Source organism: Callorhinus ursinus, unplaced genomic scaffold, assembly GCF_003265705.2.
Source record: "Callorhinus ursinus isolate GAN/ISIS: 27379988/994484 unplaced genomic scaffold, GSC_fseal_2.0 scaffold11, whole genome shotgun sequence".
Lineage (NCBI taxonomy): Eukaryota > Metazoa > Chordata > Mammalia > Carnivora > Otariidae > Callorhinus > Callorhinus ursinus.
In genome coordinates, this window is record NW_027397073.1 from 5,724,587 (window position 1) to 5,796,675 (window position 72,089).

A 72,089-nucleotide genomic window follows, 5' to 3' on the forward strand; every position below is an offset into this window, starting at 1 on the left:
GGTTGACCAGATGGTTACAACTTACTGTACCCACATGTCCATAAGCCATGCCATTTCTTTTTGAAACAACCTTCCATAGGAGTTCAAAGTTTAAGTACATATTTTAGTAAAAGTTCATAATAATTTCTTTATGTTATTTCATTCATGTGAACTATTTTTTTCTAGAGTCATTATAAGGAAATTTTCAGATAACACTGAATCAGAAATACTTGAGCCTGGAAAACTCAACCAACCACCTAGAGCTATGGACTTCAACCTATTTAATTCTCTTAACATTTAAATTTTTGAAAAATGATAGAAGGCCTCAAATTTTTTATTGGAAAACTGAATTTTCATTTTAAATAGTTGATATGCTCATATGATATAATTGCTAAATATAATAAATATTGACATATATAAATCAAAACAATCCAACATTCTTCTAACTTTATCTAACTGGATGCTCCCTATACAACAGCAATTCGATCACTGCCGCTAACCATTATATGTTTACACACACACACCACACATACCATGTTTAACAGTCAGACTTTATGTTAATCCATCCTCTCTTTCCACTTCTATTTACATTTAATATCCTCCCCCCAAATTTATTATAAATTTGGTTAATTATGAAATGTAAAAGATAACTTTTATTTGAAATGCATTTCTTAATGTGATGGAGGGTTTTGCCTCATTTTTTATTGCTCTGAGAATGAGACAGGTATCAGTACCAATTCTCTAATTTCATATGTTGTTCTGAAAGTTTAGAAAATGTATTTACATAAATAAATATATTAGAATTGAAGGAACACCTTATAGCAATATAACTTGATTTTGAAATTCTTTTTAGTTTATATATGAAACTGCTCAGTGATATCTGACTACTGATGAATCATTTAGCTATTGCTTCAATATTATTGAAAACATAGATTTTAAAGCATTATATCTGCCATAAGATTTCTTACCGAGTCATTAGAGTACTTTTCTTCACATTCTGGGAAATATTTCCAATAATTTTTACAAAAAATTATCAAATTATTATCAATTTTACATTTACTGTTTTATTTAGAAATATTTATCCCACTATACTCAGAACTGGTGGAGACAATAAAAGTATTATTAGTTTGCTGTTATTGGTAAAATGTTTGTATCTTTTCATGAGCTTTTATTTTTTTAAGTTTTTATTTATTTATTTATTTTACAGAGAGAGTACAAGCAGGAGGAGGAGGAGAGCAGGAGGGGAGGGAGAGGGAAAGAATCACAAGCAGACTCTGGGTTGAGCACGAAGCCTGACATGGGACTGGATCTCATGACCCTGAGATCACGATCTGAGGTGAAACCAAGAGTTGGACACTCATCCCACTGAGCCACCCACACACCCCTTTTCATGAGCTTTAAATGCCTTTCTGTAAAACTTTAAGACTAAAGATTTTCCTCATTCAGTTTATGAATTAGTGGAGACTTTGAAAAGATCAGTGTTTTCAGCTGTTCTCTGAGTCTCCAGAAGGTTTTCCACCCTCTGTCAATGTTCCATAATAGAAGTTGGACGGATGGATGAGGAATGTGCCTGTCTAATGTAGAGTAGGAGACGGATGCTTATGAAAAGCAGGGCGGAAAAGCAGAATGACCATGAGGCCTTTGAATATTTCCAGGCAGACCAGTTTTAAGAAACTGTGCTAAGAAATCAAAAGTTCGTCCAGTGATATTTAAAGCTATACATGCCTGTGTACCCTTGGAGAGTGTTTATGGGTATCCAAAGTGATGCAATTCCAATGTGATCTCTAAAAGCCACTACCTGAATAAATAGACAGAAGTTAATGTATTGAATCTTTCTAAGCCACCATGTACACAGTCGGTATCAAGATTAGAACATTCTAAGCTTGCTCCTTCCAGGCCCCTGAACAACTGGACAAGCCATTCATCTTTGCCCATCCAAAATGGATGATCAGGTACATGGCCTGAATCTCTACCTAAAGGGAAAATTTCCCTTTAACTCTGTCTTTCAGGACGATCTCTAAATGAGACTTTTTTCAGCAGCAATTTTTGGTGTTTACTAATATATTGAGACAAAGTCTCTATGAACCATTTTACTAGAACCACTGTCAGATGGATAGGCATGTCTGTTCATCATTAGATCTAGACAAGGAGTCCATTTATTACCTAATACTCATTTGCCCCTACCATTTATTCCCTAACAGGAGGCTCATAAATAATTTGTGTCCATAGAGATCAATGTTTTATATACTATAGCCCTCAAAATATGTGTGTATTTTACTTTCCTCAGCAGACTGTTATATGATCTGTTAAAAGATCAGAGAGCTCTTTGGAGAAAGACTGGAGTAATCACTTCCACATCTGCTTGCTGAGGTAACGTAAGATGCAGTTCAAATCCTCTTACCTCTCTCCCTCTCACTTACGCTCAGATTTTTCCCAGGCCAAATTCAGCCCAGTAAAGTCCTCCCAGGGCTTAGTCCTGCCTCTTCTCCATCCTGGCCCCCATAGCCCACTATAGCATCTTTGCCAAAATAGAAAATCTTCTATAACTATGAATCATAAAATATTTCATTGGTTTCCCATTATCCCGAAAAAATAATCAAGATTCCTAGCACTATGTTCTAGAACCTTCATAATCCACCTTAATCTATAGCCTTGGTCCTGACTCACCATTCGTTCTCTACACTCCCTGCAGGTTAAATGTTTTCTTGAGTCCTCCGTCAAGGCCTCAATATCAAGGCCCTGGCTATTGATGCTTCTACCTGAACTTTTCCTTGTTTCTCCTTTTTTGTTAACTTACAGTTAGAACCCTCTCCCTGCCCCCGTATTGCACACTACAAATTTTCTCTCTCATCCTGTGCTGTAATTTGTATGAATGCAGAGCTATGTCAACCATATTAATATTTTGTCAGCAGCTTATAGCACCGAACCTACCCTGGAGTGTCCCATTATTTCATTTAGGAATTGAAACAGTGAATGCATTAATCAATATAATCATTTGTATTAATTGTATGGAAGAGGAATTTATCAGCTGCTTTTAGTTCTCAAGTCCATGTGCAATTTTTCTTCTCAAAATTGTTTGTCATTTCTGTCCTACTTTTCAGCTGTCTAATAATATTTTACAACAGGAGGAAAACTATTCCAAATTACTCCCTTTAAGCACACCCTAAAGTATTTAGAGCTCTAAGCCATTTTAGCCATGTTAGGCCTAGCTCTCTAAGAATATAGTTTACACTGCTACACTAAATATTTTATCCCTGGAAAAACACAAAATGGAAAGTACCAAATGTATGTTTCCCTTGACTATAAACAAAGAATCATTTTCAGGAAAACTTTTGCCTTCTTTAGTCAACATTTTTAGACATTTGTCAGAGTTCGATATTTTATAACATCTTTGTACTTTAGAGATTGAGTGATCTAACATTAAATTTTTTTATTTTTTTAAATTTTATTTATTCATTTGAGAGAGAGAATGAAAGAGAGAGAGAGAGCACATGAGAGGGGGGAGGGTCAGAGGGAGAAGCAGACTCCCTGCTCAGCAGGGAGCCCGATGTGGGACTCGATCCAGGACTCCAGGATCATGACCTGAGCCGAAGGCAGTGGCTTACCCAACTGAGCCACCGAGGCGCCCCAAGTGATCTAACATTAAATCAATGATTTTATGGCTGTAAATAAAAGAATGATTTAATGGACAAAGTATTCAAATAATTTTTTTAATGCCTCCATCTTACTCCATAAAATATCACTGGATGTTAAGATAATTAATAGGATAAAATTGTAAAATGTTCATTGAATCGAATTTAGAATAATAGTGAAGTCCTGATCCTAAAAATTGCATCTTAGTAGTAATTACTATTATTGTTTATTAGTAATTGCTTGGTAGTAAATTGCTATGACTCACAGTAGAATGTATTTCCATTTACTATTTTCAAAGACTTAAATTCTACATGATGGGTGATTATTTTTATTCTTACCAATTTGAAGAGTTATCAACTTAAATGATATAGGACATAAGTGAATGTGTTTCTATTATCTATTTAAATGTATACATGCCCAAATGTCAGCTAATACTTAAATCCATAAATATCCTATAGGCCTCAAGACACCTTTATAATCATCATGCTTTAGAGGTATGAAGATCACAGAAATCCTACTCATTTTTCCTTACATTTGATTAAATTAACAAACATGTTTTCGGATACAATTATGGACTTTGGTCTCAGGGAAACGTAAAAGTGGCATTAGTTGATAAGGACCTGGCTTTTACTCTGAGAAGAATGAGTGGCCATTGGAGTATTTTGAGCAGGAAAGTGACAAGACTTTACTTAGATTTTAGAACAATCTCTGAATCTTAGGGAAGAAAGGCAAAGTCCAGTGCTTAAATATCTATTAAGGCTCTATTGTAACAGGTCAACTAAGACCCATTAGTGGTGTGAACCAGGGCGGTCATGGTGAAAGTTTTGAGGAGTGATGACATTCTGAAAATAGTATGGAGATGGCGAGTCCAGGATTTGTTGCTGGTTTAGTTGTGCGGTGGAAAGAAAGGAAGTGTGATAAGGATAATTCCGAAATATTCTCCCAGAACACATGCAAGAAGAAATTTCCCATAAAGGCAATGGGTAAGATAGTGGGAAAAGAGTAGCATTTAATCAAGATTTTTATTTTCACTTTGTGAAATTTAAAATATCTATATGACATCCAACTCCCGAAGACATGTAGATATATAGATTTACTGGGAAGGCAGGGCTGAGTATATAAACGTAAAATTTATTACATATGGGAAATGTTATTTCCTGTAAGTTCACTCCCAAATTATCACTCAAAATTTATTTTCATTCATTAACCCTCATTTACCCATGCATCTGTCAACCCCATTTAGGGACAAAAATGCCATTACCTTAAGTCAGGCCTTGTAATTTCTGATTTAAAATAACAGACTCTTTCTCGTTCTTCATGTTTCTGATCTTGGTAATCCAACATAAGGTCCAGTGCTCACCATAGTTATCTTTCTAAAGTAGAAATTTAACTGTCGTATCTGGACCCTTTAAAATCCTTCATTAGTTTTCTACAATCCTTGGATAGAATTGAGAAGTCTCTGGGGCGCCTGGGTGGCTCAGTTGGTTGGGCGACTGCCTTCGGCTTAGGTCATGATCCTGGAGTCCCGGGATCAAGTCCCACATCGGGCTCCCTGCTCGGCGGGGAGTCTGCTTCTCCCTCTGACCCTCCTGCCTCTCATGCTCTCTCTCAAATAAATAAATAAATAAAATCTTTTAAAAATAAAAAGAATTGAGAAGTCTCTGGAAATTCAAAGAGCTTTTCAGCCTGAATATCCATTGGAATAAAATACTATTAACATTATCACTACCCATGATTAGAGTCCAAAATGTGCCAAGCCAACTTGATGGAGGATCTAAGCACCAGATGTATTAAAAGCTCCTGAGTGCTGCTGACCACTAGTCAGGATTGAGGCCCACATCCTGTGGAGCTCACAAATCATTACTCACTTCCTCAAATACTCCCCTCTAACTGTTCTTGACAAGATCCCTCATTCTCTCTCTCTCTCTCTCTCTCTCTCTCTCACACACACACACACACACACACACACACATCCTTCTTTCTAGAAAATACCCTTTCCCTGTTTGGGCCATCTTGACTCACTATTTTCTACCCGGCCTCAGCTGTTCCCTTCCTCTCACCGGTCCCGCCAACTGCATTCCCGCTCACCCTTAAGCCACCACAGACCTGTTGTAGGCATTTCTCCCACGGGTATTGTAAGTCCTTGACATAGCTGTTATTTAAACTCCCTGGTTTGTAATTTGATACACAAGCAATAGAAAACTAATACAATGCTCAAAACCTTATGAAAGTGACTCATTTTTTATTAATAAAATGAAGTTCCATAAGATTTGTTATACCTCATTTACATCCTATAAATCATTTGCAGAACTATGAATTACAAGTGTACCTACAGGCTCAATTTTCCAAACATCTAATTAGTTTCATTGCTCATTTTTTAAAACAGTATACTACTGTCATTAATGAACCTTATGTAAAGTAGGTGCCATGACCTATGTGTTCTAGCTGGTCTTCATATAGGTGAGGCTGACACAGAGTCATCACTGATGTGTTGCTGCCTTTATCTTTGGTTTTCAAGTATGCCTGAAAATAAAAATTAAGCTTAATTTTAACTTGTCTGCTACCTTTCATCTTCTGTTCAGCACTTGCTTGACTTTTCCTAACCCCTTTCTTCGGACAGTGATTGTGTATCACAAGATGGTCCAAAGATGCATCGTTTTAAAGCATGGGATTTCAAATAGGAACCCAAACTGCAAAACCAATAAAGACAAAATATAGGCACTGTTTCTAAGGGACTAAGATTCAGAAATCCTTTCGATAGAGGTAAAGGTGACTTAACAATAGGCTGGAGATGACCCATGAATCTAGATGTATTCAACTGTATGAAATTCTGAAAAGTTATAAATCTGTGACAGCTTAATTTCTATTTATTTTGCATTTTCCTAAAAAATAATGTTTGTTAAGGCAAAATGTTATGGAAGAAATCAAACGAATCTCAAAAGTGAGTCTCAAATCTATAGAAGGAAATGCCTATAAAATTTATTATATATAACTTTCCTGTGTCTTCTAACCTTCGCTGAGCCATTCCATCTGCTATGACGCACACACAATTTCCATAGTACTGGAATGGCAATAAATACTGCTGGAAAATCTGTTTTCTCGCCAACTCATTGAGTTCCCTTCATGATTTATGTTCAACCTGGAGCCCACCGAAGAATGACAACAATAAAAATCCAGCCCAGAGTAATGGGATTGCTGGGCCATACTTTGCTTTACATCCTCTCTGCATGAAGAATATGAGACTTGCCAAGTAAAAATCTAGAACGGGATTTTTCTCCAAGTCTCTCTGTTATATCCTTCAAATATTTACCATTACTGAGTTATTTAGAGGATAACTCTTCCCAGGAGATCCTTTTCCTGGTCCCTGGGTTATTTCATGATTTGGTATATAGCTTTTTGTTTTTTTGTTTTTTAGTGGTAATGGTATAAGCTAGTACTCTGCATCTTGTTCTGTTCAGTAACTGATATTTTAAAGCAGTATTTCTGAGAGATCCCTTAGTCCTGACATGTTCAAGGATATCACATGTAACTATTATACTTTCATTGAAATGAGGATAAAACATATTGCTTTAAATACTTCACACAGATATGTGTTCCTTTTCATGTGCAAATTTATAGTTAATTTGACTGTTTCTAAATTGTTTTCAATGTGCTATTTTATTCTTATTCCTTTTAGCTGGGAGCTTATCCAGTCAACTTAATTGCTGTGAATTCTAACATTGTCACCTTCTCAAAGCCCTGTAATTAATGCAAGGAATGTGTGAAATGCTCTCTCTCTCTCACACACACATACACATAAAGTAAAATTATCCTCTTAAGTATATCAATGTTCTCATAACCTGTATTATATAATATCTTTGCACACATACCTAACCTTTAATAGCTAAGTGTTTAACTAGTATAATTGGTTTTCATCACTAGATACGGGTAGTATTCCCAACACAGCACTCTATGTTCTGTCTCACATTTGTTAAAGGAAAGCTTTATATATAAAACAGAATATACTCTAACAATAGAAAAAGAAGATTTAGAACACTTTCATTCTCTATCTCTTCAGTGGCATATAACATTTTACTGTTTTCAAATAGCTTTTGATACAGATCTTTGGACATTTAAACAGCTATGGGTAGGGGAGGTGTTTGTGTGTTACCTCTGCTAGCTATTAATGGGAGAGATGTGTGTATGTAGTGTTTTGTATCTTACAGCAAAAGCCTCTTTGCCCTACAAGCAGATACATAATTTAACTGAAACATAGGAGAAAATTGCAAAACAAAATATTAGCCATATTTTTGGACACAAAGAAAATGTGTCCAAATTTTGTTTAAAAATGTGGACGGTGACTGAATCAGTGCTCAGGTGAAATATTATGGTTTTCGATATTTAATTTAGAAAAAAATAAACAGATAGTAAAATAAATATAAGTAGATATTTTGATTGAACAACTAATATTTAATCTTCTTTACCAAATTTATAAGAACATAAGGATAAAATGGTTAAGTAGTGACAAGCTACACAAGTTTCACTGATAGTCACCGAAAAAGGGGGGAAAGCCAAAGCTTCAATCATGTATTTTTAAGTAATTAGTACTTAACTGGTGTTGGGTCCTGTTAACACCACTTTGATGTATTGTTTTATTTAATCCTCAAAATAACCCTATGAGGTAACTGCTATTACTACTCGCATTTTACAAAGCCCACTGAAGCAGAGAACCTAAGTAAATTACTATAATAATTACAATCCTACCCAAACCAATGACTAAATATAAGGAGGGTTTCATTCTAGTAGATTAGACTATATTTCAAGCCACTGAAAAAAACATGAGAGAATGTAGAAATTTACCCAATTATTATATGATGATTTTATATAAGATGTTATTATATGGGATTAAATCATAGTTTATTTAATAAATATTGCAGGTAAAATCAGCTTCCCAGAGGAAAATAAAGTAAAACTCTAACTTCAGCGCATATATCAAAGTAAATTCAAGGTGGAATATGATAAAAATAAAACACTTCCAAGTCTACAGAATATTTTTTCAGCAGGAAAGAAAACTCAAAATTTACAGATTTGTGGATATAAGCAGTAAATAGCTCAGCTTTATGGAAGATACTATATTTGAAATCAAACGGAAAATTTACACCAGGCAAAAATGTATGAAAAGTTGTAGACAAATAGTTTACTTCAACAAGCTGATAAGAATAAGGCAGTAAGAAGGGAAGGGGCACCTGAGTGCGTCAGTTGGTTGAGCTTCTGACTCTTGGTTTGGCTCAGATTGTGATCTCAGAGTAATCAAGCCACAATCTGGCTCCCCACTCAAGGGGAGTCTGCTTAAGATTCTCTTCCTATGCCCCTCCCCCCACTCTCTTGCATGCTCTCTCTCTCTCTCTTTCTCTTTCTCACACAAATCTTTAAAAGGGAAAAAAAGAAGGAAGAGAACAAGAGAAAATTTAAACAAAATAAGAAAAATAAGAAGTAAAGGATAGTGTCAAGCAGAAAACAGGCAATTTGAAGGGTTCATAAAATAAGAGAAAGTACTAACTGGTTAGTAATCCATAACATACAGATTCAAGTAAGAGTGTAAATTATCATTTCCACCACTAGTATTTGGATAGTAGGGTGGGAGGGGTAGAAATAGAAGAACCGAACAGAAGAAAAGAAAAACTGTTTTATAAACTGTAGATAAAAGTGTGAATAACTGTCATGTTTGTAAAGTAATCAGGCATAGTTTTATAAAAGTTATACATTCATGTTAGATTTGCTCTATAAGTCCTACTTTGGAAGTCTATTTCACAGGAAAAAAAGCACCTGTACATGAGTGTGTACACCTCATTATGATGGAAACATCTCAGTAAGGATGCCTGGATCCTGCTGTAGACAGAGTATATCCACTAAATGCCTAACATTTTTTTTGCCCAAAACGTCTATGTAATGACACATTAAGTAGCTGCAGTAAAGAGTGCAGATACCAGTAGAATTTAATGAAGTAAATGCAAACCATCTGTGAGAGTCTTAAAGTCTTTTGGAAACCATTTTATTGAAAATAACAGATGGTCAATTCTAATCTAAGGCAATATTGAATATTAAATAATTTTGAAAGAAAGAAGATCACAACCAAAATTTTACTCTATAGAGTTATTCTGAAACTCCAATAAGGATATTTACTTCATTGAGAAATCAAAGGGCTCTTGGTCACTCCCCATTGGAGAGTGAGAGCTATGTTTGATTCATGAGGCAAAACCTGGCATATATCGTCACACTATATTTTGGACTGTTTAATTTCATAATTGTGTTTTTTCATCACATTTATTTTATGTTATATTGTCTAAACCATCCTTTAACAAGATTTTCAGATAGATAGTCTTAAAAGTGTCCAAATTAAATATTTGATGACTGGTTGGTGTCTTATTTAAAGCATTTTTATAAAAGATACCAATCATTGGATATTTATTATGGGCTTGGAATTGTAAACACTTTACATATATAACATTTAATTCTCACAGCAGCCCTTTGAAATATATGCTGTAGCATGATTCCAGTTTTATAGAAGAGAGTAAAAAAGCCACAGAGAACCTGGCCAAGTCATTCAGCTACTAAGTGTTACAGTGGTATTTGAATCTAGAAAATTTGCTCTGATACCCACTTAACCTCTAAACCACATTTTCATCTTCAGAAACCCAATTACATCGCGTTAAGACTCATTCCGATATACATCCCAATATATAATGCTGTACATATCACTGGGGAACTTTCACAAATATTTCAAAGATATTGTTGAGTAATCCAATGACCCAACGGTAGGGGTGTTTTATGATTTAGGTTATTGCAGAAAAGATTTACAAAACTCATATGGACTAGGGTCCCTTTTCTGCAACATAATACTTGTGCAATGTTAAGAAAGACGTAAAACATTTCTAAGGCTTAGTTTTCTACCCAAAGGATAATTGAATAATATCCATACCATAGAATTCTTGTGACAATTAAGTGAATTAATAGACAAGAAAACACCTTCTACATGAACCTACCACACAATGATTTAAAGAAAAGCTGTGAAGATAATATAGTGCTCTTGCGCACCACACAAACATCTTAATGTTATTATGGTGCATTTTTCACATTTTAGGAAACACTACTGATACATTATTACTAACTAATGTTCTTACTCTATCTTGGTTTCCTTGGTTTTTACCTAAGGCCCATTTCCTCTTTCAGGATCCTGCATAAGACACCATGTTACATTGACTTGTCATGTTTCTTGACTGTGACAGTTTCTCAAAATTCCCTTGTCTTTGAAAACCTTGACTGTCTTGAGGAGCAGTAGTTAAGCATTTTGCAGAATGTATCTCAATTAGAACTGGTCTGGTTTGCCTCATGATTAGATTGGCATAATGTGGTTTGCAGAAGATGACAAGAAGGAAAGTACCAATCTCTACATTATACTGAGGGAACATGCATGCAATCAACATGTACGTATGCATCAATATCCTTGTTGAAGTTAAACTTGATCACCTGACTGAGGTAGTAATGATCAGATTTCTCCACTATAAAATTACTCTATTTTTTCCTCACTTCCTACACCATACGACTTGGAAGGAAGTCACCAGGTACAGCTCACATTTAAGGAATGAAAGGTACTGCTCTACCTTCTTAACAAAGGAATATCTATCCAAATTCTTTGGACTTCTTCTGCACAGAAGATTTGTTCATTCTATCCCACTTATTTATTTATTCAACCATTTACTTATATCAGTATGAACTCATGACTCTTTTATTTCATACTTTGAGTTGTCAACCAATACTACTGGCTCAATTTTACAGCTTTGCTCATTGGGAGATCTTTCAATTGGTACCTACATCTCTTTGGCATGCCCCCATCATTAATCAGCCTTAATTTTAAACTAACAATTTATCAACTTGCATTAAAATTTTAAGTATAAGATTTACATTAATTTTGGCTGGTTTGTTTTACTTTTTTTATTCTTAAAGGAACTTGATATTGTGTGGTCTAGAAAAGGGTTGTCAGATTGTGTGCCTGAGTATGTATGAATTCACTCTAATCAATACTTGGATTAAAGGAACACATAATTATTTAAATTCAATGTTGATGAGAAATTTCTATGTAAAACATGTAAATTTTTATGTGAAAAACAACTATTCAAATTCAATTTGAATCCAATTGAATCAACTATTCAATCCAATTCAAAAAACACAGTATAATAATGTATAGACACCCAACTATAGCACATACAATATATAATCATGTAGCTTATTTTTTTCTGATAATCTAATTTTATTGGCACTTAATATTTTTTTCTGATTTGTTAATTTGGTTGAAATTAAAATGAAACATTCAGGGTGATTGTAAGTAAAAAAGGCTTTGTAAGAAAATAAATGCATCTAAAGTAATGGGAAATTCAAAAATGTCTTAATTTTAAGTCAGTATTGATGATTTATTCCAAGTGACAACTACCTCAATTTAGCATGGACCTGTAAAATGATGAAATTCTACAGATAAACTTTTAATAAGAAGGCATGGAAGTGCTTTATAAGAGCGATTAAAGTGATATATATGCTTCTACCCCTTTTTAGAATAAGATGCATCCCCCCCATAAAAAAAGCCCAGGCATAAATACCTCCTTATCCATGATATATAATATAATCTTAAAAACTCAAAGTAAACTGCAAATCACCAAATTAGGCAACCTCATTTTTAATTGTCTTTCTTATTACCATGACATTTGATTTTATATTTGTAATTTTAGTATTTGCCTATTTTGTAAAGTTTTAACATTCAAAATTTAATGACACAGAGATATCATGATCTAGCCACTACAGTGTAGCTGTTAGCTTGTTGGGTGAATTCCATGGTTGATTCATTTTACTTTTGCAGCTGAAGAAGCCTCATGCTGAGCAGAGAAGCATCTGATTGGCTCATCACCCCTGCTGGAAGCTTCTATCTGGTGTTAGCCTTGACTTTTATGACCTCAAAACAAAGTGCTAATATTTTACAATTAATAACAACAAAAGAAAAGAAAAACTGAAAATGCAATATGTGACTGAGCTGTTCATTTTAAACCATGATTTCCTTAATTCATTCAAATCTTTAGAATTGATACTTTTGCTTAATCAACCACTGGCAATATATAAGAGACAGGGAAATATGAACTTCTGTTATAGAATTATTGAGCATATATACTAGTAGTAATGAAAACTCAATGTTGAGGAACCTTTAAATGTTAACTATGCCTTTGTGCTTCAGACTTTTTTTTTAATAACATCATTAGTTTTTGATGTAGTGTTCCATGATTCATTGTTTGTGCATAACACCCAGTGCTCCATGCAGAACGTGCCTTCTTTAATACCCATCACCAGGCTAACCCATCCCCACACCCCCTCCCCTCTAGAACCCTCAGTTTGTTTTTCAGAGTCCATCATCTCTCATGGTTTGTCTCCCCCTCCAGGTCCCCCCCTTCTTTCTTCCCCTCCTGCTATCTTCTTCTTTTTTTTCCTTAACATATATTCCATTCTTTGTTTCAGAGGTACAGATCCGTGATTCAACAGTCTTGCACAATTCACAGCGCTCACCATAGCACATAGCCTCCCCAATGTCTATCACCCAGCCACCCCATCCCTCCCACCTCCCCCCACTCCAGCAACCCTCAGTTTGTTTCCTGAGATTAAGAATTCCTCATATCAGTGAGGTCATATGATACATGTCTTTCTCTGATTGACTTACTTCACTCAGCATAACACCCTCCAGTTCCATCCACGTCGTTGCAAATGGCAAGATCTCATTCCTTTTGATGGCTGTATAATATTCCATTATATATATATGTCACATCTTCTTTATCCAATCATCTGTTGATGGACATCTTGGCTCTTGCCACAGTTTGGCTCTTGTGGACATTGCTGCTATTAACATTGTGGTGCACGTACCCCTTCGGATCCCTACATTTGTATCTTTGGGGTAAATACCCAGTAGTGTAATTGCTGGATCATATGGTAGCTCTATTTTCAACTTTTTGAGGAACCTCCATACTGCTATCCAGAGTGGCTGCACCAGCTTGCCTTCCCACCAACAGTGTAGGAGGGTTCCCCTTTCTCCGCATCCCTGCCAACATCTGTCGTTTCCTGACTTGTTAATTTTAGCCATTCTGACTGGTGTGAGGTGGTATCTCATTGAGGTTTTGATTTGGATTTCCCTGATGCCGAGCGATGGTGAGCACTTTTTCATGTGTCTTTTGGCCATTTGGATGTCTTCTTTGGAAAAATATCTGTTCATGTCTTCTGCCCATTTCTTGATTGGATTATTTGTTCTTTGGGTGTTGAGTTTGATAAGTTCTTTATAGGTTTTGGATACTAGCCCTTTATCTGATATGTCATTTGCAAATATCACAAAAAGCTTTTGCACAGCAAAAGAAACAGTCAACAAAACCAAAAGACAACCGACAGAATGGGAGAAGATATTTGCAAATGACATAGAAGATATGTGCTTCAGACTTTTATAACAGAGTGTCAAAACTCCAGCTAGCATAATCAAATTCAGTTTTTTGAATTCATATTATTAAATATAATTTTTTAAAATTGCATAGGCTATTTGAAAAAAATGTTTTTTAGATCTTTTATAGTTATTTATGAAAATAATCTCAATATATTCTCCCCAATTAAATGTATTTTGTGTAAGTTGGATACTGTCAAAACAAGCCAAAGATTTAACTTTATACTTTGTATTATATATTAGTCTTTCTAACAATCTATTGTGTGATTACACAGGCATCTATCAATCAATATTTATGCCAATAGCCACATAAAATCCTTTACATATTATCTTTGCAGCCTGTATGAGTATTTCTTAAGTATAGATTTCCATAGAAAAAGAAGGCAGTTGTTAGGTAAAAATTGTGTGTAATTCTGAACTTTAAATATATTATCAAAATATACAGACAAGTTTCTTAATTAATTTACATACTATCATCAGGAATAAAGAGAAAGTTTCAGTTACACATTTTCACATTATTTATTATCTGCTAATCTAACAGATAGGAATAGTATTTTACAAAATTGAGGATCATCTACTATTGATGATGATACATTTGCTTGTGAAAGATTAATGTCCCTCTGAAAACAACTAGAAAAGTAGAAAACAATGAGAAATTTTCTTATAAAAGAATCAAATAAAGGAATAAATACTCGAATGGGATACACTGAAGAGCTGTATAGTTCACCAGGATGTTAGGTATTCTAATCCTAGAGCAGTTGAGGGAAGGCAAAACAGTGATGCTTTTCTGGCAGCAGGTAATCTCACTGAGAATCTCCATTGTTTTACACACAAAGTAGTTGGCATTCATTCAAAAATAACAAGGCATGCCAATGCAAGACAAAATGAGAGAAAATCTAGGAAGAAAAACTCTGATATTAGGAAATGACCCAGGGGGTTCTATATAATTGGCTTTGTTATCAGGCAAACTTCTTAAAAAACAAGGTTTATTACCAATAAGAATGACAAGACTAGTGAAATAAAAGACAGCTAAAGAGAAAATAACCAAATTGAAGCACTTAAAAGGAAAAAAGATAAAAATTTCTTTTAAGGAGCATGATATTCAAGAAGGAGAGGAGAAAAGTAATAGAAAATTCATAATATTTGAAGAAACAATGTCTGAGAACTTACAAAATTGGTAAGAGACATCAAATATAATATGCAAAAACTCTCCAAATCCTAAATTGTATAAATTCAAAGAAAACCACAATAAGGAGCATCACAGTATAATTGCTGAAAACAAAAACGCAAAAAGAAATTCCTAAAAGCACTCTCAGAATTTGCCATCAGCAACGAAGTCCTTATAAGGAGCAAGTTAGCATTGACAAGGTAACTTACAGGAATTGCTATGAGGTTTTGCTGAGAAGAAAAGCAGGGCACAAAAATCATCCCCCCCCCTTTTTTTTGTAAAACAAACTATGACTGAAAATAGTCCATACATATGATATGCATATTTGTCTACATAAGTTTATATAAACAGGGAGAAAATACGGAAAAATCCATCCTAGTGTATTAATACGGGAAACATGTGAGGATGGCATTTCTATGTAGAGTCGATGAAAAACAAGGACAACAGAGCCAAAAAAAGGGGGGGCGGGGATGTATTTGCAGAAAATAAAAGTGTATTTGTTAAATTTAGTACTTTATGTAAATGCTTCTAGATATAGGTATGAATACATTAAAAAGTAAAATAATCTCTACTAAATCTGGAATTTATTCAAGGAGTTGGGTAGCATTTTTTCTTTTCTAAAAGTACCAAATCTTGCCATAGATAGAAGTTAAATAACCCACCTGCCCCTCATGAGTTCAGGTACTGAAATCTTACATGTTTTGGTGTCTATTTCTTGTCTTCTATCTGAGAAAATACCTAGTTGACCTCCAAATAATCTGAAATTTTTATTGTTCCTATATTAGTTAGGAAAATCTTTATATTCCTAATTGTGACTATGCTAAGGTATTTGAGTTTTATTATATTTATTGTTTTATTATTGTAGTGTTGGCTTTGTTAAAAACAATGGAACCACTGGTCACTCTCTCAGCACTGTGAGTTAAATGAATTTGCAAATTAAAACACTCTGAGAATTTGAAATAATTTCTCCTTAAGATAGTTAGCCTGGATACTTGTTTGATAAATTTCATGAGACATATATGGTAAGTCTTGCTTACAGTTTATTTTTAATAATTCCTGTGGTCAGTTGGTGGTGAATAACAAAAATCTATATTTTCAAAGAAAAACATTCATTTTGTCCAGATTTCTAAACTGAATGTTTATATTACTTAACTAAATATTCACTTCGTTTTCATTTCTCTTATACCTATTGCTTTTTTCCCATAATTATCCTTGTGATTTCAAAATATTCACTTTTTCAATATCCTCAAGCAGCTGACAAGTGTATTCTCTATTTTGCAGGGGGACCACTTTATTACTTCCATGAATTGTTCCCTGAGATAAGACATTTACAGCCTTTTATTCTTAGAGTATGTCACCCAATTTCTCCTACAGTTTCTTTGATTTTTGATTCATAGTTTTACATTATTTGCCTTATGAAGTAAGTGCTGGATCTTTGAGATTGCATGCTCATCATTATGAAGTATGGGCTTCTGTCTTGTTTCAGGGCCATGCAATGTCTCGTCCTTGTGTTTGTCCGTTTGCCTGGGAGATGTCTCCGGATCCTTTTGCTTCCAAATTAATTACGAGCTTTTTAAAAGATCCATTATATTAGAAAGGACGAATGTTGGATTTCCCTATTACATAATCAATAACTTACTCTTTTTGTGTTTTGGGGGGTTGATTTCATCACATTTTCATAACTTGATTTGTTGTCTTATTCCATGTTTGGTCTATAAATTTTAATGCATAAATTCATTGTTTTCTATTAGTCTTTGTTTTATATGCATTGTACTTAAATAATTTGACAGATTCATAGAGAGTTTTTGCTTTTCTATTTGTCAAATGTTGATATTATATGATATACTTAAACTTCCATTATTTGAGTTATGATCTTTGAATTGCATGCAAGACTGTAGTAGTCACAGTATTCTTCATGTAGGAGGCATTCAACAAAAGTGTGATGATGTGCTTTCTCCTTTACTTGAGCTGTACTGAGACATATGTAATAAATTGATCTAATAAATATGTCAGGGAACATCACTGAAAAGAAATACTAAGTTGCAATTTACAACTATATAATATTTTTAAATTTAAGGAAAAGAGATGAATAGATAACATAAAGGAAAGAACAGTTTTATAGACAAAAATATGGAGTTGAGTTTGTTCAGTCTGGGGGGAAGGTAGGCCATTTAAACTCCTCTATTGTCTTCCTAGTGTCATCCAATTACTCTAATTGACTCAAAGTTATTAGTTTTCTCTTTTTGATTTGCTTAAGGCATGTTCTTTTTATTACTGAATGAATTTTAATATAACTACTAAATACTAATGTTTCTTTCTCTACCTGATAACATTCTCAAGTTAATTCAAAAATGGCTACTGAGGTTTTATTGGATTTCTGCTAAATTATTTTCCTTTTCATAATTGCATTGTTTTTGTCTGTCATATCCTGAATTTCTCCTGAGTATATAACTTCATATCTTCCTTCTACATTTTGATATTTTCTCATTTTAGGCAAATTGTTGATGGATACAGGGAGAGAATAAAGATAGATCTTGGCTAGAACAGAACAAGAATAACAATAAAAAAATTTTTAAAGAATAACTATTAATACATTATTACATTAATGGCTATGTTTCTTCAAAAAGAATTACATGAATTATTGATTAAATCATATAATATGATTTAAAGACAATTATACTTATTAAAAGATTTATTTAGGTTACGATCAGATTATTTTAAAATAAATATATATTGGCAAAATTCAATGTCAGATGCAATGATAAGCACTGTGAACATTATATCATTTATTTGAGCATTACTTTTATTATTGTTAGTAGTCATTTGTTCTAGTCTCCATTTGTACCTAGCTGCTGGCAGCTAATATGGCACATGCCACAATGAATAATAGAATTGACAAATCAGTAAAATATTCAATTAAACAAAGTATTGTTATACTGTTATTTAGTAAACCATATTTCATAACAAATTGTGTTAAAATAAAGCAAAAACTCTTTTTTGATTATCTATTTGAGGAGACACATACTCATAGAAAAGAAAAATAATTATAAAACTATGGTAAGTACCAGCAATCATACAACTCATAATTGCTGTGATATATCAGAAAATTAGATCTTCACCGAGGCTGTAGATGTCCAGGACTCAGCTCAGGCTTTGGCAATAGGTCTCTCACAGGTAAATGGATAAAGCTAATGAAGATGATTGACATCAACCAAGACATGCATGGAGCATTCTACAAAATAGTTTGGGACAATAACGAATGCACTAGTTTTAATAGACAAGAAGGTTGTCGGAAATATAGAAGACAAATCAACAGAGGTCATACGTGTTGAGCTAAGACAAGTGTATTTCAATGTGTGGTTAATAACAGTTGTTTATATTACTGGATTGTGGGGGAACACGTGTTCTATGATAGCCTTAAATATTCAATTCTGTCAATATGGTGTAAGAGGATGTATAAAGGGAACAAAGAACGAGGAGACCAATTAGGAAGCTAATTCAATATCAAAAGCTAATTCAAGGGCACCTGGGTGGCTCAGTTGGTTAAGCGACTGCCTTCGGCTCAGGTCATGATCCCGGAGTCCCGGGATCGAGTCCCGCATCGGGCTCCCGGCTCAGCGGGGAGCCTGCTTCTCCCTCTGACCTTCTCCCCTCTCATGCTGTTTCTCTCTCTCTCTCTCTCAAATAAATAAAATCTTAAAAAAAAAGCTAATTCAATATCAATATCAAAAAATTGTCACATCAATTCTACAAAGGAAGGAAATGTTTCATGGTCATGCTTATATCCCCAAAGCCAAAAAAACTTCCTAGTGCTCAGTAAATATATGTTGAATGAGATGAAATATATAAATATATATGTTGAAAAGAGATGAAGTTTTATATTTTAGTTGTGTCACTAACTACGTGGTCTTTGTCAAATTATTAATGTGTGTTTTGCCTTATGGCCAATACTCAAAATAGTCTTATGTAGATAATAAAATGACATATAAATTTAGTAATCCTTTTTATTATTATTATAATTCCCGCAGAATTAAAAAAATTGGCTTTCTGACACATTGACTTTGATGGTAGAATAGAGCATCTCAGTTAAAATGTCCTCGAGGGGTTAAATGATCTAAGATTAATGTATAAGAATACATATGAGATGTGCCAATGAGAATGGAGATGAAAATTTGGAAATCATTTTCATAAGACAAAAATAAAAAAATATAAGAGTGATTAATATTTTCATTTCTGAGAAGTTCAATAAGGCCAAAAATAAAGCAAAAGCAAAAGTGAGCAGTTTCTTGTTCTTTGCAATTCCAAGATCTATTACCAGTTTCTGATGGTAGCTCAGTTTTCGCGAGTTAGTGTCCTAACTGAAGAAAACTAATTTTGTTGTTGGTCCCCTAATAATCGATTATTGGAAAATGGCTTCTGGAATATTTGATTAATGAATAGCATATTTTAATTATCCCTAAGCATGATTTAATTCACGGAAGTACAAGACTTTTGTGAATACAGAGGCTAGTGTATATAGATATATTTTTTTTTCTAAAGTACTAGTTACTATGTGCAATGAATATATAGGAAAAGTAGAAATGTGATTTGTTCCTCTTTTAATCTACCTCTTGTTGCCCCAAGGGAGAAATTACTTTGATTCAAACTTTCTTCCTCCATTAAGATAAGACTGATAACAAATGTATTGCCAATCAATCAATCCTTTTGGTTGAAGACTCAGGTATTAATGCCTAAATGCTTTTGGTCGATTGATTTGTTTTTATGTGATTGCACACTGAGGGCTGAAGCATCATCTGAAGCTGTCACCAGTGCATCTCAGTACCCTGTCCAGCCCTCTGATAATCTCCTTCTCCAGATCTGACCATCACACAAGAACTGCCTTCCTTCTGGTCTCTCACTACTGGAAGCCTTCGGTTCAGAACAGAGATGAGAAGCTGAGTTATTTTCCCTTTATTGGCTAATCTACATGGCAGAACTGGGTATTTGGCAACACTGATAATGTCACTGATCATTACAGAATCATCTTAAAACAGTGCATATTTTAAACCAAGATATATTTAGTATCAGATTATTGCCATGGTCTGTGTTTCTTTGTAAAAGAAAGTATGGGTGCCCCATCTGAAATGATCCAAAACACAAACCCACTATTGCTGTGGATTTCCTTTTTATCTGAGTCCAAATGTTTAATAGAATAATAGTTTTTAAATATCCTTTGTATGATTAACATCAGTGTATAGTTATTTTCCTTTAAAGAAGATGTTTAGTCCACAGAAATGAATTCAGGGTGTTTTTCACGTGATTTCATTCGTTGGCTATTTGTGTGTTTGGTACTGTCTCTGTGTGTCAATGTGTCTATGTATGCTACAGAAAGCAATTGCCTTAATTAAGATTGTGGTGACTGGTTTTTTTGGGGGGAGGGCACATAGAACTGTTCTAATATTGTACTGTGGCTATATGCAACTGCCCAAAGAATTTGACAAACTTGGGTTTTAGGTTCTATCGTATCGTTTAAATATTTTATATGCTCCTTGTTGATGACACAAAGTGATGTGAAGTACTTTCATTTGATCCTACGAATGATGAAAGAGTTTCTGGTTTTCCTGAGACTTTAGATAAGATCTAAGACTATTTGCCAAGATGTGCCTTGTAAATAAATCAATTCTTTTTACAACACAAGCTCTTTAGACAGATGGATATTTAGAATTCAGCGTTTCACTGGGAAAAGGAAAGAACAGAAGAGGGAAAGGATAAAATAGCATGTTAGTGCATATCTTAAGCCACAGTAAACACATTGTAGAAACACAACTGGTCATAATATACCGGTGGAATGGAGAAATACACACATTCTTTTGTATGCATAATTGAAAAATATGAATGAATTCACATTTAACATATAAAAATTAAAACCCATCTATGTAATCTAGCACAATAATTATGTCTTATTGTACTATTTTACAAGTAATAGAAAATGGTTCAAGGAAAGGCATATAGATCATTTGAGATATTCATTAAAGTAAAGTAAATCAACATTGACAAATCATCCAGCTTAACATGAATTCTTCATTAAATTTTAGGTCAGTGGCATTTGCATGTATTTATAAGCATGTATATATGGTCTCACCAAAAATATCTTATCATCTGATTTTGAAATTCTACAGAGGAAGTAGTTCTTGTGACATTTCATTTTTTAAGACAATTCTTTGGAGCAGTATGAAGTTCACTGCAAAATTGAGAGGAAGGTACAGAGATTTCCTTTATAGCCCCTGCTCCGACATATGCATAACCCGCTCACCATTATGAACATCCCCAACCTGATTTGTACATTTGTTACAACTGATGAACCTATAATGAAACATCTTTATCACCCCAAATCCATAATTTATCTTAGGTTTCATTCTTTGGGTTAGATAATCTATAGGTTTGGACAAATGTATAATGCCATGCATCCATCATTATAGTATCATACGGATTATTTTCAGTGCCCTAAATGTCCTCTGTCCTCCACCTCCCCCCAGACTTGAAAATCGCTGATCTCTTTACTGTCTCCATAGTTTTGCCTTATACAGAATAGTTGGAATCCTATAGTACACAGCCATTTCAGATCAACTTCATTCACTTAATAATATGTATTTAAACTTCTTCCATGCCTTCTCATGGCTTGATAACTCATTTCTTTTAGCACTGAATGATATTCCACTGTCTGGATAGACCATGGCTTATTTATCCATTCACCTACAAAAAGACATCTGGGTTGCTCCCAAGTTTTTGCAACTATGAATAAAGCTGCTGTGAACACCAGTGTGCAGGTGTTTGTGTGGACACAGAAGTATTCAAATCTTTTGGGTAAATACCAACGAGCATGACTGCTGGATCAAATGGAAAGAGTACATTTAGTTTTATACAAAACTGCCCCACTGTCTTCCATAGTGGCTGTCCTATTCTGCATTCTCACCAGCAAGGAATGAGAGTTATTTTGCTCTACATCCTCACCAACATTTGTTGCTGTCCATGTGCAGGATTTGGGGCATTCTAATAAGGAGTGATAGCTCATTGCTATTTTAATGAAACTCAATTTTGAAAATAAGTGACTTTTTGACTGCCTATTTTCCGGGCATTTTCATGTTCTTGAGTTTATTTAGTCACCACATATGTATACATATTATTTTTTCCACAGAGAAAGATACTGAGACTCTGAAACAATAACAAATCCCTCATGGCCACAAACTAGGGAAAGAATGAAGCCGTGCTGGATTCTAGGACTGAATATCTCTCAAGCTCATTTTCTGCATGACTCTATTTTGCAATGTTATAAATATAAGCAGTGCACTGTGTTGGAGAACCTAAAATATTCAAATGAATTTACTCAATAACTTAAATATGTAACATAACATACATATAATTATATGTGAAGGGTTTTGCAATTCAAGTTCCACCACAACTTTCCTGAAATTGTGAAAGGTGAACTATTAGTGCCCATCGCTCCAAACTTTATCCTTCTGACACCTTCTGTTAAAAATATAAGTTAATTATAAAATACAACGTAGGGGATATTAAGATGAATAAATTGTCATCTCTCTCCTTTTCCCTGGATGCCTTTTTCTTTGCTTCTCAGATTTCTTTTTTTTTTTAAGATTTTATTTATTTATTTATTTATTTGAGAGAGAGAATGAGAGAGAGAGAGAGAGAGCGCATGAGAGGGGGGAAGGTCAGAGGGAGAAGCAGACTCCCCGCTGAGCAGGGAGCCCGACGTGGGACTCGATCCCGGGACTCCGGGATCATGACCTGAGCCGAAGGCAGTCGCTGAACCAACTGAGCCACCCAGGCGCCCTCAGATTTCTTTTTAATACCCATAGTCTCAACCGATTCAAACTTGACTGAAAGATGTTGCCTCTTGTTATTCTTGTTGGTATACACTCCCAAATACAGCAACTCACACGGGGTCTTTTTCAGAAAAACTGGGAATTAAATCAGTGTCCGAAACCACTAGCTCTATGGAACAAACTAGGGGATTTTTCATTTAGAAACGAGAAGAGGGGCACCTGGGCGGCTCAGTCGTTAAGCGTTTTCCTTCCGCTCAGGTCATGATCCCAGGGTCCCATGATTGAGCCCCGTGTTGGGCTCCCTGCTCAGGGGGAGTCTGCTTCTCCCTCTCCCTCTGCCTGCCACTCCCCCGCTCATACTCTCTCTCACTGTTTCTCTCAAATAAATAAATTAAACCTTAAAAAAAAAAGAAATGAGAAGGGGTGACTACCAATCTCTTTTTACTCTGAATATCTTCTTGTTAGCTAAATGGAGGTCACCGTTTTCCTACTCCTACAAAGATGAGTTCTACCTTATTTCTATAAAACCCAGGTGAATTGTTCTGAAACCTAAAGAAAAAGAACTTTGTTTCTATTTTTTTAAATAGCATTGTTTCATTAAATAGGCTCACGTTTATTTTCATACTTCCTTGGTATACCTGCTTACATTATCATATGCGCTGCCTTCCTATTTTATAGAGCTATTGAACCAACAATGGAACCATAATTGTATTGTCACTACAGATCTGGTGACAAGGTGTGTGCTAAAATATGCATCTTTTAATTGTTAATGAGGAAGAAAAGTTTTGTTACTTTTGTTGAATCAATTTGATTAATTCATTTCTTTTGTCAAGAACACACGCACACCCCCCACACACACACAAGTTGCCATCAACCCAAAGGGATAATTGTAACCTCCATTTTATCCCAAGTTCTTAAATTCAGGTTCTTGGTGGCACTTTAAATTTTATACCCCAAATCATGAGCTTTACTAAAACTGTCAAGAGTCATATGTTTTCCTGTTGTGTTATTACAATAAAGATTTTATCACACAATTTGCCTGACCTCTCAGAAATCTGTGCCTTCTCCACTGCATGGCATTAACATGTTAGCCGTGACACTTAACTGTAGAAATGCTCAATGTCCCACTGAACTCTCTAAATGTAGTAGTCCCAAAATCATTATTTTATCTGAAAATAAGACAGATGCCATGCCACCAGGAAAATAGTTCATTCTATATATCTAAACATCCTGATCAGAGAATAAGGACAACATAAAAGGGTTGGTATTTAGTTTTAAATTCTCATCTGAGGCTCACTTGTCTGGTGTGGGTGGTCAGAATGAGCACAATGAATTTGGTGGCTGCTCACCTAGAAATATGTCCAAGGCAAGAAGGGTCAATGCATTTTATGAAATTTATGGAAATGAAAGTCACCACTGACTTCCATTTCTGGATTGCGTATCTGATAGACTCAGAGAAGAAATTTATTCACCTAATTGTGCACGAAATACATATGTGTGACTATAGAGGCCATTTACTCTTGATCTTATTATTGTGTTCTGTGATTCCCAGTCTGCTTGCATACTTGTTATAAAATTTGAATGTTTTAATACAGGTAAAGTCTTTCATGCATCAAGATACTTTTAAGCTAGAACAATATGTAATAGTATCGTTTTCTCATTCATTGAACAAGTGGGGAGTAAAAGTTCATTTTACAAAGTGTGGAAGGCAGAACACCTGCCCCTCTAGTCTTATTCTCAGGCAATGGTGAGTATGTTACATTTTAAGGTGAAAAAGGCACTGCCCATGTGATTAAGGGTAAAGACTGAGATGGGGAGATGGGCCTGAATTATCCAGGGGGGAGCTCAATTTAATCACATTTATGGAACCTGCCCCTGCAGAGGTCAGGTCAGAAGGAGAAATTACCATGAAAGAAGAGTCAGAGAGACACAGTGTTGCTGGCTTGGAAAGAAGGGAGTCATGGATCAAAGAATGTCTGAGGCCCCCAGAAGCTGGAAAAGGCAAGGAAACAGATACTCTCCAAGAGACTCCAGAAAGGAACCAGCCCTGCTGACACTGGGGCCCCTGAGCCCTATGTCAGACTTCTTCTGATCAATGGCAATGTAAGAGTCAATTTGTGTTTTCAAGCGCCAAGTGTGGTAATTTATCATGGCAGCAACAGAAAACGAACACACACAGATTTTATTAATAAATCCAAAAAGAAACATGACTTATTAAGTTAGAGACAAGTAGGTAAGACTGAGACTCCCCTTCCTTTCCTACGCCCAGACTTGTTTACACTTGTGTTCCTGGGGGTAACGGACCCCGAGAGAGTTTTATCCTTCTGGGTTTTCCCAGTCTGGGACTTTCCCTGAAAAGTGCGGTGTTCTGAGTCAGGTTGCTCTGAAAAAGCCAAATAAATCTACAAAACCACTGATGTGATCAACAGGTACGTTCTTGTGTGTCTGTGTCGGGAATCCTACTATTCTTTTCTCTATTTTTCTCATTTTCTTATCTTCCTATATTTTCTTTTTCTTTTCCTCCCTCCAGCCACCTGGATTATTGCTTAGCAGTATCGTACCGAATCAGATCTGCAAGCATCTCTGCTTCCATCCTTCCTGTCATCTTCACTGAAGCTGCAAGAGGGAAGGACCATTCCCAAGGAAGTCCTTCGGGGCTGCCATTCAGTACTGGCATCCACACTGTCCCTGTCACCACCTCTGAATCCTGCATCTGCAAGCCCACAGACTCCAGGCTCTCCCTTCTTCCCCCTGCCAGCTTTCTCCCCATTTTTCAACTAACCTTTCTGGATCTTTGAAAACCAGGAACTTTCCCATAGCCTTTCTCTTCCCAGTCCTGAGGCTGGTAGCACTTTCTTTCTCTCCTGGTTGCTGGCTTGGGTCTTTCTGGGACGTTTGCTCCAGCAGCGGAGGAAAGCCAATCCTGCAAGCTCTTTTGATTCCTCATCTCCATAAGCAATCTTAAAGAAATGCATCTGCGGATTCCCTCTGAGAATAATTCCTTTGCTTGTGTTTTAATTCATTTTCAATAGTTCGAAGTTGCAGAGAGAATGAAATCCTCTTCCCCTGTAATTAAAACTGACATGAATTCTCAGCCTCCCATGACATATGCAGAGCACACAGGCTGCATAGTAAGAAATCTGGAGACTGAAAGCATTTCTAGCACATTAGTGTCATTGTTTAAGAAGACAGCTTCACTGAAGCTTCAGCCCCTGTGGTTTACTACAGAAGCTAGGTCATGTTTTTAAAATGGCCAAAGGGTACAAACTTGTAGTTAGGAGATGGATACCTTCTGGAGATCTCATGCACAGTGTTGTGATTAGATATTGGCTCCAGAGATGGGAGGGAATTATCCGATTAGAGTTAACAATACTGTAGTATATACTTCAAAGTTACGAAGAAACTAGATCTTAAATGTTCTCCCCACAAAAAATAATTACGTGACGTGATGAAGGTGTCAGCTAATGCTATGCTAGTAGTCATACACAACAGAGGAATGCATCAAATCAACTCCTTCAACTTATACACTGCCAATTATATCTCAATAAAAAATAAAAATTAAAACTAAAAGCGCCCTGCAAAATGATGAAAATTAATTGAGAATGGCTAGGGTTCTTGGTTCGAGTCCCTAGAAGGACAGTAAGCAGAGTTAAGGCATTAATTTCAGAATAACCGTGTCCCATTTCTTTCCACACCACGCTTTAGGCTCTCACCTGCCAAAACACTACAGAAAGCTCTCGTTCCTTATCCCACGTTGTCAGACCCATTCCCCCTTTTCCACCATGAATTATGCAGACGTACCTCGCCTGTGTGAGCGAGTCCTTCCCCTCCAAGCACCTGTTCTTCCTTGCCCATTCTCGGTGTCAACACACAAGCTAACTGGGGACCCGGCCAGGAGGGAGGCCGTGTTAGGTGGGGGCAGGGACACGGTGGACTGAGTACTGTTCCATGTGTAATTCCTGCCCCCTACCCACTCTTTTTAAAAATTCATTACTACTACTACTACAACTACTTATTATTATTATTATTTGCTGTTTTCATCCTTCTGCTGTTCAAATGTTCTGGTATAGCTACCTTCTAAAATCTGTCCACGTTGTCAAAATACTCACTGAAACCCCACAACAAGGAAATGCCCCCCATTTCTCTGCCTCAAAGGATGCAGTCATCTCAGTATTAGGGCACATCCAGGTTCTAGGTGGCCGCTTTGCCTCTGTCTGGCACCATCCTTCCTTTTTCCTGTGGTACCAGTGGGGTTACCTCAGGTTGACTCAAGCAGGACAAGAACACGTTGACCAAACAAGTGAGGCAGAATTTGGGGCCTGGTTTCATCCTTTTTCCCCTGACACTTTTGGGAAGCCGTTGCAGCTTCTAACCTCAACTGGAGCTCCTTAGAGCTCCCTGGCACCGCATGTCACGTTTCTAAAATTTTTGTTTCTTTTTTTGCTTTTGCTTTTGCTTTATGTATGAGCTGTCATAGCAATTGAGGTAAAAATTAGGTACATGATAGTCATAAATTGTTCCTCTCATGACTGTAGTTTAGCCACGCTTCTAAACTCAAGTAATGCATATATATTTTCATAACATTTTCCATCCCAAATAATTGAATTTGGAAAGAGTGTAAAGAAATGAAAAGTGACATAGTTCAGTGCAAAACAGTGGCGACGTTTAAATCTCCATAAAACAGAAAAATATTAAAACATCCTGCAGTCAAAAAAATATGATTACCCTCTTACGGTATGAGGGGTAGAAATCTGAAGTGAGACATGATCTTTGGCTATATGGCAACTTCTACTTATTTTACGACTAGATCTTGAACTATAAATAAGATACTTACGGACTTAAAAAAGGAAAACACAGAAGATTACATATGACATTATTAATTCTCATGCTTGAGTTTCCACATAGGTAAATTATATTATTTTCATTGATGGGAATTTACAGAGGACCTACCATATATTTATCTAAATATTGAGTCAAATATACTCTGTGAAATGTTTGAATAACTAGATACTTTTGAAATGTTTTTAATACAAAGAGAAGACAGTCACAAAAGCAAAACATAATGGCTACTCTCCTTGAGGTTATACCATTCTCACAGGGTGTCCCAGGGCAGTGAGCTCGTTCATCAACTATGAGTTAAAGAAGACAGCTACCACTTCAGCCAAACCATCTTTCTTCCATGTCACTGGGGTGCTATACATCAGAAAAGAATCTTTTGAAAAAAACTCTATAATCAACCTTGACCTAATAAGTTTTTAGTAACGTAGGCAGAGTAAAGAATATTTAGAACTGTTTGTAACCAATTTTTTATTGTTTTCTTTCCCCCCATATGTTAAGAGTAAAATGAAATCACAACATGGAATATTTATAAAGCTATCAAAAATATAAGGGGCTAATTCTGTATTCCTGGTATAGAAAGGTGACAACATTATATTGTTGAATTTTTATTTTATTTTTTTTAAGATTTGGTTTATTTATTTGACAGAGGGAGAGACAGCGAGAGAGGGAACACAAGCAAGGGGAGCATTACAATATCTGTATTCTGCATCTATTTTTGTAAAATGTACACGTGTGTGTGTGTATATGTTATAGAAGGTCTGAAGAGACACGTGTGTCTATTAATAAAGTTTACCCCTAGAGAGGTGGATTTTGTAATTTTATGTACTTTCATTGTTCTAATTTTTTTCATTGTTCTAATTTCATTGGCCTTTTGTAAAAATAAAATTAATAATGTAAGTAAAACATTCATTTCAAATTTAAGTTTACCTAACAATAAATGTTATTTTATTTACTACCATTTAGGTAAGGGGAGGAACCTATGTAGTATGTATATTTCTCTATAAATACATCTATGGATCTCATTTAGAATCCTTGGGAACACAGCAGTTTTTACGGCAGCAGCAAGAAAACTCTCCAAGTGGGAATAATTTTGTCTGTGTGAGAAACACACAACAGTGGAGATGGGAGAGGAAAATACTCATGATATCGAGAGGAAATTTTGGTTAATTAATTTGTCAGACTATATGGTGAATGTATCACACAGCACAGGCAGAAATACTGTGCTACACAATCATGTTAAAACGTTGAGAAATATTAAGTTTAGCACAGAGCTAGCTTCCACATTATGGTGGGGATCAGATTCTCCTGCAAAGGGAGGACAAGGTCCAGAGCCAAGACTATTCATAAGCCACAGGTGTGCTTAGAACCAGTGTGGAGTAGATCAAGAATTGTCAACTTCAGTAGAATTTTGTACAGACAATGGCACTTCCAGGGTGGGAAGGGCTGCAGAAAATGACCATGGAAATTACCATCTTTCACTTAGATGACACAACAGGAAATGGCACCTCTGTTACTCTTTATTTCTCACTTGATTTTTTAGAGTTGCCTCTCTGAGAGAGAGAGAGACCTATAACCTATTGCACCTCACATTCTCATGTGGTGACAGGAATGCTCCGGCACAACAGCTCAGCATGTCTGCTTCCTGCAATTTTGGCTTCGGCGGCACCTCTATCTGTGTATTTACTCCAGAGATAAATACCCAACTGATTAGAGTACAGAAGGTGATGACACGGAATGAAAAGGGAAAGAAAAATCATAAATCATCACATTTCTGATCATAACTTCAAAACTGTTAGAATATGTATTAATATGCAAAATAATAACAACATACAGTAATATGGAATACAAGACTCTAAAGAAATTATTGTTGAAGTCTTCTTTGGCATTTATCTATAACCATACCTGTATCTACCTATACATGTGTGTGCACGCGCGTGCGAGTGTGTGTGTGTGTGTGTGTGTGTGTGTGTGTGTGAAATCATATAATCAGATATAATCAGTGCTCTTAACCAAGGGCAGTTTTGCCCCCCTGAGGACATTTGGTAAACCTGGAAACACTTGCTTGTCACGAGTGGGGGAAGAGTTACTGGTATCTAATGGATGGAAGCCAGGAATACTAGTAAATAGTCTATGTTTTATAGGACAACCACCACCACAACAAAATTATCCTACCCAAAATGTTCATAGTGCCAATATGAAGAAACTCAGATTCATAGATGAACAAAAAATAATTGTACATATAGATAGGATAATAAGGACCAAACCATCTCCATAAGACATCTATCTAATAGCAACGAGCAATTCACTTAGCTTCTCAAGCTGCATTTCTACTTATGTCATGGCTTACTGTGTCATAATGACTTACATTTATTTGTCTTCATTTCATCACATATTTTGAAATATAGTCTATCTTTGATTCAGTATCCTTTTTCTAGTTCTGCTTTGCTTAGATGAGGGTTCATCATTTTAAATTTTTAATTAAGTTAATAATAAAAAAATGCTTTCTGGAAAATTGACCTTAATGAATCCTAGACTCTGTAATTATGGAGCTAGAAAGGACCTTCTAAATGACCTAATCCAAACCTCACATTTTAGAGTGTGCCAGTCACTGTCCTGACAAAAACACAATCCTGCAGAGAGGTGCAAAAGATGTTAACAGGGTATTTATAGATACACAGCCAGGGTTAGGGAAACCACAACGGGATGTGAAGGCCCCCAGAGATGGAAAGTGAGAAGCCATTCTGTCATATATGGGACAGGGTCTGGAGAGAAAACAGTTTTATGGGGGCCCTGTGACTTCAGGACTCAAAAAAGAGGTACCATCCTCCTGGAGTTGTCACCAAGAGAGACAGCCACCGTCAAACACAGAACAAGACAAAAAACCTCAAAGCAGAGATGGGGTTGGAAGAGGGACGCCTGTCTCCCACTCTTCTGGCTCTTTGATCCCTTGTCAGCACCTCTCCTGGCCCGAACCCAGAACCCACGGGGGAAGCCCCAGGAGTGCCAGGGGATGCCATCATCAGGGTCAGACCTTTGTCGGGGAGCAAGAGGAACAGATGCGAGAGCGACAATTTGTTCATGGTCACAGACCCAGAAAGGGCATATCCTGGGCAAGAAGGCAAATCTCACTAAGTGACTCCTGTGACTCAGTGCAATAAGATTGCATTCCTGCAAAGGATTAGAGATGTTAAAGGAAGTTAAGCACTGATGGAATGAGACAAAGAACTCCTGTCAGGCCTCATTCCGCTGAATTAGAAATGCCCGGACAGCCAAAAAGACCTGCTGTACAAATGTATTTCTAATAGACTAGAGGCGGCTCAAACTGCTTCGCAAGGTCCAGTTGTGAATCAGCCATTGGTGGCTTGGAATTAGCCATGATGGGAATATTTATACCATGGGAATTGGTAAATGCTACAAACCAGGGCTTGACTTACTTTTTGATTTGTTGTTTAGGTTTAAAATGATGGAGAACATGTTAGGAAGGCAGGACACACTTAAAATCGGCAGTGTCTGTAACTGCTACACTGTGAATAGCACCACAAAGAAAAATGAGAGATTATTCTTCCAGTGTTTAAAACTATTAGCCAATTCAGTCAAGAAGCGGTTCTATTACTGATGAACCACAGAAATCCAACAAATGGAGAGCTGAGGCTGAAGGCGGTTTCATTTTATGAGTAAAATTTGCATTAAGAGAAGGAAGAGTTTAACAGTAGATTCAATATCAGATTTAATAAAAATAAATTTATTGAAAAAATTTCATGAAATAGGATGCGAGTGGATTTGTCAAATCATGGCTGAACTGCAAACCTAGCTAGGCTGCTATACGTACTAGGACTTGGCCAAAATCAACAAAAATACACTGTGAAATTCCATTTGAGCATTTGAAATTTACAATCAATATTACTTTATATTTTTAGTGTTTTTGGTAAACTGTGTGCAACACATCGTTCATATCAGTAAAATTTGTAACAAGCTGACGTATATATGCACATTTTTTCCAGAGAGAAAGTAATTAAATTATTACCTATACCTACAGAGCATTAAGCAATTTCTATAGATATGGAGTATTTTCTACAAATGACAGCACATTCCACATTATATTTTGATTAGTGTTTATTTCTCCGTTTTCACTTTCTCATAAGTGCTAGAAGTTTAGTAACTGCTTTCCCTCCAACTGTAGCTTCATTACGCATCATAGTACCAGGGATTGGTACCCACTCATCAAATATTTATTAAATAAATGGCATAAAATTTGGGACATTTTATAAGACTATTCATGTGGAGAGAATTCTAGAAACGGGTTTCGAATGTCATTCAACATGTTCACAGGTGGAGTGAACAAAATACAGTTTAATAAAGATAAAATTTTTTTATAATCTCTTTTTTTTCATCCCTGGTACTATTTTTTTTTTTGCACATCACTTTGGCTTAGGAAACTACGCAGCCTAGCATGGCCTATTTGTTCTGTTCACTCCCAAATGATACTTAGAAAGCACTGTGAGTGATCGGTACTGTTGCCCTAACAGTAATATTCCATTAGAGATTTATGAATAATAACAGAGAGAAAAAAAGTCCTATTTTTTCTTACATCATGACTATTCGTGAGTATCCTAAAACTGCCAACTCTCTTGTTTTATTGAAAGCACAAAAGGTATACAGCCACACAGGTAAAGGATGAATGGTGACTTTCCATGACAGAAAGTAGTCAAAAATTTCAGAAACTGCAGAGATTAAAAGATGTGGATAAATATTTATAAATGTGAACTCAAAAAACTATAGTCAACAGAATTCTCAAGAAGGATTTTCTGTTCAATGTTTTCTTCTTTGTGTAGTCAGACTGCTCCTTAAACTTTCGATCTAAGAATGAAAATCACTTTCATTCCAGCATACTTCCTAGTTTACCTGTACTTTCTGGAAATACACATTACATTATTGCCAAATTGGATTTTCTGCAAGTTTTCTCCTTACTAATGATATACTCTCTTTCAATCCAAGTTCTAGTTTGTTTCTATTTCCAGGCTTGTATGATAAGCTCAAAGATTAAAAATATAAACTGGTTCTAAGTATTAATATCTGTGTGTCTTTCATAGAATTGACAGTACCATTAACTTTTCCTGATTTCAAACACATTGTATGTATTTTAAATCATGTGTGCAATGTTCTACATTGTCCACGCATCTCTCGTTTCCATGCTATTTAGAACTCATAAACAGCATCGGTTAACGTTATGGGTTTGTTTCAGACATCTCATAGATACACCCGGACCAGGTATCTGGATATTAGCCCAGGCGAGTTGACACATAAAATTAACCATCACAATAGACAAACCTTGCCACATTTTCCCAGTGGAATTTCAGATTTGCTCCAGACCAATGAGTGGTATGTGCCTCCCACTTTTCATCTTCTCCTGCAGACATTATTTCAGTTTTCCTATTCATGTCTGATCACTGTATGCTGGATGCATAGCAGATAGGGCTGCTCCTAAATTGTGCAAGGCAGAGAAAGAGAAAAATAGTGCCTCACATATTATAAGCATACTAATTAAATTTTATAAACTGAGCTAATTGTTTGAAAGGATGTATCATATAATCTCGCAGTGTAGCTTCCAGTGTTGTCATTATGAGCAGCTGTTGTTTTTATGTGTAGTACTTTAGACATCCTAGGACTTTTTATGGCATTCTCCACATGTTGCTTTTCTACAAAATAAATTCCCCATGCCAGCTTGAAAAAAAAACAACAACAAAACGTGTGTGTGTGTGTGTGTGTGTGTGTGTGTGTGTGTGTGTGTGTAGACCTAGAGTGTAGACACAGAATTCAGCATTGTTATTTTCTTACAAACCCTCCCCAGTGGGCTGATGGAGGAGAATCCCTTTGTTCTTGCTCTATCCCTTTCTTTTCGACTCCAGATCAGTCCTGTCATAGGGGGTCCTTGGGTACATATATAAGGACATCACAACCAATGATCCATATTTTTCTTCTTTCCACACACAGTTACCAATTGGCCACCCTTTGGGTTTAGGGAGGGACATGCTGTTAGGACAGTAGGTTCTCAATAGGACAGATAAAGAGCTGTGTAAGCCCTTCCCTTGTGGATATATGCTCAAGGCTATCTGCATGGGGAATTCAAAGGTCCTAGCAATTGAAGTGTGTAATAGAATCAGAATCTGACCTTGTTTTTAGAGGTACAGCCAGAGGAAGATCAGAACATGTTCCTCGAAAGAATAAGATCCAGGGCAGTGGCCCTTTTAAACATATCTAAAGAAATCTCTGATAAGGAAAATTGTCTTTTTCACTCCAGATTAAACAACCACCACCACCGCATTTTAGCATAATTTGGATTAGGATTAGAGGAACCTGGAATTTAAGCTTTAAGCCAGTTTTGCATGCAATTCTTGGGGAGCTTTGGGGAAGGATTTCAGTTTATATTGTGTGCAGATGAAATCAATATTTGTGACAAAGACGGAAGGCTGTAGCAAATTGGATTATTGCTACCAATTATTTGACCCTCCTTATAATAGGATTATATATCATCCCTCCACTTGTCATGTGTCTTGTTCGAGCGGCCCGTAGGAAAGCACATTAGGCTGCCTCTTTGATTTGGGGATTGGCAATGTGATATTCTTTGGCCATATCCTAAATACAGGACAGCTTCTTCAGTCAGCTTTTTACAAAAAGAAAACATTTGGAGCCAAGCTGCGCCAAGCACAGCAGAGCCTCAGCTGACCTGCCGCCTCTGATAACACTAGTAAAAAATAAATATTTGTTTGAGAGCCATTTAGATACTATATTTGCTATTAGCCACTGCTATCTAATATGCCAAATTACAAAAGAGGAAACAGTTAAACAATATAATGAAGTTAAGGGCCATGAAACTGAATTAAAGCTATTGATATAAATTCACAATTTAAAAAAAATTCATTGAAATGGTCTAGAAACAAATATTACCCCTGTAGCAATGACAACTTCAAGAGCTCAAGTTTTAGCTTCTAGTGTCATCTCCCTGTGTTAGGGAACTGAGTCTGAAGAAAGGGTGGAGTTCTAGTCGGCAGCCTAGAAGGAACAAGTTGACCCTGAGACAAGGAGGTAAAAAATAAAGCACCTTTTAATGTGCAGCACAGGAAGGCACTTTTCAACGATTAACAGATTCTGCCCACCTGAAGGGAGTGCCACCAGGAAAGTTCAAAAGAATAAAAATTCTAGTGTATTAAAAGCATTGAATCAACTAAAATCTTGAAGTTCATAATGATTATTCAGATAAGAAAAAAACTTCACTATAATATTTGAAGAAGATATTCAAACAACCTATCATTTAAAAATAGGAAATTAGGAACGAGTTTATACATTAATGTCATCTTTACAGAAGGAGATGAGTTGGCGAGGGTGTTGCTAAAAGAGAGCCCTTGTGCATGATTAATGGGAACATAAATTGGTATAACCATTAGGGAAAATAGAGGTTTAGATCAGTTTAGACGTTCCTCAAAAAATTAAAAAATAGAACTACCAAATGATCCAGCAATCTTACTTCAACTTATGTATTCAAGGGAAACGAAATCAAGATCTCAAAAGGATCTGCTCCTATGTTCATTGCAACATTATTCACAGTGGCCAGGATATGGGAACAACGTAAGTGTCCACCGACAGATAAATGGATAAAGAAAGCATGGTGTATAGGTCTATATACACTGGAACATTGCTTACTTTAAAAAGGAAATACTGACATTTATGACATATGGATGAAACTGGAAGATATTATGCTAAATGAAACAAGCCAAGAACAGGAAGAAAAATACTTCATGAACTCAATTATATATGGAATCTAAAACAAAGCAAAAGAAAACAAACAAACAAAAACCCTTGAACTCATAAAAGCAGAGAGTAGAATATTGGCTACAGAGGCTGGGGGTTGGGGTTAATGGGGAGATGGTGATCCAAGGGTACAAATTTTCAGTTATTCAGTATGAATAAATTCTGTAGTTCTGATATACAGCATGGTGACTACAGTTAATCACACTGTGTCATATCATGAAATGTGCTAAGAGAATAAATCTTAGGTGTTCTCACCACACACACACAACAAACCGGTAACTATGTGAGTTACTAGGTATGTTAAGTGGCTTGATTGTGGTAATCACTTCACAATCTATACAAATGCCACATTGTACAACTTAAATATATACAGTTGTCAATTAAACCTCAGTAAGACTGGAGAACACATAGAAATACAGGGAAGGAGTAATTTAGTAACAACAACAACAAAAACTAGTGTCAAAAACATACGTCTTTGATAAATTAAGAAGCTTGAGAAAAAGTAAATAAAATACAAGTACAGACTGGATAAGCTATCACTTAAAATATATTTAGATCACTACTGAATTTCTCTGCTGTATATCTGTAACTAATACGATATTGTATATCAATTATTCTTCAATTAAAAAAGAATATGTTTAAATTAATTAGGCAAATTTGAAAAAGCCTGGGTATTGGATAAAAATTTACTGCAGTGAAAAGATGGAGAATATTACCTTAGAAAGAATAGCATATAAATTTTAAAAAGATGACAACAGCATCTCATTTGGTTTTGACACTAGTAAATGCTAAATATAAGGGACGGAAGGACTCTACTGTTTTAAGTTTCGCCTGTTTGTTTTATTCTTATTTTCTGAAACTATCCAAAGCCATTAGGAAAAAAAAAATGAGTTGGTAAGAATAAAAGATTTTGTCCGTGGAAGAGCTACGGTCAGATAGAACCTTAATTTCCACTGTCAGTTGTGTGTCCTTCCCTCTGTATCTCTGTGCTAGCTCATTTTTCATTTAAACTCTTCCAAAAATAATTATTAGAGTTTAAAAAGTCAAACAGCATGCATAGGGCATTTTATTTAAGTTACAACAGAAAGGGTGGAACAGTAACACTCTGTTAAAACAATCTGCTGTCACTGAAGCTGAGATATATCAATTAGGATTAAGTAAAGTAACCTCTCCTAAGGTTGTAGTTTGTTTTCTGGAATGACTGCATTACACAAGTACTCTGCTTTGTTTCCTCAGGAGGTCTGTATTTCACAATAAAGCTTTCCTCTTCTAGAGCTGTAGTTTATTTTCCAAAGAGCCTCGGGAAAATTAAATATAGTATGCCTAGAATGACCTTAAGGATGGAATAAAAATATAATCAATGAAACCAAATTAGATTTCTGTTTGCAAACAACTTTCCTCACAGACCAACTGTACCTTTGTTAATTGATTGGTAAAATCCTGTTTCTCTTTGAGTTTCTTTTGTTTGAGTGTCTCTAAGTAAGTTTTAAATTTAATTAGCAGACCTTCTGATGGCCGTTTTATACATAACAATAAATTCTTGATTAAATATTTTATTATTAACTGTTATTCACTTACTATAATGGTTTTTATTATGGATACTAGGGAAGTAATCCATTCACATATATGTTAGGATGTTTTCACTACTGTGTCTCTGATATGGGAGGACTAATTAGGATTTCTGAATATTTCAGGCTGAGATTTCTTTTTTTTTTAAGATTTTTTTACTTATTTTATTTGAGAGAGAGAGAATGAGAGAGAGAGAAAGCACATGAGATGGGGGGAGGGTCAGAGGGAGAAGCAGACCCCCGCCGAGCAGGGAGCCCGAAGCGGGACTCGATTCAGGGACTCCAGGATCATGACCTGAGCCGAAGGCAGTCTTAACCAACTGAGCCACCCAGGCACCCCAGGCTGAGATTTCTGGAAGGCCCCTGTTTTCCAGTTTTTCCTTCATATTAGAATTTGCTAATATTTCTATTCTAAGCAACTAAGTAAACTCCACCACTTTTACTGGCCCATTGATTTACTTCAGGTGCCACTCAATGATGTTCATTAAAGAAGCAAATTGATTATATTTTTCAATCTCTTTATCTCACTGCCACTTCTTTTCTTCCCACACATGTACAATGTGTCTGATTTTGTCCCATAAAATCCATTAATTCTGATACAAAAGTAACAATTTGGGTAAAGATTTTATGCTTGGATATTGAGCAGTACGGAACAAAATGGAGACTTCTTTCTTATCATGGACAGCAAATGGATCTGAAGATGCCAAATGCCTCTGAAGATAGCAAATTCTCTCAAATGCTACATTGGGGAAGATGATTACATTGGTATGCTCTTTCTGTCCATATATTTTGATAATCCTTTAACCACCAATCATGAGATACAGTATGGATCTGTAATGCCTCTTAAGATTCTGGGAGCCAGATTAGATGTCTTCTCAGTATGAAGCCGGATCTGGAAATGGCCTTCAGTATTCAAATTGATGGTGATGTCATGGTAGTGGTGACAGGGGTGATGGTATGGTGGTGGTGATGGAATAGCAGTGGTCAGAGTGGTGGTTTTGGGGGCTTGTCCATGTCACATATTGTCTAGATTTAAAAGACTCAGCTCAAATACTACAATATGATTGGAACCCTTCATAATTTTTTTTTTCATGTTCACACAGTACTTTATAAAAAAGCCAAAGCCTCAGAGGACAGAATTTCAGCAACAGTATTTTTATTTGTAAATCATGCAAAGGCCTATGAAATAGGTTTTCTTAGAACAGACCCATCTTGGCTAACTCAGTGGCACAATTCAAAAGTGAAAAATTAAGATATATTCTTTGTACAGAAGAGTCTTTAATAAACCCAAGGAATGTTTTCCACCAAGATACAAACTAGACCCTAGTTTTGCACGCAAAGGCTGATGACTTTTATCACACACCAAGATTTGCTTTAATAGTTAAGGGACAGCAGTCAGGCTAGCAAAAAGTCACCAAGACAACAGAACATTTCCATGAGTAGTCATTTATTAACTGGCCAGATTACAAAAATAATCATGGCAGATACCTTAGTTCATCCTTCTAATAAGCCTATTGATCTGGTCTTCCCTGTTACCAGCATCTCCACCTTCTACAAAATGGGTGGTCTTTTTCTTCATTCCCCCTCGTGGAGAAGATAATTTGAAGGGCCATAAAAAGTTGTTTGCTTCTTTGAAACGTTTTCCAACAGTATAGATCTCGTGAATCAGATCCTCCATGCAGATGATGCCATATTTACCAAGAGATCGGGCAATCAATGTGTTATCTGTCAGGGCAATTCGCTTCTTGTTGATTTTGCCATAACCACGCTTGTAGATCAATTCATTCACCGACTTCAGATTTGGGTACCCCCATGCTATATAAGGTTCCACAATCCTTAGCATGTTAACTGAAGCCTTGTTGAGCTTAACAAAGGTGCCATTGAAGATCTGGCGAAGGCGAAGAAGCTGCAACACCTTTCGAACCTTTGGGCTCACACCATTGATACCTCTGATCCTGATGACAAATGCCAATTTGGGTTCCGCAGGTACGTAGAAGTTGCCAGCTTTTCTTGCCATCCTTGCCATTCGAATCTCAGTTCTGTACATCTGCCTATATTCCTTGTGGTAATGCTTAGCTTTTTCATAGATGAGCTTCCTTCTTGCCTTTCGAAGCATCTTCTGAGCAAACTTCTTCCTCAGACGCTTGATCTTCAACTCCGCGAAATTCCTTCGCTTCTTCTTAAGGGTTTCTGGCACAGCAGGAACCTTCTTCTTCTTCTCTTCTGCACCCTCCATGGTTCCAGCCGGAAAAGAGCGGAACCCTTCATAATTTTTAATCAAATAATCATTTCCTCTTGAAATTCCCGTAATATTTTATCTGTGGCTTGATTATAAAGCCACACTATACCATATACAATGCCATGTATTACTGCACAGACTAGTCAGTAAATATTGTGATATATATAACGCATGAGTGAAAACTTCTTAGACAATACTCATTTTTGAATTACTGAAAGGGGTTTCCATATCTCATTCAAATCTCCAGCAGAAGGAGATACTGGACATGGGGAAAAACATAAGAAAAGGAGTGATATCCATCGATTAGCACCAGAACTCCAATTTACTGAAGTTATTATTCTAAAGGAAAATAGATCTGTGATACATGACAAAATTTTCTAGTAGTATCCTTATGTGGATAGTGTTGGAAAACAGACCACAACACTTCTAGTCAGAAGAGTACTTCTCAGGATTGGGCATGAGTTCTTGGATTCATCAGTTCAACACGACTATTATTAAAACCAGTCTGATCATTAATCTGATTGAACTTCTCTCAAAGACCTCAACTCTGCAACTATAGTTACAAAAGAAACCAGGAAAACTTATCTTTATGCCTTTATCTATAAAACAGTCTTGAAATTTCATTTAATTGAAACTAAGTGAAAGTTTAGCAGTTCATTTATCTTACTATTAATTAGCATGCATTATTTTTAATAATTATATTAATAATTATTATATTAATTAAAATATTATTTTTAATAATGCAATAACAATAAAAAGCTATTATCTATTAATTGTAGGTTCCATTGAATTTGCTTTAATGAACTTGTTGGGAATGAATGTAAAATAAGACATATCATTTTAGAATAATTTTAACAATTAGGTAAATGGGTGGATAGATGTGTGGGTGCATAGAAAGATGGATAGATATGCACACAAATCTATGTATTTAAGGTAAGTTATCAATGTAGTTCATGTATTCACACATTCAATAAGCCATAATAGAGAAACATTTATTTTCTATAATAACATACTGGTGAATAAGTAACACATTAAAAATGTTAAACCTAATGGGTTTATAATATAGAAGCTCAAAGTCTATTATAAATAAACATATAGAAATCATCAATGACTTAAATACACTGGATGATCATCTGATTTCACATAACAAATGAATTCAATTGTAATGGACTTAGGGTACTTTCACCAAAATTGTATTTTCTTTGCATTAAATGCAAAGTACTCAATCAACAAAACGTGATATGCAAGACTAAATGAGCACAGATCTGCTCCTCAGGGTGTGCAGAGTGCTGTAGATGATCATATAGACAAATAAATATACCACATTGAAAAAAGTGGTTAATGAACTGTAACATACACATTTTGTATATGTATCTGCATATGTATATATGTGTGTAAATATATAAATATTCTTTCATATATATGTGCACATACATATATTCATATATATGAAAGATACATAGAGCTTTCTCTGGACATGATTGAAAACCCAGCTCTGGGGCGCCTGGGTGGCTCAGTTCGTTAAGCGACTGCCTTCGGCTCAGGTCATGATCCTGGAGACCTGGGATCGAGTCCCGCATCGGGCTCCCTGCTCAGCAGGGAGTCTGCTTCTCCCTCTGACCCTCCCCCCTCTCATGCTCATTCTATCTCATTCTCTCTCTCAAATAAATAAATAAAAATTAAAAAAAAAAGAAAACCCAGCTCTGTGCGATATCAACATAGCAGTTTTTTTTAAAGATTTTATTTATTTATTTGACAGAGAGAAACACAGCGAGAGAGGGAACACAAGCAGGGGGAGTGGGAGAGGGAGAAGCAGGCTTCCCGCAGAACAGGGAACACGATGCAGGGCTCGATCCCAGGACCCTGGGATCATGACCTGAGCCAAAGGCAGACGCTTAATGACTGAGCCACCCAGGTGCCCCTCAACATAGCAGTTTTGCCAGCAAAACAGTTAAACAAAGATAAAGCTTGTCTCCAAGTATGCAACCTTATACAAGAGGACATTTTGACAGGGACCATTCTTAATATGAATTTAATATATTTAAATAATTGAGACAATAAATATAATGGTCAAATGTTATCAAATATTTCAATTGCCTAGAAATCTAGGGACTCTAAGCCTGATCCTCTACTATGTTTAAAAACTATGAATGCAATTATCCAATTTGACAAATGTTACTAAGTGCATTCCATCATCACAGATTTCAAAAATTCTTTTGATATTACGTAATTTTGTTAAAAACCTACAACAACCTTACTGAATCTTACATTATTTCTTACTAAATAATTACATTTTTTTAGTATTTTAAAACACTGACTTTCTACGTTAAGGAAGAAATAGACAATTGAAACACCATGTAAAACTAAAAACACCATCTAGAATATGAATCCAAAAGTATGACTGGAGGTGACTTGTCATAGGACGTGTGATTTACTTTAGATTATTAGGGACATTGTTATTTTTCACATTCCTATTTTACCACAGACACTAAAAATGTGTCTTTGCTAAGAATGAAAGAAGGAAAACTCCAGCAATTTCCTTCTAGGAGGAGAAATGAGTTACCTCTCTCTTATTTTTACACAAACACATAATTTCTTTACCAATAGTTCAGCCAGTCAGACATGCAAAACTTGTACTGACGTTATGAATGATGACGACTGCTGACTGGAGAGTTTTCTTGAGTTAGAGCTTTGCTATGTTTACAATGGCAACAATAAAGAGGCTCGAAAGTATGACATATGTATTGTTATTGTTTTGTGTCGCCTCGGGGAGAACGGCCCATTTTTAATGATCGATATCCTAGATGAAATATAAATAAATAATTTGCTTCAGTTTACATCACAAGAAGTAAAGAGTAGTATGGAGAAGTTTGTGTTTAAGCGAGTAAAATTCTCTGTGTGATGGTAAATAATAGTTGAAAGAATATGAAATTGATTTAAAAATAAAATGGGAGTAGAAAAATAACTTTTACTCATAACAAGATCTGAAAATAAATCAGAATTGAAAAGTGAATGTTCAAAAGTATATAAACTATGCAGTCTTTTTTATTCATACCATATAAGAAAGGTGTACTCTGCAGTATATTGTTTGCTATATAACTTCTTTTTAACTCTGTATTACTTTATAAAGAAGAGCCATGTGTCTATGAGGTCTAAAATTTCATGAAGTTACAGGACGTGTTCAGAATAATTCAAGTAGTAACTTAAGCAATAATCATATTCAAATACAAGAGATTTTACACCCTTGTTTTGTATAATTATTTTATTATTTTGGGGGGTTGGACACTTGGGATATATAATTATATTATTAATAATAGTACAGTTGAACATGAATTTATGTTGTTCAGGAAATAATTAACATGCAACATTAGAATTTGAAGGAGGGGCGCCTGAGTGGCTCAGTTGGTTAAGCGACTGCCTTCGGCTCAGGTCATGATCCTGGAGTCCTGGGATCAAGTCCCATGTCGGGCTCCCTGCTCTGTGAGGAGTCTGCTTCTCCCTCTGACCCTCTTCCCTCTCGTGCTCTCTATCTCTCATTCTCTCTCTCTCAAATAAATAAATAAAAATCTTTAAAAAAAAAAAAAAGAATTTGAAGGAAATGCTTTGCTACACATTTTTAAATGTAATCCTTTCCTATAATGTCAAAGCAAAATCAAAATATCTATTTTAAAGGAGTCATGTCATCGATCTATAGGAGACTATACTTCAAAGTTATCTAGAGTAAGTCTATTCCTTTAATATTTTGAATGCTAAGTGATCTAATACTTCCTAATATTTCAGATCAAATACCAAAAATGTTTTGTTTAAGAAAAACTTTATTCTATAGTAGTATTTGCGAAGCTATATAGCCAATGACTTCCAGAAAGAAAGGAAGGAAGAAAGAAGACAATTGAGAGAAAGCTCATTCACAGAAGATAATAAAAATATTTTGTTTTTGTTGTTATAATTTGTTTCTTATATTCAATTTTTGAAAAAAATAATTTTCTTCATTATCTGCCTGCATTTTAAAAATACTATGCCTGTTTGTATCTCTCAACAACCCTGTAAAGTAGGTAGGACATGAGAAATTAAATTACTTGCTAATGTGAACTATATATAATATATATATTCATACTGATATATTCTTTTTATTGAAGTATAATTGACATATAACATTATATTAGTTTCAGGTGTGCAACATAATGATTTGATATTTTTGTGTACTGGAAAATGATCACCACAGTAAGTCTAGTTAACATGCATTATTATTCATTGTTATCCTCAGAACACTCCATTATATTGTACTTTTTCCAACATTTTCCCGATTTTGAAAATTATTTTACATTTGCAATCTCTCCATTCTCTGTTGCACAGATGCATTAAAAATAGGAGCAGATGATCTAAAAGAATTATCCAAACAGCATTTCTGCCAATGCATGCATCTTCAAATTTCGACAATTAATGTAATACATAGATCTTCCACAAAAAAGAAGCAACATAAATTTAAAAATAAAAATAAAGTAGGTATTATACTTCCCTCTCCTGCATCATACTAGTGCTCACTGTTTAAATCTGTTCCCAAGGAGACTTTGAGCAATGTCTGCAGATTTTGCAGGTATCACACCTGCTAACAGTGCTGCTCGTGGCATCCAATGCATAGAAGCCACACAGAACACAAAGGACAGCATCTGCAACAATGAATGATCTGGCCCAAAATGTCAACAGAATCAAGACTGAGAAGTCCAAGTGTAGGTGAGGCAATGATGTAACAACAGAAGCTCCTCTCCTGTGACCCCATCTGAAATGCCAGCTTGATTGTTAAATCAGGATTACAGTGGGCAATGCTAAATAGCTATTAAAAAATAGCAACATGCAGAAATTAGGCATTGGTCAGATATTTATGGTTGTTTGCACAATGCATATCGTGAGGATGTTTAATTCATTGTTGTTGGCAAACTGAAATCTTTAAGATAAAACAGTATCTGTAATTCAGTTCACTTGTTTTTGCAAACATAAAGCAATATCAAATAGAGGCAAATGCAAACCATATTTGTTTATATGCCATTGGATGATTTTTCCTCAAAATATACTTTCAATATTGTGAAGGTCTATTTTGTAAGCTAATTTGTAAAGTAATTCTATCAGATAAATTAAAAAATACATAGCTACAAAAACAACAACAACAAAAACTAGTGAACTTGGAAATGCGACTTTGTATTGTGCTCCCTCTGGGTCCTATTTAACATAGTCAACATTTTCATCAGCCTTACCAGTGTGTGTTTTTTTTAAATACACCTCTATAAAGACACACTGAAATTCTAACAATGATACTTCAAGACAGTAGGTCAGCATGGAAAAAAATGTTCACTTATATGTAGGTACAGGTATATGTATTATTTCATGACCTAGAAAAATAAGTTTAAAACCTGAGTATATTTTAAATTTCAAATAATCCAGCTGTCTTGCATTTTGAAAAAGTATTATTTTAAAATAGTTATGACACCTGGTGTTCTGATGTGCTGTCTGGAAGCCATTTAAAATAAATCCATTGAATGTAACTTAAATCATCATAGTTTCAAATATCTATTAAATGAAGAACTCATTGTTCAGAAAAAAATTTTGTAAGAATTGTCCAATTCCCATTTTTGTTGGTGTTAGACATTCTTACAAACAGAATGCTGTTTAACAAAATAGTGCTTAAAACTACTCTTATTGCTATTTCCTGTGTAGCATCAAATCCACAATTTAAAATAATCTTTTAACAGCTTGAAAAGCTACACATCACAGTATATGCAGTGTCCTGAAAAGTGCATCAACAGCTCAATATTGGCCAAAGACTGAATTCTGAGGACACTTCATCAAATAATGTTGTCTTTAGTAAGAGATGGTGGCTCTATAAGAACATACGGTGCTTTGAATTATGCCAAACACGCTTTTCTTTCCTTTTCTTTTAAAGATTTACTTATTTATTTGAGAGAGACAGAGAGAGCGAGTGCACAGGGGGAGGGGCAGAGGGAGAGAGAAACTCTAAGCAGACTCTGTGCTGAGCGTGGAGCCTGATGCGGGGCTCAGTCTCACGACCCTGAGATCATGACCTGAGCTGAAACCAAGAGTCAGACCTTAAACCAACTGTGCCACTCAGGTGCCCCCAGACTTGATTTTCAACTGATTTTCTATTTAGCAAATAGTAAGAAAAGTAATTACAGGGGATAGTTGAAATAATTAAGAAAGATTACAAGTATACATAATTCCCTCCAGATTCATGTATATCTATTCTTGTTTTAATAGCAGAGATTGCTTGAATTAGATGTTTCTAAGTTGGACTTAGTTATACAAAGTTATATTTTAGTGTGATTTTACTTGAATTTTAATTTAATTTTAGCATAATTTTATGATGCTTGAGAGTCTAGTGGTGGCACCCATCCCAACTACATGCTGATACATGAAATTTTTACCATAACGTGAATCCACTGTTATTTAATAAAATTCTCATAGCCCTGAGAGGAAAATTTAAACTCTTACCCATTATTTATCCACTGTTGTGGTTGAATATTTTCTCTATTTGTGGCAGATAATGACAAGAATCTTTGAGTTATGGGCTAAAAGGAATGAATGGAGTATTTGCCTTTCCTTCTTTACCCACCACCAAGATCTCATTCAAATATCATTGCTTAAGAACTTTTACCCATCACCCTCCAAAATTATCCTGAATTGTCTACTTCTAAATGTTAGTAGATGATGAATAACAAATGCAACATTCATCTGAAATATGAGAATGAATGACCATGATGCTATTGTTAAACATCAGATATTATATTTAGTTTATTACTTTTATTGTTACCATATACAAGAGTAGTATATATGTTACAATATTAAAAAGATAAAAATTATAAAATGGTATACATTTTATACAAATGGTATACATGCTCTTTTATAGCATTGTAAGTGCAGAGAAATCTCAGCATTTTTGGTTTCTTAAGATGTGTTGATTAAAAAAAAATGGTCCCTGAATGCAATGTGAATTTACCAAAAGCAAGAAGAAATAAGTGCAGATTGACTTATGGAGAGAATAAGATGAGCTAGATATTGACGTTTTCACCTAACATGGTAGCAGTGGGGGCCAGAGAACCACTTAACAGCTATGACGGAGAATCAGTAAGACCTCAAGTTCTTTGCCTGTGAAGTATGGTGCAGTGGGAGATGCCAAAATGTTTCCAGGATTCTGGTATTGCAACAGAATAGATTGTTTTCCCTTTAATTATAGATATTCATGAAAGTAAGGTTAAGGTTGGAGGAAATACTTGGATGTGCCGCACCTAAGGTACTGCCGCACTTAAGGTACTTATATACAAGTGGAAATGAACTATTTGGGTCTGAAGTTGAGAGGAGACCTCTGAGCTCGAGGTACACTTGAGACAGAACAACTGCCCATTGTGTGGAAAGAATGGGTAAAATATGTGACCTGCATGACACTTGCTGCATTTTCATAAGTATTTTGATTTTAATTATGTGGTGTGTAATTTGTGTGTGTGTTGCTTTGTGGGTTTTTTGTTCATTTGTTTGTTTGTTTGTTTGTTTGTGTTTCGCTGGCCGGCTCTGAGTTCAGATTCTATATCTCACAGGAGAACATGTGCTTGCCCATCTTGATCATACGCACCATTGAAACTTAGGACATTGCCTGCTGCTGACAAACAACTATTTTTTTTTTTTAATGAATGAATGAGAAGAAAAATAACTGTGTGCCAATAACTAGTGACATTGTAAACTTTTGCAAAGAAACATTCATTTATCCTCCTGCTTCTTAGCAGAAAGTCCAGATTCCTTTCCTGAAGTTATCTTTTTCCCCTCAATTATCTAAATATTTAAGGGTATTAGTAAATCCAAAGGACGTAAGTCACCATCTGACAAGATACTAGAAAGAACTGGCATCCAGGCAGTCCTTTGTGGATATTTTTCCTGCCCACAGATTTGCTGTTAGGGATTAGCCCTGGGCAATAACATGGATTCTTGTTCACATTATAGTGGGTGCAATTTTCTCAACCCACTGCAGTCTACCTTGGTTTTTCAAGAAAGAGATGACATCACTCCTTAGGCCACTTTTCAGAGTATATTCATGGATGTGTGATCTCAGGTTTATAGGAGAAAAACAGAAGTGCACACACCCAACCACAGACCTGGGTATCTCCTAGAGCCCAGGTTAAAGAAGGCATCAACGTCCGCTGTCATGTCAAGGCCTCGGAGGCAAGTTTCCTTTTTTCTGTGTCACCTTTTTACAATGAATAGTAAAAAAAAAAAAAAAAAGAAAAGAAAAGAAAAAGAAAAGAATCCAAAATAGAGAGCATGGTCTCTATCATTATCATCAGTGGTATTTCCTATGAATCTATCCTATTAACAATCTACTTCCAAGGATGGCAACGTGCTCTCTTTCATTCTAAGAGAGTTTCTCTTCTTGTTTTCTAAATTACTTTATCTTCTAAGGGAATAAAACCTCAGAGAGGGCATTTATTTACATAAGATTTGAAGAAAAATAATATGAATCACAGAAGAAGAAGAAAATCTGAGTGTATGATTGGGGAAAAATGTTTTTGGAGAATTTCATATTTGAATGGCCTTGGATAGATTAGTTCAATTTTTTACAGTTAGATATTGAAGAGATTTTTGCCAAGTAGAGTGGATATCACAGTAAAGATAACTCACAGGACATATTTGGAGAACAGATAAAATCATTATATTTTAGTTTGTTCAAGTTAAGCAAGGGCCTATACTTTAAAACTAAGTTGGAAAAAAAAAGAGATCAAAAGTAGATTGTAGACAACTTAAATTCTATGCTAAAATATTTGTGAAGGCATTGACAAGTCTTTGGGCATTTTGAGTAAGGAAATTACATAAATGGTATATTTGGATAGCAAGAAAAGCAAATTGAAAGTATATTAGATGCAGTAAGAATTTTCCAGGATACCAGAATGTAGTTAACACTGCTAAAACAATGCAAGTGAAGAGATTAAAGGTAAGTATTGAGAATGTTGGGTCAGCAGATGTAGAAAAAATATCTATATACATACATACATACATACTAGGGTATGAGGATGATGTTATTATTGGAGTAAGTGTGGCTTTGAAAACGAGGAATGCCATTTAAAATGACAGAAAATGTATAATGTGGGAGAAAAAGACTGCAGAGCAAAACAAACAAAAAGATCCCAATGTTGATCATTAGTTATTCTCAAAGTAATTCCTCATTACAAATACTTAAGAAAGTTTACTCTTGAAATCCAAATGAAAACATTACAAAAAAAAAAAAAGTAAAGAAAACATTACAAAAAAGACTGCAGAGCTCAGTGTATAGATTGCTGGATAAGTCTAAACACGAATTGGGCCATAACAACTTGATTCTATAGAAATCCTACAGGTAAGTAAATATTTCCACTGACAACCTGAATTGAACCATCACAGAAATTCAGCACTTCGCAAAATGTTTTATCCAAAGCAATACTTACTGACAAAAACCTAAAAATGTTACTGAAAGTTCCACTGGGTTTGTGTGGCATCAACTTCCAAAACAAATCATAAGTTACCATATTGTCATACTTAACAAGTCTTTAAGATTGTGGTTTTATAAACTAGGTAACTAAAACTTGTAAAGAAAGTTTTTTAACTTCCTTTTGTAAACATGAGACATAAATAGTAAAATAGATAATACATAAATTCCTTTATAGACTTAGTTAAGTTCTAAATAGACAGTCATAATAACAATGTTGTTAACAGTTCTCCTTGTCACAAAAATATTTGACCCCAGACTGTCAAGATTTAATACAAATGTAAAAACATTAATATTTAAAGTAATAAAATAGCAAAATCACGTAATATCTGCAATAATTCCAAAATATTTTTGATGGCAAAATTCCAGTTTCTCTGTTCCCTTTTTGTCACATTTAAAAATTGGTGATTATTTTAATATGGAAGATAATAGTATGCTTTGGGAAAGGCATTAAATTTAAAACTTAAAACTGTATTATAATTTAGAACAGCACATGTATATATTAAAGGAAAACCCAAGCTTTCTCAATTTATTTATCCTCTTTTCTGCACAAGTACACTGCAGGCTGATTTTAGCTGCCAAATTTACTGATCATTGATGTCTGAGGGAGACAGTGCATTTGTGAAACCTGTACTGCTTATGCAGGACAACAGAGTAAAAATATTTGTCAGTATCTAGTTCAAAAAATATATTGCATTTTCAAGGCAGCAAGGAAAAGCATTTCTATCTCTTCTGTTTCTCATTCATATAACATTATTAAAATATATGTCCTAAACTGAAAAACAGAAATTTGGGAAAGACTTTTGAAAAAGATTCATAAAGAAAAATATATCTTCTTGATGATACTTTCTTTGTTAAGTGTTTTGTATTCTCCAAGCAGATTTGCATAAAGAACATGGAAAGGGAGTTCACTTAAATAGTGAAGGAAGCCACTCTCATGGCTAGAGCATTGGACAGGACTCAATAGAAGACATTTTCCTAAATCAACAATTTTAAGCATCTCTCCGTCCCTTTGTATGATGTTCATGAGAGCACAATTCTTCTTACTTCCTGAAATTACCATAGATACAAATGATACACTGATTTGTATTTGTTGGTACTGGTATTTTCTTCACCCCTCAGTTTGTCAGTTATTTCTTTTCCTGTTTTTTTCCCCCTAGAAACTAATACTTATTTTAACATCTTTCAGGGGTGTTTGGTGGTTCAGTCGGTTAAGCATCTACCTTTGACTCAGCTCATGATCTCAGGGTCCTGGGATGGAGCTCTGCATTGGGCTCCTCGCTCAGCCCGAAGTCTGCTTCTCCCTCTCCCTACCCCCTGCACCATGCTCTGTCTCTCTCTTTCTCTCTCTCTCAAATAAGTGAGTAAGATATTTAAAAATAATAATAAAGTCTTTCATTTAGGGAAACAAATCAATACTTTTTATTCACACACACACACACACACACATACAGTTTATACAATATATTAGATATCTTAAAATGTAAATGATTTTCAATATTTTAAAATTATTTTTCCTGATGAACCTTATTTGGCAAATAAATAAGTAAAATTATGTAATTCAATAGTAAAAGAGTAAAGGTTATAAATTAGTTATTAAGGTTAGACTACAATTATGAGTCAAATTTCTTATTTTTAACTCAGTACCCAGTATTCTAGAGGTGAAAAACATTAACATTGTGTGGAAAATTATTTTTTATTCATCTCCTATGATCTTCTCTATGTATTTCCTATTTCCCATGTATTTTTGTTTTGTTTTGTTTTCATTTTAGTAATAAAACTACAAATCTTAATGTTAGAAAGATAGTGCATTCTAATGCTCTGGAAATTCCTTACCATGTCCAGGCAAAGTAGTTCATGTTTTGTTCCCTGAATATACTTTCTCCCATATAGGCTTCTATACCATGCTATTGAGTCAGGACACATAATTCCAAGAATTTCAGAATTCTGTGTTTAGAATTTCACTTTACATAATTAATTTTAATCTACTAAAATAAAATGTTGGATAAATAGGTTTCAAAAATTTTTACTTAAAATATAAATATTGAATTATCATTTATTTTTTCCAAGGCTGGCAATCTAAAAGCTCTATCACATGCACTTTAATACATACCATGCACTGCCTAAAACATTCTTCCTTTACTTCTCATGATACCCACTATACTGTACCTCTCACATAAAAGGTTATCTTTAGGGTGTCTGGGTGACTCAGTTGGTTGGGCGACTGCCTTCAGCTCAGGTCATGGTCCTGGAGTCCTGGGATCGAGTCCCACATCGGGCTCCCTGCTTGGTTGGGAGTCTGCTTCTCCCTCTGACCCTCCCCCCTCTCATGCTCTCTATCTCATTCTCTCTCTCTAATAAATAAATAAAATCTTTAAAAAAAAAAAAAGGTTGTCTTTAAGCATTTCACATTTTACCAACCTTGCCTTACCCTGCACTAAACATAACTGTGATTTTATACACGCTGAACAGCAGTTACTGGTTTAACATTTGTCTCTGTTCTGCATTCTGTGAAGTCACGGACATTTGTATCCTCTGGGCAGAAAGGGTGTTTGGCATACAGAAACCACTGAGCAATTGAAAATGATGAAAGAATGAATAAATAAATGATTAAAATAGTAAACTACTATTATTGGTACACATTAGGGAAAAACTTAAAGTACAAGATTGAGTTTAAAATACCTTGATGTAGAGAAAAATAAGTAATAAAATATTTTTCTGAAGGTTATCTGTCTAGCTCTCAATTTTGTCTTGTTTATGTAGGTCTGTATCCAAGCTTGTATATTAATATTTGGGGGATTATAGAACCCTTTGAGATTCTGAAGGACCACTATCTCCCCCAAGAAATTCACACATGACAATTTGCATCTAACTTTAAGATTTCAGAGACTCTTTGATATTGACCAAGCATCCAAGGATGTAACATTTTAAACCCCTAGTTAATGAATTACCTTCTAGTATATGAGTTTTAATTTGGGACAATAAGCAAACGTACTTACTTTGATAATATCTTACCAAAGTTGAATAATCAAGCACTATTATATACTTAAAACATTAATCATAAATGCATATCATTTAAAATTCTACTCCATAAACACATCCTCTTGCAGAGAAAAGTAATAATATTAGCATATCCAGTTCATGTTTATTTTCAAGATACAAAAACTTCAAATTCAACTCTTATATAAAGAAATTCTTTCCTCTGTAACTGCCAGCTAAGAAAACAAAACAAAACAAAAATACAGACAATATTTCAATCCCACTCCAACTTAGAAGGAATAAGTCTTCCCAGTATTATCTAGTCACTATTAATCAACATTTTAAAAAAATATCAAAGCCTTACTCACTATTTCCCATTTCTATCATCATGAATTCACCTTGGATAAGTTCCATGTTGCCAACTGAATGTCCAAACTAATCCCCTTCCATGTAAATTAGGTCTGCCATTGTGTCATAAGAGGAGACCAGGACCCTAAACCTCTGAAAAGAAAATTGCTACTTCTCTCTATATTCAGAGAAAGATTCAGTCTACGGAAGACATGGGATGGCAACATAAGCCGTCTTCACCGTAACAGGACAGGAAGAGTAGAAACACAAGAGTTCACTATTAGGCATAAGAGGTAGATGGGATGTCAAGATGAGTATCATTTTTTTTCACTAAAAATACATCTGAAAATACACTGTGTGCCAAGTTGAGTATCAGACACTGTGGTTCAAAGGTCATTAAACACATTCCTTGTCCTCAAAGAGTCTAACCATCAAGTGACCAAGATGATCAAGCAGAAAATTAGTGCAGAGAACAATAAATCCTAAAGGAAGGCAGAGAGATGACAGGAGGTGTATGCTATTGAGCAAACAACAAATAATATAAAGAGTGGAGTCTTTTTCCCTCAGATTATTATAGATGCTCCTATGGGAGCAAAATTTTCATATATGGATTGAATATTTTTATTAGCAACATACCTTTTTAGTTTACTAAGAAAGAATGATCTCTAAATATTTGGTCTGTGTTTTATAATTGATATTTGACTGAATGTCTGCATGTTTAAGGTCTTGTCTATGTAAGAGCAATCATTTGATGGAAGCCAACTATTTCCTTTCCCATTAAGGCAGTGTTAGCTGCACACACACACACACACACACACACACACACACACACACAATGAAAAGGGAAAAAATAAAGCAATGGCGAGTATTCAGATAAATTTACATAGCTTCAATTAGATAAATCATTTAACTAAAAGCCACTGAATTTAAATGAATTTTTTCAAAGGATATTTTAATATAGATACCTAGTAAAGAACAAGAATTGTTAGGTCACATTTACAAAACAGAAAGGTAACCAATATGCCTGAATAGAGTAAGCTAAGTGTGTGTAATAGGAGATGAGTCAGGAGCCATTACCAGAAAGAGCTAAGGAGAACATCCATGCATTCCTCAAGGCCGAGAGACCTCTAGGGGGGCACTGTGGAATCCGACTGTAGGAAAACATAGGATTTTTCAATAAGGGCCACTCCTGTCCCTCTTCGCCATCCACAAAACCACCCCACACATGCCCCATGCTTCAATCAAAGCAAAGAACGATCCACTTTCTATCTGTTTATATACCAGTATTCAAACTAATTTATGTTTGTAAAAGTAGATCCCTCACCTAAATTAAATAACAAATAAAAATAAATCAACTCTAATTGCCTTCAGGAATGAGTTAATTGCCACCCTCCCCTGACCCCCACAATATAGAAATATATTTTTAAATGGCTAAGATTCATTAAGTGCCATTGTACTTTACTTCACTTTATCCATTATTTAATTTTTATAAGCACCTATACCGTAGGCAGTTGTTATCCCAATTTTATTAATTCACAAATGTGGCATGGGCAAGTTAAATAAATTCCCTCTTGTGTCTATGTTAATGAGTGACAGTTACTGATCTGTCTGCTCTGCCCCACTCTGATCTGGGGCTCAAACAATAAATCTATATTAATGCAATCACATCTAGATGACAGAATATCCTTCTGCGTTCATTATGATGCTTCTGGGAAGAAAACAGGCAGCCTTTAAAAGTTTCTCCCACCTCATGGATGACATGGAAGGTTTAACCTTTGTGAGTAGAATATTCTGCAACTTCATCTGAAGGGATAGCATTACTGTGCACTGGTGTTGCTATGTACTAAATCATGATCTAGAAATGTTTCTAGTAGGTTCTAACTGGTTTTCTACATTGATCAGTGGATATTATCCTGAAAATTACAGACTGCAGTGGGAACAGATCAACCAGGTGTGGGCCTTAAAGTGGTAAAAGCCAGTCTGCTTTTTATTGCACTATGCAATTACAATTCAAAAATATTTCACTAATAAAATACTAATGCTCACAGGACTTACCCATCCTCCCCTCACTATGTTATGTGGAATCTGTCTACATAGACAAACTATTGCTGTGTGACTAGCAGAATATGGCAACTCAGCTTTAGCCTCAGTAGCTTTCCTGACAGCTTTGGCTGGGTCTTGGGGGACCGCCATCACCCATAACCAGAGCGTGCCTCAGGGTGCAAAAGGACCTCCAGAAGCTGTCTTATAAGTACTGGAGGTTTGGCACTTATATGCTGGATACACCCTTGTTCCTCTCTTGCATCCGCAGTGCTAATGTCCAGGAAATGTCCTGCTGGTTAAGAATTAGGTGTTCTGTGAGTCTGTTTTGACAATCTGACCCTTTTGATCACAAGATTCCATGTAGGCATTAAATTATCTAATTGAAGTTATTTTAAAATATTATCCTAGGGTGCCTGGGTGGCTCAGTTGGTTAAGCGACTGCCTTCGGCTCAGGTCATGATCCTGGAGTCCCGGGATCGAGTCCCGCATCGGGCTCCCTGCTCAGCAGGGAGTCTGCTTCTCCCTCTGACCCTCTTCCCTCTCATGCTCTCTATCTCTCATTCTCTCTCTCTCAAATAAATAAATAAAATCTTTAAAAAATATTATTCTATTATTCATTTTCCAAAAAAATTAAATACTGGAAAGATGAAAGGAATAATGAGTATGTTATGTTAGATGCATGAGTTTTTGATGCGCCAAAGAATATGAGAAATAAGAAAACAATCAGATGAGAAAAACCTCTATATAGGGTACACCAGAATCTAATTCTTGAAGGCCCTACAAGCAATACCATTTATTACAAAGCAGAGGATCAGCATATTTTCAACATGTTGGGTATGTAGGCAGTGCTGTTCCTGGATGGACTGAATAAAAAAAATAAATTCAGTAATACCAATTACAATAATCTATATTTAAGTTGGTGAGATTAGTACCCATAAGAAGAAAAAGAAAGGGGTACCTGGCTGGCTCAGTCAATAGAACATGGGACTCTTGATCTCGGAGTTGTGAGTTCAAGCCCCACCTTGAGTGTAGAGATTACTTAAAAAAAAAAAAAAGAAGAAGAAGAAGACGAAGAAGGAAAAGAAAATAAAGGATGAGGAAAAATGACGAATCAACATAATTTGGTGTGAATAGATATGCCGGTTAGCCAGAATTAAGTCAAAAGTTGCACTGAGGTTAAGAGCCTGGAGTGTCTGAGAATGTCTAAGACAATGACAGAGGGAGAAATGTCTGAAAGGAAACCAGAATAGAAGTATGGTTGGGAGGAAGAAAAAAAACATGAGACATTTAATTTATGGTGACACTCACTGGAGAAAATAAAATGACAAATGGTGCAGACATTAACAAAACAGATCAACGACTGAGCCAGGAATAAAACCCAAATCCCAACACCAATAATTATATTACATCACAGAGCCATCCTGCAGACAGACCACCTTGAGAACAAACACTGGATTTTTTTAATTGAAGTATAATTAACATACAATGTTACATTAGTTTCAAGTTTATTTTCTAACTGAAAGAGTCACACACAATGTCTGTCTTTTTGAGTGTTAAATCAGCATTGTCTTGTGTTCAGGAAATAGGTTGTTAGGGGATTTCCATAAACACACTTGGTAGCTACATGTTATTTTACATTGTTATTTTAAAACAATCTCTTCATTAAGTCTTCAAAAGCTTTGTTAAAAACATGCAGTTTCCTCGTGGCTCCAGAGGCCTGGTCATCTCATCTGGGCTATTAAAATTCTGAAGAAGGAAACACCCATCAGTGCACATTAAATTAAATAGGAGTCGCAATGAAGGCATGTAGCCTCATGCTTCTGGGTATGCAGATCAAAGGCACAATTCTAAGACATGGTTTATATCAATTTCCAGTCAAAAAATTGCTAAGCTGCCTTTATCATTTGCTAAAATACAAATCCTAGATTCTGGCAAAATAAATAAATAAATAAATAAATAAAGTGCTCCATATCTGTTTGTTTTAATTCTTGTTTTTTAGTGAATTTATTTGACTTAGAATTTATACAGCATGACTTACTTCCGTTAGGGAAAAAGGAAGCTAAATGTGTTAGAGTCCCCCACACCCTTTTCCACATTACATCTTTAAGGAATTACTGTTTGTGGGCTGCCTGGGTGGCTCAGATGGTTAAGCGTCTGCCTTCGGCTCAGGTCATGATCCCAGGGTCCTGGGATCGAGTCCCGCATCGGGCTCCCTGCTCCTTGGGAGCCTGCTTCTCCCTCTGCTTCTCTCTCTCTCTCTCTGTCTCTCATGAATAAATAAAATCTCAGGAATAAATAAATAAAATCTTTTAAAAAAAAAGAAAGTAAGCTAAAAAAAAAAGGAATTACTGTTCGCATGTTTTATAATATTATAACATTGTGATTAGCCTGCCTTGAATCCTGCGCAAACCCTGACTTCCAGGTACCTGATACGATTAATTTCCTGATGCTTTAAGGGACTTGCTTTGTATCTTCAGTTAAAAACATAACATACACAGAGTATCGATTCAAAATGTGTTGTAAGAAGGAGAAAAGGAAAGTGAAGGGAGGACAGGAGGGAGGGAAGGAGCGAGGGAGAGAGGGGGAGGCAGAAAGGGAGGGAGGGTGGGAGGGAGCGAGAAGGGGAGGGAGGGAGGGAGAATGAAAAACTTAAGAACTAGATGTCCTGATTTATGTTATTAATAATTAATGTGAAAATGGTCAAGCTACTCATTTGCCCTATGACTGTCTAATAGATTTTTTAAAAATTTTAACTCTATTTAAGAAGTATAGGAATCACTTTCATTGTACATTTGTTTAAATAGTACCTTCAAAGTGGAGTGGTATTTCCAGAGCAATCAATATAATCTTGGGTTTAGAGGCTTCATATTGGGTGAGTGTATTCTTGTCCGATAACAAAATGGTATAATAACACATCCTTTTCATGTTTTCAGATGATAACATTTTTAATATGAAGCCAAATCATTTTGTTTGCTATCTTCTTACACAGGTTACTCAAAGCAGCAGGATCAGAGAAAGCCAAGAACTAGTTTCTTGTTTGGAATAAATCAGAGAAGCACCTCAATTAGCCACCTGCAATCCTTCAGTATTCTTCCAGCATCTGATCAAGAAAATATTATTTACTGTTATGATTAATAAAAATGGTCTGCCAAGTATTTGCTGTTTAATGGGAAAATAATGGGCAACATTAAGGAAGGGAAACGCTATACATATGCATGATATTTTGACATTACAATTCATTCAGAGCCTGGCTCTGTCACTGTGGAAGGCAAACAGTCAGGAGAAGGAAATAGAATTCATCTACAAATCATCTTTCATCTGAGAACTTTGTTTGACCCTGAGCTATCCTTAAATGGTTACAGATTCCTGGGCCAGTTATCAAATCCTAATACTGAAAGAAGACTCAGGTAGTTGTTCATCCTGGAGATGAAAGAACCAATCAAATACTAATGATGTAATGTATGGTGATTAACATAACATAATAAAATAAAATTAAAAAGGAAAAAAGAAAGAACAAGCAGCACTCAGTAAAGTGTCCCTTCCCCCACTCTGCTCTCTATCTCAGCTACTTTCTCTGTATTAATGTTTGCTGACTGACTCAGACTCTCATTCACCCTTCATGCCTGATCATCTGATCATCCAGCTCTGTCTGCATGGGCTTGGTTGAGTCCCTTCCTTCAGAACCTGCCAGAAGCCTTTCTGATTTTTGCTCTTACTCCTCTCCCCTCAATGTGGTGACTGTGAATTCGCATATGGGGTTACTCTATACACACAGAATCAGAATCTTCGTGACTTTTCTCCCTTACGCATGAATATCCTCCATACGAAGGTGTATGTGGATCACTGTCTTACTTCAGTGTTCTGTATGGTCATATATCTAGCATATTATCCAAATGTTCAATCAACATAGTTAATTTGAACTCCTCTTCTCCAAATCTGTTCCACCAGAAGACTTCCCCATATCTTCCATTTCCCTCTGTGTCTCTCACATATCCCATACATCCTTCAGGAAATTCTGCCGGCACAAACTTCAGGATATATATACATATCAGAATTTAAACACTTTATCCCATTTCCATGGCTACCAGGTCAATCTGAGTCGCCAAGCCTTCTCATCTACATTACTGCAATGACCTGCTAATAGTTGCCCTTTTTCAAGGCTCATTCATGGAGAGTCTACTTTAGAGAAATAGCTAAGCGATTCTGCAAAATAAATGTCAATTATGTCCCTTTTCAGCATCAAACCCTGCAGTGCCTCCCCATTGCATGCAAAGTAAAAGCCAACATAACCCCCATGTCCTGTGATGCCTATCTGATCTGAAAACACACTCACATGATAAAATACTTTCTATCTAAATCATTGAGCTCGAGTTATACTGGCCTTCTTGATCTTCTTTGATTACACCAATTACTCTTACAATGCAGGCTTCCCACCAGCTGCTATGTCTGTCTTCTGCAGGAAAAGCTGATCTTCTATGCCCACATACTGGACTCCCTAAGCCTCTCCACATCTTTCCTCAAATGCCCCCTTCTCAATGAAGTATATATGTGATTTCTACCAAACATTCAAGGAACAGTTAATTCCTATTTTTTGAAGATTTTGCAGGAAATCAAAATGGAGTGAGAGTTGGCCAGATCATTTAGTGAGACTGGTATAGTCATATTTCTAAAACCAGAAAACTGCAATACATTAAAAGAAAATCATAGATTGACTTCATGTATGAAGGTAGACATAAAAATTTCCAAAACAGTATTCCATAACAAATTTCAACTGTGAGTTAAAAATATGCATAATGTAAACTAAAGTTTATTTCAAGGATGCCAAGGATGGTTTAACATAAGCATATCTATTAATGCATTTTACCATGTTAATAGGTGAAAGGTGCAAAAAAATGCAAAACAAGCAATACAGAAAAATGCAATTGATAAGTTATAGCAATCATTATAAGGAAAACTACAGTTGTGAAATTTACTATTAAACATTAAGAGTAAAAGAAGGCAGTGAGTTTATCTAACAGATATTAACATATGTTAATAGATATTAACATATATTAACATCACAAGGCAACAATAATTAGAGTGAGGTATTAGTGCAAGAGCAGACAAACAGATCAATGTGACAACGTGAATAGATAAAACTCAGGTTAATATATTTAACTTCGAAGCATGCAACATGGTAGAGATGATCTCGGCAATAAAAGATGATATGAGAAAATAGTGAGAAAATGATGCATTGTTTAGTGATTAATTTTGGAAACACTGGCTTTTTACATAAAAAATGAAAAAAATAAATAAATCAGTTAGATCCCTCCTAAGACCACATGCAAGGGTGAGCTCCAATATATTAAGTATAATATGTGAAAGCTGATAAAAAATGGAATTTAAAAAAAAAAGTGGAAGAATAGTGTTGATCTGAGAATAGGAAAGGACTGTTAAAAACCTTAGAGGCCATAGCAAAAAGTTGATAAGGATTATTACCTAAAAATTAAGAATAATATATACATATCAAATAAGATGTACTAGCCATATATTAAAAAGGATTACTAACAAGAAAAATAAAATGGGAATTGCAACTGAATTGGAAAAAATGCACAAAGAAGATATGCAAGTAATTTCAGAGATGGTAACACACAAAGCCACAAGCATGTTAAAAAAAAAAAACTGCTTAAAATCAGTAGCAATTGGAAAAAGTAAATTAAAATTACAAAGAGTAATTGTTTTCCCTGGGGTAGGAGCGTACTGATATTGTAATCCTCACTGATAGCTGGCAGCAAAATAAATTGGGGCACAATTCAAAAAGATAATAAAGTATATACATGCATAGCCTGTGAAGCCAATATGCTGCTCCAGAGAATGTATCTCAACAATTTCCAATCCATGTTTATAAAGGCACATGTAAGAGCTTTGTATTACAGCATTATTTTGAGTAGTTGGATGTTGAAGGCGACCTGATTGTCCTAAGATAAAACAGAGAGGGAATGGTTGGCGGATGCACACCATCAGCATACTAGGAAGAAAGCACTTAGAAATACATATAACAGCACAGTTGTATCTAAAAAATATAAAAATTGTGAAGCAGTCAGAAATATTATGAATTTATAACACATTACAGTTTACAACGTTGAAATTAAAAAAATAATCTGGGGCAGCCACTCTGGAAAACAGTATGGAGGTTCCTGAGAAAGTTGAAAATAGAGCTACCCTATGACCCAGCAATTGCACTACTGGGTATTTACTCCAAAGATACAAATGTAGGGATCCAAGGGGTACCTGCACCCCAATGTTTATATAGGAGCAATGTCCTATTATAATAGCCAAACTATGGAAAGAGTCCAGATGTCCATCGATAGATGAATGGATAAAGAAGATATGGTATATATATATGGTGTGTGTGTATGTGTATATATATATATATATATATATATATATATATATGTAATACTATTCAGCCATCAAAAATGAAATCTTGCCATTTGCAACAACATAGATGGAATTAGAAGGTATTATGCTAAGCAAAATAAGTCAATCAGAGAAAGACAATTATCATATGATCTCACTCATATGCGGAATTTAAGAAACAAAAGAGAGGATCATAGGGGAAAAGAGGAAAAAATAAAACAAGACAAAATCAGAGAGGGAGACAAACCATAAAAGATTCTTAATCATAGGAAAAAACTGAGGGTTCCTGGAGAGGTGGTGGGGGTGAGGGGATGGGGTAACTGGGTGATGGGTATTAAGGAGGGCAAGTGATGTAATGAGTACCAGGTATTATATAAGACTGATGAATCACTGACCTCTACCTCTGATACAATAATACGTTATATGTTATTTAACTGAATTTAAATTAAAAAATATAATAAAATAAAAATAAATTACTTTAAAAAATAATTTAAATTTAAAAGGAAAATAAACACATGAATAAAATGAACATTTAGAAAGAGCATAAACAAATAAACACGTAAGTACAATAAAATGAAGGCAGCTGAGGCTCTAGATCTATGCAGCCACTGAGTAGAGGAAAAAATATATATATATAAAGAATAACTATCTTTTTTAAGCCATCTTGGTTATTATCATCTCCTCTAAATTATCATGGGAGAAACTGGCAAATTTCTGATTATAAATCATGCAGACAAGAGAGTCTTACTTAGGAAAAGCGTTTGAAATCATTCCCCAAATAGGGGCTATTTCAACACAAATGCTAAGAACTATTTCCATAAGAAATCTTATAATATGCAAAGCTCCAGGGAAGGACAGAGAAAGATGTAAAAGAGGGTACAGAAAGCTCCAGACCTTCCTTCAGAACACCTTAGTTGCATTCACAAAAATCTCATTATGAATACCCCAAAAGGCATCATGCACAAAGAATCCCATCACTTTGCTCCCCGTATTCAGGCAAAGAGCAGCACTCATGGGCCACATTTCCCAACATAGCAAACAAAAGTCAAGACCTTTTGCTTATATGGTAAAAAAGGATCACAGTTTGCTTGTGTCAATCCAAGGGGATCGCCACAAAGTTTAATGCGCAGTTTATGATGATGATATCATGTTTGCAACCTGAAAATCAGTGTTCTCCACTGGCCCCAACAGGGCTGTCAGTCACCAGTTTTGTGGGTTTGTTTTTTTTTTTTGCCATGAGAAACAGCATAATTAATAACACAATGAATGGAAGCAAAGCTGATTGACTTGATGCTGCTGCTGATGACCTAAATCCTCTTCCATGTTTTACTCTCCAGACACGCCACTTTTTTTGGTGTGTTTTGATCAGTGTTTAAGGTAGCTTACAGTGAATATCACCAAGCCCCTGGACCAGTCAGTCCATTGGTAATAACTATCCGAGTGTGTCTGTTCTCATGCAGTGATCCAGCTACAAGAGGAATTAGTTACTATAGAATAATAATTTTGATGACTTTAATTGTGGAGTATTCATTGAATTTTCATATAACCTCAATGATTGCTGGCAACAAACATTCTGCAGGTATTATTGTCACGATTATAAAAGTAAATAAAAACAATGATTGTGACACTAAGGAGCTTGACCAATTATAAGTAGTAGGGCTGGAATTTCAGGTCCAGACTTTGGAGTCCAGAGTCAGCAATATTAATCACTGCAGTATATAGTAGCTTTTCTGATCAAACCCTTTATTTAAAAGATCACAAAACTGGTTTAGGAAGTTTGAATGTTTAAGAGTACACAGCTAAACAGAGGCAAGCCCACAAACATGGTCTCTTACCCCTACTATTATGAGTCCATTCTGTTAAAGCAATACATACTGCAAAACAAAAATAAAAATGTAAAATACCTATGTCTTAGTAGAAAGAAAATATGATTTCTCATCCATGAGACTCCTCTTCCAAGATCATATGGCTCTGTAAAGAGACTATAGCCTTCCTCTGAGAAAACTGACTGTAAATGTGGATTTTCATTTGGGAAATTTATATACCAATTAAACCTCATTATTTTCACTTATTAAGCTTGGATACTAGCATACCATTGTGATTTTCCAAATATCTGCATTATATATGTCCACAGGAAGAATTAGAATATTCAAGTTTTGAACTGTAGAAATCTGTGGGGTCACTATTCTAACTGCCAAAAGAATTCTATGGTCCAATTTAAGGTTTTACACAATATTTGGTGCATTTATTTCACCTGAATGGAAGTATGGGCTTCCATATTAAATTGAAATAATCAGCTTGAAATTGAAAGCTTCAATATAACTTATATCTAAAATATTTTAACAGATGGGTATTTGATTCATAGAGAAATTAAAGCCAGTCACTCGTGTATACAGGGAAATAAACAGTAAAAAACACACTTGGCATATAAGCCCCACTTCTTTGCTTGCCGAATGAATGATTTCATTTTGATGATTAGTCATTTCTAGTCTTGAAAACAATATTTTTTAAGATTTCATATCCTATTAATAGATACTATTTAATCCAATAAATATCCCTGAATGCCATGTTCGTATGGGACATTATGTAAAAACACTGGAAGACAAAGTGAGTAATTTAGATCCTCATCTTGCCATTTTAACAGTGATATAAACAAGTATAACAACCCAAAAGAAAATGCAAATTATACAAATGTTCATCTAAGTGAGAAGTAATATATTTTATATGGAGTACAAGGAATTATTAATAGATGACAGTTTATTTAGATAACACTTAAAGGGTGATGAGGATGTGAGAGCATACAAGATGCCTCTGAATTAAACTTTCAGAGCTTCTTTGCTATTAAAAAACACTATTAAATTGTTCACTCCTGATTTTCCAAATACTGTAAAATGCTTTTGTGGCAGAGGAATGTTATCCTATGTTTAATCTACCAAAACCACACATACACACACACACACACATACACACACACACACCCCTGGAGTTTTATATGGTCTCTTCTAACAGGTATCCCACATCATCCATTTTATCCAGAGAAGATTAAAAAATTCTGGGTGAAAAATAATTATTTTTATAACACCATATTATCACTTGTTAAATATAGGAATAACCATATAATGATCGGATAATTATCACACACTCATAAAATAATGAGTAACTGGAATTTAAATTTTATATGTATCTAAGTATACCTCTATGAATGTTCTCATATAAACTTTTGATACCTTAAGAATGGACCTATAACATTAAGACATTTGTAAATATGAAAAAGCTTTTGAAAATGTCCTGAATCTACTTTTGTCCTAAGATAGCCTGAAAGAAAAAATATAAACAGCAAAACAATTTGATACTGAACATTGATAATTCATTATTCTCTTTGTTAAGATATAAAGCAGACCCCAAGCCAAACCTTACAAACTATTTAAGCTAGGCAATTTCCTCTTTCTACTGGAGTATGAGAATCTCCAAGAATTGTTCTTATGCTTCTGCATGTCTTTGATGTGGTCTAATGAAGATCTCATAATTACTCCCAAAGCTTATATTAAACTTAATTGCCCAGGATTGTTTAGTTATTTGGAATATAGCTGATTTTGACCTTCAAATCACGCTGTCTGGAAGAAATAATATAAAGTGCATTCGGCACATAACAATTATACATCTTTCACTTGATACTGGTAATTTCTCTTTATATAGGCCTCAACAGAGAATTATTAAAAAAAACAATTACTCATTATCTCTAGAGTCGAGATTATTCTTCTCAACAATAAAAACATTTTTAACTAGCAGAAATCTAATAATTTCAAAAACACCACTGTGTCATATCAATTATTAATTTATTTTTAAAACAATATATGAAATACATCATTAATATGTGTGCGTTAATATGGTTGCATCTTATGTACTTACTTGATTTTAAGTCATTTTCTCTATCTTAACAGTTAATTAAATTTTGAAGTGTAAGTGCTACTAAAGGGTAGTTCTTATAATCCAAAGCAGTTCCTTTCGAACTGAAGTTTCTAATTCTTCTAGAAATCCAATTTACTAGTTGTTAATCACAAAAATATTAATAATGCATATATCATTTTGTAGTTGCAGGTCAAATATAACAAAATTTGTTTTACTTATTCTATACAGTTTGAGAGGCTAGTAAACTGATCTTGACATTGTTTTCCACTTATCATGAATACAGACCTTGACTCAGGATCCATCTCAAAGTGTATCTCCAGAAGGTTATTATTCATACATCCCTGTTGACGTACAAGATGTAATTTGTGTATGCTGGGCGCTTATCCCTTCATGGAAATGTTAATTAGCACGTGTCTCATTAGAGACAGCAGGATCATTCATGAGCATTCTCTGTTTATTTTATGTTTCAGGCCACTATGGTCTTTTACATCTGTGTTCTCTGGCCTAGACCTTGGTGAGCATGCCTACATGGACATGGAGATACTGTCTTAAGATTCATTAAAAACAAACAAACAACAAAAGACCACAAAGGAAACTCACACATCCTAACTTAAAAATATGGGACAAAGACATACGAAATGCAGTTAACAGCCTTACTCTCGAATGATATGTCATCCCTTAAGCGAAAAGGTTTCCAGTGATCTATGAGAAAGATTAAGCATGGATTTACAGTATGTGTGTAAAGTATGTATTTAAAAAATAGATTCCACTAAATTCATCTCATCGTCATCTCATTCATTAGTTTTTAGAAATCTATCTTTATCACCATTACGGAAAAGTATAATTTTTTTCTAAAGGACAATTTAGAAGTTTTTTTTTCTCATATTACTCTAATAAATTGAGCATACATTTGTTATGTGAAAGCAAGCTTGGCCTAAAACACACAAAATACTCACCTCAGATGAAAAGTAAGTAAAAGTTTTCATGAAAATGGCAGGCAGAGCCAAAGCACCACTTACACACGTCAGTGTACTAATACTACTTCCTGCCATCACCTACAGTTTTTTATATCTCTAATGGAAATTGCATAAATTGACAAATTATTAATTCATGCAAGCCTTAGTAGAGAATGAAATCTCAGCTGGCTTAGCATATTCCATGACATTAGTAAGTGATTCTGAAGTAGATTAGAGAGACTTTGGATAAGTGCATATATCTTATTTTAATATTTTTCAACACCATTTTCCAAATTAAATTGAATATCAAAGTGGCCATGTTTTTACTAAATGGAATAAGGAATGGCTTTTTTGCATTAAGATTGGGAGAGAACATTTCTATTTAAAAAGCATTAGAGATGCAACACGCTGCATTTTTGAGTTGCATTCTATCAATTTATTTGACTTGGAATACAGCGATATATAAATGTTAGTAGTCACTGAGCACATGGCAAACAGGTGCAGCATGCTTTGCCAGTGGAGAGCTGACATTTTTATGAGATCTCTCAGCTGGAGTAGCAAAGGAGCATGGGAAAATAAAGGAGAAACACCTGTCACCCACTCATTTTATTTTCAATTGTAGTATCTTGAAGGGAAAGAAATTACATAAAAATGAAATATCTGCCATGATTGAGATAGAGGCATTATATCCATGCCGTTTGAATCTATTATCTTTACACTAAGAGAATTTTAAATACATAATAATATTTCTTATTATAATATATTCAGATAAACATGTTCCATGAGCTAAAATGCATTATATATTGTGCATGATAAACTACAACCTAAAAATACGGGTTTTTTTTTTTTCCACTCTTTTTCTTTGGTTGATGGGAATGCTGTTAACAAGTCTCATTCTCTTTCTCAGTACATCTTTTGATGAATGGTTAAGTTGGTTAAGAGAAGGATGTTAGATTCCAGAAAAAGAAAAAAAAAATCCATTAAGGACTACATGGCACCTGGATTGATAATCTTGTTGTTTCAAATGAGCATCTGAAGTAGTGGCTCAATCATGTGCACCAAGAAAACAAACTAATAAAGAAAGAATCTCTTATAAAGAGACTTCCAAAGACAATTGGTTACAAAAGGGACAGACTACTAAGTTGAACAGAGAATTCAGAAGTTTTCTGGAAGGGCAGATACACTGGGATTTGAAGACTGTGATGAAATTATATTGTGAGAAGGAAAAATCATTCTTTAAAAAGTAGATTTGGGGAGCATGTACGAAGTGGCATAAACTAGTTATATATTGTGAGTATGAAAGGGGAAAAATGCTCTGATAAACATAAGGAAAATTGCTTGTAAGTAATGCTCATAAAAAGATTGGAAATCGTAGAATGGAGGGGAGTAAGGGGCCAGAATGCTATCTCCTGTTTATAGCAACCCTCTTCTCTGATGATACGGCCTACACCACAGGACAAACCCAAGATTGGGAAGGACCAATGGAGCCCATAACTTTAATTAGCAAGGTAAATGGACATGGACTTTGTCATTTTATTTGGAGCCTAATGTGGGACGAGTGGTTTTCAGAAAATAATGTCTGAAAACAAGAGGCATGCAAATTCGACATGACAATAATTCTACCAAATTATAAATACATCTCTAATCTTAATATGTAGATGAAATTGGGCGCCCGGGTGGCTCAGTTGGTTAAGCGAATGACTTCGGCTCAGGTCATGATCCTGGGGTCCTGGAATCGAGCCCCACATCGGGCTCCCGGCTCAGCGGGAAGCCTGCTTCTCCCTCTGACCTCTTCTCTCATGCTCTTTCTCGCTCACTCACTCGCTCTCAAATAAATAAATAAATAATCTTTAAAAAAAAAGATGTAGATGAAATTATTTAATACCCAGAATGGAAGATTTCTTAAACTCCAGTTTTCCATCTCTTCTACAGAGGGATTCCGCTTGAAACTAAAGAGGACTTCCTTGATCCACACCAAATTCCTGTTCTCAAGTCAAAAAAGGAACCTCAGCAAAGGTAAAACATCAAAAAGAAAGAGGAAATGGGGCAAGAGGAGAGAACAATTTTAGGAAAAGGAACTTCCAGAGTGTCATGGGGATGATTTTGGTGGAGTGGCTAGAAAGGAGAGAGGCAGCTAAACTAGAGGGATGATTATTTACTTTCCACCAACAAGCCTGGTGTCCTCAGCTGAGCTGTGATGAAACAATCTCCAAAATGATTATGTGCATATCTTGATAAAACATGGAAAGCCCTTTCCCCACACTTCATCATCGTAAGCAAGGGGGAAACACCTCCAGTGGTGAAGAGTTGTGGGCTAAGTGGCTGAAAAAAGGTAACTGATCGCCCTGACTTCTACATTGCCAAAAATGAATTAGATATTCATTTTTTGAAATAAAGGAGTTTACAAAGTCATTACTCTGGAAGTAATAAAATGCAAGCATAAAAGCCAATTCAAACATTTATTGGAAAACTGTGAAAAGCCAGGTTGTGGGTACATAGCAGTAAAGAAATGAGACATGGTCCTGCCTAGATGATGTCATGCCAGTGGAAATGTGCTCTGCAGGTTGGTAATGGGATTAATAACATGGAGAAGAGGGAAAAGAAGGGAAAGAAAGGGAGGTATAAATTATAAAGCTATAGGATTATAGGTCTTCTACTAGATGTTTCACAAGTCGAGCATCTCTTCCCTTAATAAATTCACTTTAATGGTCTTATTCAACCAAGAATGGATGTTAATCTGAAAGATGGATAAACTAAAAAAAAATCAAAGTGAAACTAAATTTATTAATTCACAGTAAAAGGGCAACATACTGCCTCACATTCTTCTCTTTGCAGGCAAAGATTAGAACGTGCATCTTTAACTTAGCGGTCTGCCTTCAAATGTTTCCACTATTAATGCACTGTGTAGAATCCTACAGCACAACTTACAACTTAACAGTAGAATCTGATAACTTCCTTGTGTGCTGTCCCAGGCTTTATCTTATTTTTGACACACATTTCACTTTTCCATGTTACAAAACCCACTCTACACTACACTACACTCTACACGTAATAATATGTTTGTTTTAAGAAATCAACTACCTCTTGAAGGAATTCAAATAATAAGAAAATGTATCTATTTACCTATGCATTTATTATCATTCATAGAAGGAGATTTAGGATTGCATATGGAAGGAAGGCTGTCAAACATCTGGCTTCATAATAGTAAGAATATTCTGGATTTTCTGCGTAGGACCAAAGAACGAGGACCTCAGAAGGAGATAAAGGCAGAAAAGAGAGCCAGAGATATGCAGTGTGAGAATGAATTGCCTGTTGGCACCAACTTTGAAGATGGGGAGAAAGGGACATGAGCCAAGGAAAGTGGGAAGCTTCTAGAAGCTAGAAAAGGCAAAACACAAATTCTCCTCTACAACCTCCAGAAAGAAATGCAGATCTGCTGCCATCTTCAAATAGTTCATTACAACCCATGGAGGCCTCCTCACCTACTGAACTGTAGGATAGTACATTTGAAATGTTTTCAGCCATTTATTCCGGGGCACTGTGCTGCAGCTGTCCCAGAAAACTAATACACTCCCTGTCCTTACAGTGGGAGACCCTCTCAGGGCCGTCGACTGGGGCAATTCTAGGGTCCGTCTTCTTCATTTTCTGCTTCTCGGGATAACTGTCCTTTGTTGCCTGATGTCCAGTGTGATAGAGATGGTAATTGCATTTATTTTACACATATTTTTTATATGGCTTTAGGTTGTTTCAGGCAGACCAATAAATCCAGGCTTTATTACTTCATCTTGGCCAGAAGCATAATTCACCAACATATTTCTTAGCGATAAAAAATTATTGGTAAACTCAAATCTGTTTTCTTTCTAGTAGAACAATTAGTTTTTAAGAGATTGATCAAGTTAGTCAACCTTGTTGTCCTTTAATTACTCTTCCCAAATGATGTTGGCTACAAAAGTCTAGATAATTTTTGGTGAATAACTTATTTAGAAATTATTTGTTCCTTAAGTATTGCCTAGTCATTACATCTTGCATGAAGATGGGGAAGATATGCTGTGTATTCCAAAGCCAGTGGGTATCAAAGAGAGGGGTGGGGGAAAGGAATGGCTGTCTCCCAGGAGTTCTGCAATGAGGCAATCACCTAAATTAATTTGCTGGGAGCCATAACCTGGCCTTATTTCGGAGAGCAGAACTTGATAGTCAGCATGTGCACTTTTGCCTGTCTCTTAAGGATAGAGTCACATTAGCCAAGACTCTGAGATTGATGTCTAAATTGAAAATGCCTTTCAATCTGTTACAAAGATAAATAGACTTAACAAGAAACCAGTCATACTATTTTTTCCAGCACATTCTCTCCATTAAATCTACCTATATAAACAAATTATCAGAATTCTCTTTAGTGATTTTAAACCCAGAATGGGGAAACGTTGGCAGGGGAGGGGTAAGCACACAATTCAAATATTTACAGACATCAAGATAAAATATCCAAGTATATTTGACTCCAAGGAAGATAAATTTATCTCAGCAACCAGACAGATCCAATATCTCTAAAGACTTCCTCCCTGAGTGCTGCCAAGTTTGCACTACGAATTTTATTTTTCCTACGATTTTTTTTCAGAAAAATTACCTATTTGCATTCTTTCGCTAGATAAGGTAGTGTTTTCAATTAAATTTCAGCTAAATTCTCTGAGTTTACAACATATACCCCTTTAAGCAGGTTTTGAATAGTGTGTGTGTGTGTGTGTGTGTGTGTGTGTGCGTGTGTGTGCGGTCTTATTTCTCCCTCTTAGGAATCAGACATACTGGCTGTTTATGTGTTCCCAGGGGGTAGTGGTAGAGGCTGAGGAAATAGGGAAAGACAAATCTCATTGTCTTGATTTTTGTCATTTTATATGAATTTAAGTGTCTAGGAATGGTGTCCCAGGGAGGAAAGGGTATAGCCGCATAGCCAAGGTCTGGTGGCATTGATTTCTGGTCCTCTGTCTTCCATCAAAGGTGAAACTGCCCCTAGAGTCTGTCTCTTGCTATTGTCCCCTTCCGGCATGCACACACACTGCAGGGTACTGTGCCTCAAGTCCTGTCTTTCCTGTAGGGGATGTGCAGTGTGGAGAGGCAGCTTGGAGGGAGGAGCACACAGCGGCCTCTGCAGGGGAGGCTATCCACACTCCTCTCCAGTAGGCACTGGGAGCTGCTGCTCTGGCAGAACAGAGACAGGCACGCACTCTGTGTTTTTCCATTCTCTTTGGTGGTAGGACAAAGTTCCATCCAGGTCAGTGCAGAGGAGAGGAAAAAACAATACGAATCAGGCAAACTCACTCCTCCCAACCATCTCTTCCCTGAACCCCTGATCTTCTCTGTTCAGGCTGCCATCATGTCCTTCCCACACTAGGTCACCTCCTCTCTGTCTCCCCAGGGCTCCCCTACATTTGCCGCCCCAGTTCCATGCCCTTCCCTCCCCGTCACAGTGATGGCTTTGCCAAATCTCCAGGGAAAGGGAGCCCCTTGTTTCCAGCCCTTGAACCCAACACCTTTTCCCCTCACCCGCCATCCCCCAGTCAGTCACTGAGCTGTCACCTCTTAGGCCCAGCACCAAAATTACCCCTTTGCCACCCCCACAGCCCAGTTCATTCTCCATACTTGAGCCAGAGGGATTGCTGGAAAAAATAAAATGTGGTCATATTGTCCACCCATTTGAAAGAAAACGTAATTATAACATTTTAAACCTTCCCACTTTTGAAGCCAAATCACATTTGCTCTACTTCCCCATCACTGCCTCTTCTTCCACAAAGACTGGCTTTCATTTCTTTAAATATCCAGTTCTCCATCATGAATCAGGGAACTGATGTATGTTTTCTTTTTCCAGAACCAGTTTCTCTTGAATTTTACTTTATTTAAATCCCATCAGACCCACATTGATGGGTCTCTTGTATGCTTCCATAATCCTTCTAAAGGATTTCACAGTTTTAAATTGTGCATGTCCTTATGGGATTTTAACATAGAATATCCATCACCCCCCTTCGTTTTCACCCAGTAAGTAGGCTATGTGTCTGTTCTGACTTATCACTTTATGCTTGGTAGCTAGCACATTATCTGCACACAGTAAATATTCCGATTTTATTTTTAAATGATGAAATACTTGGTAAAATTGAACTGTGTGTGTCCTCAAATTACTTTAAATGATTCAGTGGTAGCATTTCCTTTACATGTGTTCTGAAATGCAGGATTCAGGGTATGCATTTCATTGGGCTGATATTTCAATTATCCTTTTACTACATAGTCCCTCATTTGCTCTTTCAGACATAATTTTAAAGACAGCCTTCATTCTTCCTAGGATAACAGAATTAAAATTTGATTTCACATGGAAAATTGTATTACTTTCTATTTGTAGGAGACATTG

The 72,089-nt window shown here is 35.6% G+C and overlaps 1 protein-coding gene across 1 annotated transcript; it reads right to left on the reverse strand.

The window, feature by feature from the left end:
* Nucleotides 1–38,738: 38,738 nt before the first annotated feature.
* Nucleotides 38,739–39,557, reverse strand: LOC112835181 (large ribosomal subunit protein uL30). Its single transcript, XM_025886738.2, has one exon. The coding sequence runs from the start codon at nt 39,542–39,544 to the stop codon at nt 38,798–38,800; it is 747 nt and encodes a 248-aa protein (XP_025742523.1). The 5' UTR covers nt 39,545–39,557; the 3' UTR covers nt 38,739–38,797.
* Between the last annotated feature and the right edge of the window lie 32,532 nt (nt 39,558–72,089).

Coding starts and splice junctions, on each gene's coding strand:
- LOC112835181 (XM_025886738.2), bottom strand. CDS start 39,544: ATGGAGGGTGCAGAAGAGAAGAAGAAGAAGGTTCCTGCTGTGCCAGAA.